The 72,089-nt window shown below is 38.1% G+C and overlaps 3 protein-coding genes and 1 pseudogene across 3 annotated transcripts; 2 read left to right on the top strand and 2 right to left on the bottom strand.

The window, feature by feature from the left end:
• Positions 1-6,171: 6,171 nt before the first annotated feature.
• Positions 6,172-10,889, bottom strand: LOC145907146 (uncharacterized). Its single transcript, XM_082994580.1, has 2 exons — positions 10,886-10,889; positions 6,172-7,142 (listed from the first exon to the last, which is right to left on the bottom strand). The coding sequence occupies exons 1-2, from the start codon at positions 10,887-10,889 to the stop codon at positions 6,172-6,174; spliced, it is 975 nt and encodes a 324-aa protein (XP_082850706.1).
• A 31,538-nt stretch (positions 10,890-42,427) lies between these two features.
• Positions 42,428-44,911, top strand: LOC145907145 (ficolin-1-like). The gene is made up of 6 exons (XM_082994579.1): positions 42,428-42,728; positions 42,798-42,937; positions 43,293-43,389; positions 43,649-43,745; positions 43,808-43,875; positions 44,712-44,911. The coding sequence occupies exons 1-6, from the start codon at positions 42,428-42,430 to the stop codon at positions 44,909-44,911; spliced, it is 903 nt and encodes a 300-aa protein (XP_082850705.1).
• A 270-nt stretch (positions 44,912-45,181) lies between these two features.
• Positions 45,182-48,165, bottom strand: LOC145907144 (uncharacterized; annotated as a pseudogene).
• Positions 48,166-66,044: 17,879 nt separating this feature from the next.
• LOC145907143 (ficolin-1-like) lies at positions 66,045-68,810 on the top strand. Its single transcript, XM_082994578.1, has 6 exons — positions 66,045-66,327; positions 66,397-66,536; positions 66,891-66,987; positions 67,247-67,343; positions 67,406-67,473; positions 68,320-68,810. Exons 1-6 carry the CDS (start codon positions 66,045-66,047, stop codon positions 68,553-68,555), a joined length of 921 nt encoding a protein of 306 aa, XP_082850704.1. The 3' UTR covers positions 68,556-68,810.
• Positions 68,811-72,089: the final 3,279 nt, after the last annotated feature.

The following is a 72,089-nucleotide window of genomic DNA, read 5'->3' as shown; positions in this document are numbered from 1 at the left end:
TATGGACAACCTCACTTAAAGTATTTGTATAAATAGAAATATTAATTCACGTAGCTTTTGTCGATTTTTTGATAAACATGTGATGGAGACAAGGCGTTGGAACTCCACCCGAGGTTTTGCGCAACTTTCACTTTTTTTTAGACGTTTCACAGCGATTAGCTAATTAATTGAAAGTTGTCAAACAACATAGGCCGTAACAGGTTTGAGTGAATTCATCAGTACAGTTTAGGATGAGGAGATTGCGAATAACTGGCATCGTCTGACCATTCTAAACCTCGAACCGCAAATTTCCAAACAGCTACCACAAACATTCTTTATCATTACTCCTGATTGGAGTTGGAGTTCGACTGTGTGATGTGGTAATTAGGGTAAATTATAAACGCGCGTATAATATTAAATCGATTTAGTTATCGTTGAAACAAGTGCATTTGCAGCTTGCCATTACAGGTAACATATCAAATTTCTTCTCACAAACCGAAACATATATTTGCGTTTAAAAAATTTCTTGGTCAACCGCTGCGCCCTACTATTCTCATTTACCTGCCAAGTGTTCTTGGTCTTCCAGTGCTGAGTACAGTTTTTTTGCTCTTGTAGCAACACGGATGTTTCCCCACTTAATTCTTCACACATTTAGAATACAGACGGACCGAAGGCTGCAGACGGTGTTAGGCTTTCCGGCAGAGCTCGCACAGTCTTCTGGCATCCGGCTCGACGACAGACCTTTTTTTCGTTGTAACTTGCGAAATACCCGTTCTCACTTTACTCTTTCTGTTCGTTGTTATTATTCGCTGTCATTAACTTTGCCACCCAACTATAGTCTCGGTCACTTAACTAACAACTGGCTTGGAACAAATTAAACTTTACGCCACCTGGTATTGCAAACGTGTCTTTCACTTAATAAATAAGTCTGCCACGGAGTTTTAAATTCAGTATAGTCTACAGCAAGAACACGCAAGCAGCCTTAGCTTCAGCACAGCTGTGCAACTTTATTGTGCGTATAGAGACATTTATTTTTATCTCTGTCTTACGTTTAGGTGGCGAGTAAGTAAGGGTCTAAACTAAAACTAAACGAAATGCTATTTTAAGCAGGGTCGTCAAACCCAATTTGGTAAACGTCCAGCTTACCCTGCGCTGAGGTTCTACCGCAAACACCCGGTGCTGCGCGATCAAGTGAATTTATATAAATAAAGATTACATTAAATTAAATTAATAGAAATCACATAACATCTCCCCTTCCAAAAGCGGCAACATATTTAAGCACAATTAAATTGGTTTTATCTTATTCTAACAGAAAATCTTCTTAACACTTTTGAGTTTGCAAAAAGAAGTGCTGAATTCTGTTAAAATCAACAGAAGTCAAGACGAACAGGTAAGAGTCAAAACAAAAACAAAGTGAGCGATATTGTAAAGGTTTGATTAAATCTGCTTTACAGGTGTTGGAGGTTCGACTTCGTAAACCTGGGCAATATATTTTGACCATATTTATAGGAAGACCATCAAGTCACAAAATATGGACGTACATATGTCGTTATCAAATAGACGGCTCCAAGATTAAATCCGACACTGAGTAAACGAAGGAGAATACAAACTACAAACTAGTCACCAATAAGATCTCATCAGTGAAACTGGAGGGTGTAGTTCTGGACTAAACGATAAAATTTGTCACGCGTTTCAGCGCTTTCGCCTCGTTTAATCGTTACCATAATGTAAGTAAGCAATCTGTTAACAATTCTATCATGAACTCATACGACTCTGTGCATCATTTATTGTGGCCTAACTGAAAGTGTATATCTGTAATCGGACAAATAAATGATGTAACTTGTCAATTTCATGAAAGAAAAATTGTCATTTTTGTAATCTGGAACTGACAGTTTTTTTGGAGTTCAATTGTACGTAATACACTTATCACCACCTAAGTTGATACAGAAGCCACGTCAACAACCCTGACATGTCTGCAGGTGTAAATAAATACTTCAACATGAATACTTGCCACATAAATTCTGTCTGCTGTTGATATAACCTGATGCGCAGGTATAATAAACTTAATCAATCACAAAGTAGAAGTCTTTATTGGTAATGTGGCTGACAAGATCTTTGTTAGTCAAACCATAGCTACACTGCTGAGACATATCAAGTCGAACTGTGCGAAAAAGCAGTTCACGGATTGTGACCCAAGGGTGTCTGCTTTCTGTTTTTGTAGTTACATTAGTGCCTGCTTTAGATACGTACGTGCATGGTCTATGCCTAATATGAGCCAACATCGATAACAGGCTCTTACTCGCCCAGTCCGTTGGTCACAATCTGCACTCAATTCATTGTGATACATTTGTATGTTTTTTATTGTTTATAGTAATCTATAACCGTTTGCTTAATATAATATGTTTTGCAACATACAAATAAAGTCTATTGCGGTTATTTTACACTCATTCATCATACAACAAGGCACCATATATTTGTTTGATTCGTTCTCAACAACCCTCATTTTATTTTCTATGGTTAGTTAATCACGGTCGGATTTTTCTTACACCTAGCGTTGCGGGCATTAGCATGCAACCAAAACCCAGTACATTTGGGCTGTAATGCTGCTTTCCGTGTTACAATCTCTCTGTGTTAGGTGAGACGTCAGTCGTCACAGATGGCGCCGGAGCATCAGTGGCATCAGTTGTCGCATTAAAATGTTATCGGTGACGTTTGGTGTCATATCTGGCACATGCAGGTGCACAGGTGGTTCGACATCAACTGACACTTTTTCGTTGTGGACTGGCAGGTGATAACGTTGTGGTGCCACGCGTGTTCGCCTCTGGCGCTTTCTTATCTTTACTTTTAGCGTTGGGAACCGCGTCGGCTTCCATGTTCGGCACTTTCTCGTCGGTTTTCCCACCTTTCGCAGTTGCGGCCCGTTTACAGTCTTCTACATGCTTTGCGAAGCTGGGGCAATCGCTTTTCGTGTGGCCCATTTCAATGCAAAACTCACATTTCTTCGCTATATTAAATTTCAACCAATGTTCTATTAAGGCGTAGACGTTCGGCAATCGGATTTTCCCTCATGACTCAGGCCTTCATGACAAAAACGCGTCTGCCCTCATGTAGACCAAAGTCATCATATAACTTCCACCCACGAAGCGTCGGGGCGTATTTGGAAAAATATGCAAGGAGCGATTGCATTGTTCAGGGGAACACCGAGCTGTTCATCTTCACAGTGCGCGGTTGCATGTACCGGTTTCCCACTGGCTCTCGAGATCATGGCCAAACCCTCTCCATAATAAACTGCACCCTTTTGGAAACTGAAAGATGCCTTTTAGAAACTGAAAGATCTCGCTAGCAAACATTTAACTGGGGAAACAATTGGTGAATTTCTGAACGCTTCGGCCCTGGGTTGAATCGGGCGTCCACTTCAAGGTGTCTGGCACAGAACGAGCCGCCACGCTTGGCTCGGCTACATCTCTGGTGAAATTCATATCGTAACAAAATGTGTGCAAAAAAAAAATTACTAAATAGCTTAAACTGCACTGACTGTATTGGAAAAGTCCCTGTTCGTTGGCGAGTTACTTGGATGGCGCGTTTGTAAAGCCGGAACATGACCACGTGGTGTCGCTGTGCTTACATTTAACTGAGCAATCTGGAGCGGGAACACGACGGAATATCAGTGGTTTTTACACATCAGCAAAAACCAACACTAATCAACTTTTGAGTTTCTGGTAAATATTTTAACGGGTTTTCTTTTCTTCAAACAAAATGACGTCAGCTTTGATGCAGTATTTATCGCATATTCCTTTATAACATGAAAATTATGTTGGAAAATACATAAAGTTGTATAAATATAGTAGAAGCTACCTAGAATAGTAGCCTGAGTAAAGATTAAAGACGATAGTCGTGATGTTTATTGTCATTGTTACCGATAGTAAACGCTTCCCAATCATAAATAATTATTCCCCGTCATCATGGTCATTTCGTCATGGACGTCTTGTGACGAAACAACTAAGCTCTGATAGTAGAATGTTCGTACAGTTGTATGTTGAGGCTAGGTGTTTTAGGCGCGCTTGGATCACATTTTTAGTTGAATGGAACAATCGTTTTGCATTAAATGATTTCGCAAAGCAGCTTGATGTATGTGCTATTTTTGTTTAGCTTAAAGGTGGTGGGAGTACATTGTGTTTCTGGTTTAATTAGAAACCTCTCCAGTTCCGGTGACTTGCTGTGGCGTTCCGCTAATCTGTTGAATGCAAGAGTGTGCTATGTTCTGTGTGCTGGGTGAAGGCATAAGCGGAATTTGGGAGCGCGTTCGCAAAACATTTTGCGATGAAAACATTTAACAAGTGACTGGCTACGTTCCTATGTACTGATGTGGTGAATGCGGACGTCGTAAATGATCATATGTATACTAAAACAACAAACCAACAATTTAAACTTTATGGCGATTTCTTACCGTCACAAATAAAATCCAATGAGTTATTCCGCATTTCAAAGTTGGACGAACGAGATCTGTCACACCGAGCATTCTCATGTATAATGATGAACGACTGCAAACAACTCACTCACTTAACGACGTTTAGATCCGTATTATCGATGCTCTCAGATAAAAAGTCTTTGCTATTGCAAAAAATACAAACTTTCACTGGTATGCAATTAAAATTAAAGAAAAAGAGAAAAAAAAACAAAGCCATAAACAACAAATATTGTTTATCTTCCGCCCCCGCGTCAGTAATTTTAAATACAGTTTGTTTGTTTATCACTTAACCTGTGACGTTTACTTGTAAACAACAGATAGTTTTTATATTTGAAAAAAACATTTTGATACGTCGGTTTGTTTGTTGAAACGTCGTTTGCATTTTTACAACCGAAAATTTGTTTCCACTGTGTAGCAAGGGATTTGGATTTGTACTTTGCTATTATGTGGTGAAACGAAAAAAAAATTTTGTTACGTAAAAGTAGGCTTGTTGTAAAAAATAAGTGTTGTACGCCAAACGTTACGAAATTTTTGAAACTGGTTGTCCAAAAACTAAAACTATTTTGTTCAGTGATCATTAAAAATATCCAAATTTAATGTTTATAATATCTAAAATATTACAATTTCTGCTTAAAATCAACAAAATTAGGCAAGTGTCTTATTTAGCCTGTATGCAAGTATTACTCGTCTTATTAACTTTTGGGTTAAGTGAAGCCTTCTTCTTAAAGTTATTTGATAAGGCGGAAATATTCACAAACAGAAAGGTCTCGTTAGGACCTATATGGGTATTAAATTGGAGAAATCCTGTTTTTAAGGTCCTCTGCTGTAATGCATCTAGCGACTGTTCAGCTTGTTTCCAATAACCGTCGATGGGTCGTGCGACTTACAGTGACATAATTTTATTTAAAAAGTTAAAAAATTGCCCCTGGATGAGACTCTACAGAGCTAGGACTTGTTGAGCCTCCTGGAAGATGTTAATAAATGCATCCTGAATTTTGTGCTCTATTTTCAACATAATTTTCAGCAGCACCCATCACTTGTAACTTCCTAGTAGTAGTAGTAGCAACTACCCAGTTGAAATAGCCCAAAACCTTACCAAACTGCTTCAAACACCTTTACATTCGCTTTTACTACAACACACACATGTGCACTCTTTCAACCGCAAACTTGGCTCCTATGCATCACTGGTTTCCTTTGTGACGTGCTCTATCCAATGTGACAGGGTAATACGCATATTGGTATTTCTATGAATTAACTTTCGGTGGTGGGCATTTTATTGAGGTTAATTGAGGTTTTATTGAGTGATGGAATATTGTGAGCTGGAGTTGGAGAGTTCGGTTATTCTAGATAACGTGGCCATTCTCGTTCCCTCATAAACTACAATAAGTCAACAAAATATACTTGAAAATCTTGTTTTATATTTTCCACGTGGTAACCAGTACGTTTCACTTTGTTAACCATTTACACAACATGCAAAAACCTAAATAAACTCGCAAACACAACAGCAAGACAAGATTTATTTGAAGATTATAAGATGTGGGTATTGTTTATAGTCTGCATTTAAAGCAGTTGATTTAATTTGTTCTAACGTGACAACGAAGACCGCTTGAATCGCTAAAAGCCTTACCACATTCGTCACACTTATTTGTTTTTAACCAGTATGTGTTCGAAGTTGAACGGTTCGAGCGCTTGAAGAGGTGTAAGTTTCATCACATGTGTTGCACCTACGGTTTCTCTTCAGTGTGAATGCTGAAATGTTGGTCTCGTCTCGATTTCTGTATGAAAGCTTTACCACATATTTTACACTTGTATGGTTTTTCTCCATTGTGAATTCGTTCGTGTCTCTTTCGATAGCTTGAAATACTGAAAACTTTATCACATATTTTACACTTGTATGGTTTTTCTCCAGTGTGAATTCGTTCGTGTATCTTTCGATAGCTTGAACTACTGAAAGCCTTATCACATATTTTACACTTGTATGGTTTTTCTCCAGTGTGAATTCGTTCGTGTATCTTTCGATAGCTTGAACTACTGAATACGTTATCACATATGTTACACTTGTATGGTTTCTCTCCAGTGTGGATTCGTTCGTGTATCGTTCGATGGCTTGAAATACTGAAAGCTTTGTCACATATGTTACACTTGTATGGTTTCTCTCCAGTGTGAATTCGTTCGTGTTTCGTTCGATGGCATGAACTACTGAAAGCTTTGTCACATATTTTACACTTGTATGGTTTCTCTCCAGTGTGAATTCGTTCGTGTGTCGTTCGATGGCTTGATTTACTGAAAGCTTTGTCACATATTTTACACCTGTATGGTTTTTCTCCAGTGTGACTTCGTTTGTGCATTTTTACGTCCCTTGCGTCTCTGAAGGATTTTTCGCAAATATCACATCTGAAAGGTTTTTCTCCATTGTGGATTCTTGTATGCACGAGTAGACTGACTTTCGCGCTGAATTCTTTGTTACATTTGTTGCACTTGTAAGGTTTTTTTCCGGTGTGAGTTCGCATATGTTTGGAGAGAAGGTCTGGTCGTCGAAAATCTTTTTCGCATATATTGCATCTAGACGGTTTCTCTGCAGTATGAGTTCTTTTGTGACTCCTGATTGCAGATGGAGTTAAAAAGCACTTTTCGCAAATGTCACATCTGTAATTTTTCTCACCAGTATGAGTTCGAATGTGGTTGCTTAAATGTTCTTTGCGATAGAAATGTTTTGAACAGACCGTGCACTTGAAAGGTTTATTTCCAGTATGAGTTTGAATGTGTTTGTTCAGATTGCCTTTCTGACTAAATTCTTTGCAACAAAATAAGCACTCGAAAGGTTTTTCTCCAGTATGAGTCCGAATGTGTTTCTTCAACCTGCTATTTGTAGCAAATACTTTCAAACAATGCGTGCACTTAAAGGATTTCTGTTCCACGTTCTTGCATACACGTGCATTCCTATTGCTTTTCATGGCGTTCCAGTGTAGATGAGGTTCTTCAGTGAGCCTTATTATTAATCCGGCGTTTCAAAACTTGACTTAGCGTTTTACTGTGTTTGTTGTTAACCCTTTAAGGACAGAATTATTGAAAATAGGTAAATAAAAATTTTTCCATAGCAATGATTCAATGAAGGACTAATATACCTGCTTAGGAAAAATTATTGAATTGGGGGTATTTTGAAACGTGACATACAGAAATGATTTTTTGCATCCCTTTATAAATGTTAATGTTTTAATTAGGAGTTTTTGCAATGAATCTACAATGACATAATCATTTAGTAATACCCAAACAAGTAAAATACGTCATATGTAATCAACATACCAAATCCATCAACATAAACATAGAAACAATAACTAAGCTCCGTGCATCATACAGCGAAGCAAACTTTTCAACAAGTCATTATCATTTTTACAATTATCACCCCTCATAGACCTTTCAAATTATGTGTTACCATCAACTAACCTTACATTTACTGAACACGAAGAAAAATTTTCACAATTCCCAAGCAAAATCAATATTTTTTGATTTTATATTTATTGCAAAATATCACCCAATGGACCAAGTCATCAAATTGATACAAAAATTGCCATAAAAACATAGCTGTCCAAAAATGGTTGGAATTTATTTTAATTCAAGCCTACATGCATGATTTTTTTCAACTAACTAACTTACAAGTAAAGCCTTCAAATCAATGTACGCAAACCAACGACTAACGACTAACGGTTATTTATCAAACAGGGGTTTTGAAAACTACCGCCTTTTCCGTTGACAGTTTTTCAAATAGAAAATTTCCGTTCTTTAAAACGTGACCAAATTGTAGAAATGTTTTCTTTTCAAAAAGGAAGAAAAATATGCATTTAAATCACAAAATCTACATACATTTGAATCTAATCATATATGAACTTCTCGCACCTACTCACATATTAGTTTTTTCTGTAATAATGAAAACTATCCGAAACAGCAGCGATGAATTCAACCAGTTGCGACTTACAAGTAATTATGCTATTTTATAGGGTGCTGCTCTACGAATTAGAGTATATGTCATAACGAAGGGGTCCAAATACAAACATGATACTGCTTGCAATGCAACACTATTACTTTGACAGGAAATCTCCATGCGATGTATTTTATGTGCGACCGTTGTAAACTATCATTTAAACAATGAAAAACTATTTCTGCACAGCTATTACATACATTGGTGTGAGGCAAGGTGACAAAAACTACCTTCAACGAAGATTGCATCGAATTTAATCAATTAAAGAATAAACTCTCAAACCTCTACATGCTCGTAACACAATCTGTTGAAAATTAATACTACACTGGATCATAAAGTTTTTTTCAAACTTGATCCACATATAAGTCTGTGTAAAATTAATATCTTAGTGCATTTGAAGAGTTAGGTGTGAACAGGGCAACTACCTGTTATTTTTAGTTATATATTTGGATTGAAATACTACATAATTGCGTTAATATTCACACAGATTTCTATGTTACATAGGCTTATATTTGGATCAAGTTTGGAAAACATTTTGAGACCCGGTGTAATATTATCTTCCCAATTACTAGCCCAAAACAACGAACTAACAACAATTTCTGTAAACATCAAACCAATAGCTGATCCTGTGACGATCAACCTTAACTATCATAAAAACCAATACAGTGAGGTGCCGCATATTGATGCCGGACAAATGAGATCTGTCGTATTGCGTTTTTCATACATTGGCGTAAGACCGCAAAAATAAACTCCCAAACCTCTGTATGCTCACAACGCAATCTGTTATTCGCCTCATTTCGTTCACAGAGTTCCATACACAACTTTCACATGGTTTCGTGCTGCAGCGTGATTCGGTTTGAATTGCAGTCTTGTGATGTCAACCGCCTTTGAGTACGATCAATTGTTTTGAGGGAGTAAAAATGCGTAACAAAGCCGCATGTGGGACAACTCCCAGCTGGAAGCTGCTTTGAAAAGAATTTGACCTCGTATATTCCATCATTCCCGGAGTTAGTATACGCCAGGGTCACTTCATCTTATATAATGGACTGGAGAATTTTTTATTCGCGTCCACTGCCTTCCTATCACATTTCGACTTATCACGTGACCGCCAATTATATGGACGCTTTGGTTTTTTTCTTGTCATGATATTATAGATTCCATTTTAAATCGATTATATTTAAACTCGATTGTATTTGGTTGCATTTCCAATTCATAAAATTAGAGATAAACTTTATTGAGATCATTGCGTTCACAAAATATTTGCAACCAGTGTCATGGTTACGATCTTATATAATATTCTGTATACGAACGTCGTAAATGTCTACGTATATTAAAACAACAAACCTACAGTTTAGCCTCTATGGCGATCTCTTACAGTCACAAATTAAATACAATGAGTTACTCAGCATTTCAAAGTTGGACGAACAAATCTGTCATACCGAGCATTCCCAGGCAATAGTGTAAGACCGCAAACAATTCACTTACTTAACGATGTTTAGATACGCATTATCGATGCTCTCAGATAAAAAGTCTTCGCTATTGCAAATTTGCGTTTTTGTCCAACACTGTTTTGTATTCTGTGTGCGTTATCGCCATATCACATGACGTTTCTGCCCTTGCGCCTTCCCCCTTTGTTGCCTGGTAACACCTTGAGTGTAGTCTCTTGGCGTTTTTGTGTACGTGCTACCACGGCCGCTTGTCGCAGAAAAAGTTTTAACGTTTTTATCGCCTACTTTGTCTAGACAATCCCGAAAGTAGACTTACTGATGGGTTTTGTTGTGGTTTTTTATTTTTTATTGCTTTTCTTGTTACACAGACAACGAAGATTTTAAAAGGCGAAATTCAAATTTCTGTCAAAAACTAAAGATCAAACACTTGCGTTGATAGCCTTTTACTCCTTTTGGTGTTCCAGGAATATTATGTTGATTCGCAAAGAAAGATTCGCCTGTCACCGACTTGCACAGGTTAAATCCTGTAGTTTTTAAGATTTTCTCCAGACCAAGAATTTAATAAATATCACGCTAAATGTGTGCAGAATAGATACAACGTTTCCTTACTAACAAGAATCGTGCTAACGCTAGCGTAAATGTAAATACGTTCAGCCTGTTGTATAAGGCAAACAGTCAAGTGAAATGCTATTGTAAGTTTGCTGCTAAAACATGGTGGGAAAAAATCCGATGAGACCAAGACAAACATCAGTGGTCCTCAATCTTCCTCAATAACAACAAATTTCCGGTCCAGCAACGCTGTCTTTTGCGATAACATAGCCTGTTTCGCTACACAATTGTTTATGTTTTTAACGTATTTCTCACTTTTGCGCCGCTACATGACACAAGCAGTCCAGCAAATAGTTTGTTATTGAAGCTGCCAGGCATGTATTTAGGTTTTTTGATCACATAGCAAAATTCTTCATTTCCCCTTTGCAAATCAATTTACTTCTATTTACTATGGCAAATATTTACCCATCTTTCTACCGTGGTGCCTAAATACGTTCGTAAATTGAAACAAAATATATAAGTTCCACAATTGGGAATAAACTCCGCCTTTGTCATAATGACCTTATTTAAAACTTCTAATAGTTGTGCATTAAATTTGCCTATCATTGGTGGTTTGGTAACTTTGGGGACTGTAAATTGAAAGTTCATTCTCTTACACAAGGCATATTAGAACACATGGAGTGGAATTGTTTCGAGTGCGTGAATTGAGACAGTCAAAGATAGACCTTGTCAAGTGATAGTGAAAATATTACAGATGTAAGATTGGTTCCTTAATTTTGCCTGTGTCTAGCCCAATAGCCTATAGTCAATAATGTGAAATTTCAGAAGCTTCAGATAAATTTCAGCTGATTCAATTATATCGAAAAATCAATTTCGCCTGCGCGGACCTTTTTAGTTTCTGCAAATTCCCCATGATTGCTTGGGGCACCACCTTTTCTCAAGTTGTTTAAACTAACGCATAAAGAGAAAGAATTGAAAAACCGAGCAAAATTAGTAAATACGCAAAAGAACCATAATAGTCAACGGGAGCTGAGGTGTACACTCTGTTTCGACCTGTAAAGTCTCATCAGTGCAGCTAGTGACCGTGGCACAGGCTAGTTGATAGACTAGCAGGCACACATATTTTCACTCTATCTTCTGTGTGCCTGCTAGTCTACCAGCTAGCATGTGCCACGCATGTGCGGACACCATGGCAACCATCAATTAATGGTTTTTAAATCGATAAAATTAACGACAAAAGCAGGTTCCTGCAAGTCAAAACTGAAAGCTTTGTTTTACAGACAACAATTTATCTGTTAATTTGTCATTTTGATAATTGTTTTAAAATATTTTCGGAGATTTGAATCATTGAAATTTATTTTAGTGTATTTAGTAAATAAAGTTTTATGTAGTTTGACACAGTTTCTGCCTTTTTCACATACACAAGACATTGATCAACATTTCAAAATGACATCTTGTATTTGTAAATGCAGAAATAATACCATGCTTTCGCATAGCAAGGCAGGAATTGCCCCACTGCGCAGGCCTTTTATATTTGCCATGCGAAAGCATGGTATTATTTCTGCGTTGTCTGATTACGGTGGTGGAGATCCCCTACGTATATGTGAAGGTTGCCTGGCAAATTGTGCGCTTGCGCACCAGTGTACCTTGGCCACAATACACCCCGTGAAATCACTGAGCTGCTGTAGCTCAGTTGGTAGAGCGTTGGGCCTGGTTGATTTTTTAAATCTTACTCCGACTTGTAAGGAAAAAGTGGCTGATCCAGCTTGGCTGCAATGCCATGACTGCCAGGCCTGCAAACCTAATGATCGTGATACGATAGCTGTGATCGCCAAGCAAGGACCTGCGCAGTGGTGCTATCATGCCAATCATGCCATTGCATGAAATATTACTGCGTTATCTAATACGGTGGTAGAGATCCGCTACGTATATGTGAAGGTTGCCTGGCAAGTTGTGCGCTTGGGCACCAGTGTACCTTGGCCACCATATACCCCGTGAAACGACTGAGCTCCTGTAGCTCAGTTGGTAGAGCGGTGGGCCTGGTAATCCCAGGGTCGTGAGTCCCAATCTTGCTCCGACTTGTCAGGAAAAAGAGACTGATCCATCTTGGCTGCAATGCCTGGACTGCCAGGCCTGCAAACCTAATGATCGCGATACGATAGCTGTGATCGCCAAGCAAGGACCTGCGCAGTAGTGCTATCATGCCAATCAGGCCATTGCATGAAATATTACTGCGTTATCTGATACGGTGGTAGATATCCCCTACGTATACGTGAAGGTTGCCTGCCAAGTTGTGCACTTGTGTACCTTGGCCACAATATACCCTATGAAACCACTGAGCTCCTGTAGCTCAGTTGGCAGAGCATTGGGCCTGGTTAACCCAGGGTCGTAAGTTCCAGCCTCACCGGGAGCTTTGTTTTTCAAATCTTGCTCCGACTTGTCAGAATAAAGTGGCTGATCCAGCTAGGCCTAATGATCGCGATACGATAGCTGTGATGGCCAAGCAAAGACCTGCGCAGTGGGGCGATCATGTCATTGCATGAAATATTACTGCGTAAACTGGTAAGAAACAGAGAATAATTTCGTACATATTTTTGTTGTGCCTTATTTGGAGTCACACTGTTATTATATGATGGTTCGGATTTTTTCGCTTTACAAGTATTGGAGTTACTCTGAGTCAGATAGTGCATTAATAATATTAAAGCAATTAATCAAACGCTTCAAACTTGCCAAGTGATCATCGATCAAAGCACGCTGCGCATCAGTGCAACATTTTATCATTTTCTTCCTGAAATAAACCTTTTCCAACGACACTTGTTGTAACACTGGTGGAAACTTCACATCAAAATTACAATATAAATAACCTCGTGTCAAACGCAGTTTTTGCAAAGAAAGCACCATCAGTTTTGAAGTAAAACGGAAAACAAAAGTAAAATGCTGAAAATATAATGTTAAAACGGGACGAACATATAGCCTGCTGGTAATAATTGCCTTCAGCCTGCGTTGCGTGCTGTAGATAAAAGAGTTGGGCGTATCACGTGATCGGTACTACCTGCGATTTTTATCTACACACACAACGCTTGCTTGCGGCCGCGGTGCTACACCACGCTAGTTGGTCACCTGACATTGCTGGTCAGAGTGACCTGGAGGTAGTTATTACCACCAGCAATGTTTATGTTCGGCCTGGTTTAACATTTTATTTTCAGCATTTTTTTTTATTTTTTTTTCTTTGCATTCAACTGCGTTCGACACTAGGATATTCATATTGTAATTTCGAATATAAATTAGAAGCACTTCCAGCAAAAATTTATGAAAACGTTATTTCGAAATCAGTCACGTTGGCCACTACAACCTCTCCACCGCCAACACTTGGAGAATCGTGTAGTGGGAGGAAATGACACGCTCACATGTAGGGAATTGATTGATTGCCAACAAAGATTGATCAACATAAGCAATAGAGCCGATAATGTTTTTTTTATAGTGAGCTGCAAATCAGTACGTTTATATTGAAGTGCATTCTGCTGTGTATCTGTTAATTAGTAGCATTAAAATGGCTTCACAAAGAAGAGACTGGAGTACTGAAAAGTGGGACAACTACTATCAAACCAAAGACACAGTGTGGCACAAATCGTCCGTAAATTACGACCTGCTTAAGCACGAAGACAAACTTTTGCCATCCAAGGGGAGAGTGTTTGTTCCTTTGTGCGGAAAATCAGTTGATATGAAATATTTGGCTGAAAAGGGACATGAAGTTGTTGGTTTGGATTGTTCAGAAAAAGCTTGTTTGGATTTTTTGAAGAAAATTCTCTTACATTCTTAAAACCGAAAGTTCCGGGTATACCATTTACTGTTTTCCAAGCAAACGAGCTTGCAATCATGAAAATCAAACTGTTATGGTGACCGTGTTGAATGAGGTTGCTGTATGAAATGATATTCCAGAAAAACATAAAAAGCTTTATCGTAACTGGGTTCAAACACGCTTTGAAAAAACACCTTCTCTCCAAGTAACTCCACGTGCTTTCATGTATACATTCCTAATTGTTTCAATACTGTTATTTCATTGGTAAACAACTGTTGATTAATAAATTTCGAATGACCTATCACATGTAACAACTTAAAACAAAAGGCTTATCACGAATAAATCACTGAGTTTACGACAGCTTTGCGTTTTCGCTCTCAAAACCGGGTTGTGTGTAATATTCAAAAACTTGTTAGGTAGAAGTTTTGCGTAATAACTTAATAATCTGTTCTTCTGGCATATATAAAACGTAACTTTATTCACCGACGTTTCGCCTGTTATTCAACAAGGCTTCCTTACCTTGAAGTAAATGCACATCACGAACTTAAAAGCATGATTTAAAACCAACAAAGAACTTCTACAGAACTGTTGCCACAGCATGCCGAGTGATCCTCGATCAAACCACGTTACGTACTAGTACAACTTCCTTCCTTTACTTCACGAACATATGAAGGGAGATGTTACAGCATTCGCAGCAGCCAAACGTCCAAACTCGCGTTACACCAACGCCTGACCATACATCAACAATGAAAGCAGATCCAAGAGTCCGATATAATGTCACATTACTGCGTAATCACGTAAATGAAATATGACCTAATAACCGAATGTAAATTAGAAGCACTTCCAGCCAAAATTTATGAAAACATTATTTTGAAATCAGTCACGTAGGCAACTAAACCTCTCCACAGCCAATAGAGCATCGTGTAGTGGGAGGAAATGCGACGTTCACATGTAGGGAAACGGTAAATTACCATTGTGAATAGTAAAATAAATTGGGAGTAAAATAAATTAGTCCTATTGTTTGTCTCTTTCCGGTGTCGCAATCGTGATTCTGTTTTTATCTTGAGCGTGCGAACTTTGTTTGAGATGTCTCGATGATCCTTCTGTTTTCCGCGCCAAGGAATTCGGGGTCACACGCAGTTCACTGTGAATGGATTGTCGTGGTTGTGTGGCGTTTGTGGGTCTATCTGGTGAATTGTTTCCTAAATGCAACCGGTTCCCAATGCCTTCACGGTGACATCACGCGAGATGGGACAAGATCAACAAACAATTGTTTGCAGGTCAGATGTTAATTGAATCCGCTAGCGAAAATTGAGCATGCCTCGTTTTTTGAGTTCTTGGAAAGCACAAACATACAAAGACTTGGTACATCGTGCGTTCTTATTGCCCCTCGCTTGACTCTTGCCCAAAGGTTGGATTTGCAACCGAAGACCTTGACATTGACCAGATATATCTTCGTGGTGTTTTCGAGCAGTCCAATGGGTCCTAACCCTGGGGCAGTATAATTGATGTCATCATTTTAATGACATCGCACTATACGGCTATAGCTGTGGCACCACCTGTTCCAGGGTGCCTGGTCGAACAATGTTTCGGTCGCGTGAAGCGCATTGTGAAACGTTGCTTGTTATATGAATTCGGAACATCATCCCTATCCAATGTTTTGGTGTCGTGCAAGTAATTTGCATTACATTTGCATTAGCATCTTTTCTGAAATCATTCACTTGATTTACCGCGACCTCAGTTTGAATCGACCCAGTAAACGGAACGTTAAAGTTTTTGGAGTTTGCACATTACAGTTTGCAGTGATTACAATGGCGAATACGTCTCTCTTTGCTACGAAAGCAAAACGCTTTTGAGCTTGGGCAACAAACCTCAACATCTTGGTTAGATTTGACGTTTAATCGTTCAAGACTGTTGGATAACAGATCCTTGTAATATATTGAGCGATGGGTTTCGAATTTGAACCAATCGTGACGAGTGACATATCATAAAATGTGACAATCGCAAACCTCTTGTCTGTAAATTCAATTGGTGGGCCACAAGGTCTTAGGTGGCTGAGGTCGCGAATGGATTGTTAACATATATTTTTGCTGTGTTTGTGCAGGTAAACGATCTGTATCAATTGTCGAATGGTCTATCGTTACGGGCGCCGTCTGAATGGATTTTAATGACATTACGCAGGTGACTTAGTTAATTTTCAGTCAATCGCCATGTTTTGTCGGCCACTTGTTTCCCTTTTGCGACTTCCGGCCCAAATACTCATGTAACGATATGTATCAGGGATGGTTAACATGCCAGCGAATACGATCGACAAGAAAACGTTCGATTTGGGCCGAGTTTTAGTAGTTGGCGTATAGTTGTCCAAGCGGTTTGGCATTGCAAAGTACACGAATCATCGCTTGCATTGCTTGCTTTTTGTCCTAATTATATATCTTGTAATCTTATTCATGACATTAGAAAAACGAAAGGATTGAAGTAATGCGTGGAGCTTTAAGTGTCATTATTCAAGCTGTGTCGGTGACAATTGATATTCCACCTATATGGTTGTTGCGCTTCTTGGTCGTAAATGTTCAGGAATACGATAAGTGCACGCTTACACGGTCATGGCAACTGTGCGTAAAACTAATGGTACATCCGCAATCAACATATTTTCAAAGTATTTCGGTTCCACGGCCGAAAATCGTAAACCTGCGAACGACTAAAAATTTTAAACCTTTCGCGCTGTAGCGAAATTGACGCCACGTAAGGCGATCGTGTCAAAAAAATGCATTGTTTACGCAGGAGAAGGCGCCTTATATTGCAGATATCGAATAGTTTCAAACATAGGAGAATCCACAAATTATGTTACCTCAAAAGTCAGGGCAAGGTTTTACATCTTACAAAAATGTTTCACTGTGACGTCACAAATTCAGGACTTATCTGTCCCTGATTATGGGGAGACCAAAGGGTATAGCAGCAACGACATTACTCTGTACTTCGATAAGACGGAGATGATGCGTCTCTTTCCTCAGTAACATTACATGACGTAATTTTGGGCGTCATGTCATAACTTTAACCTCATCTTTGTGTTGACTTTAGTTTGATGATTCCAACATTTCCAGTTACGAACTATATTGCGAAAAATACATTAGTGGTTGAATGTGGAGAATTAATCAAATCATTCATGACGCGAACTCGTAGGCAACGCTACTGCCAGACAAGAAGTGGTTCTATGACAGAATAACTGTGTTGCCAAATCAGCTAATTTGGTCGACTTTTCTCGGCGGTCTTTAGCAGCCTCAAAATTCAATTACTTCTATCTTTTGCCGTGAGTGAACAAAACGGCAATGCTTAATTGAAAAAGTTCATGCATCACGTTAGCGAACACAAAAGCTTTAACCACAAGAACACCCTGTCCCAGTAAATGTTTCATTATCACGCAACTAAAAAGGACTTAATAGGTCGAAACAGCGGCCATCTGTCTGCAGATGAAATTAACATCAAAATCCGATTGTTGCTTAATTATTAATATGTTTTATTTTTTCATACCTTGCATCATGAGTCTGTTGTCGTGGCATGCTATGGCAGGTACCATATAAGTAGCGCGCCGTAAGTTGTCATTTTATAATTACTGGTAATACATATTTTTTATGTGCTAGGGCAAGAGTCTGGGATACTCAAAACTATTTCAGGCCTTAGATCAAAATTTTTCGCTCTGCGTACGATCTGGTTGACAGTAGAAATGAAATTTTTACGACGGTGGTATTTCCACAGTTTTACGCGGCAACAAACAAGTCAATTTAGTGTTGTCGTGGTGTGAGATTGATAATTTGCAGCTTGCTTTACATATTTTCAAGCTTTGATAGCTGAAGCTAATCGCGCACGCGATACACCATTAATTTAATGTCATGGTCGTGTAGTGTCGTTGTGCGTCTATCTGGTGAATTGTTTCCTAATGCCCTTATGACAACATCACGCGAGAAGCAACGAGAACAACAAACATTTGTGTGTCGATGTTACATGTCATGAACATCAAAGTGCGCAAGTGCGGCTTAACGCACCTACTGTTTTGTATTTGCCCGCTCCGTTTCAGAACACCAATATTCCATACAATGGTAAGATACAGCGAACAAAAACCTGGTGGTCTACGAAACGGCACGCAACTTCAACGAAACGCGATGTGATTAAACTATGCTAGGCAATTCGCTTGCTTCGCAGATGTGATAGATAGGCGAAATACAAAGTTGGGACAAAGCGCGGGCACTACAAGCGATTAATCGTGGTACTTGTTCATCTTGATTCATGACATAACCTATTTACTCTTTGCCACAAGTTTCATTTGCTACGAATAGAAACATGTCATTGAAATTTCATCATGTTCGTCGTTATTTTTGCTTGCAGTAAATGTCATGACGATGCTGAGTTCTGACGTTGATTCCTGTGACAATGTAAACCTCCTTTACATATCCGCCTAAAGGAGTTAAACCTCATTTTGCCAAGTCACGCGCTGTCGCGTTCAATTCTGTCCAACTGAAAATTGTCTTGAAAATTGAGAGTAATGCAAAAGGCATCTACCAAATGTCTTAGCAACGCCAAACCGCCTGGTTAATCACCCTGGATCTGGATTCATCATTAAAAGAATGTACGTTACATATCACGTTGCCAAATACGTCGATCAAGATTGATCGTTTAACTGGACGATCGCGTCTGATTTTGTTGTGATTTTCGCGAATATATTTCAGTATCGTAAGGCGACTAACCGTAAACTATTGCGAAACTCGACACAAATCGAACGTTTTCCTGACGATCGTATTCGCTGCCATGTTGACCATCCCTGGTACATATCGTTACATGGCCAGAAAGTCGCAGAAAGGAAACGAGTGGCCTACCAAACATGGCGATTGATGGGAAATCAGTCCAGACAACTTGAACAGGACATGACCAGCGTGATGTCATTAAAATTATGAATCCATTCAGACAGCATCCCGACGCGATGTATCCTATCGGCCGTGTGATGCTGATAGCAAATAAACCGACAGTTCTCTATATGCCCAAAAACAATCCACACGCAACCTGAATCGCCGAAGACCTTGACCCTGAATACACTGAACATTGCAAATCCATCGCACAAGCAAGGGTCAAGCGAGGCCAGTAAAAACGTATGACTAACCGAAACGCCGATTCTGTATGGATGTGCCTTTCTTTAAGTCTTTAAGCGCCCAATTTGCAATAACTAAAAACATGCTGCTAATTGTTGTCAGCAAGTTTAACCGCCTATAACTATATTTCTATAGACGCAAGACAAAAACCTACTGCGCTCTTAAACGTTCGCAAACTGAAACGCTCGCATTCAAGCCCCACCTGTGATTTACTACAACGATACTTCTCAGTTTGGTGCGATTCGCGAGATTGATGAATCCGAGAGATACCGGATTCGCTTGACTCCCTAACATGCAGACCCTTTCATATGCCTGACCTCCAAATGTACTAATTATAATTATTTTTGTTTGTAGGTTGGGTCTTTTACTCCCCGCCCAATTTTACGGTAGCACGCCGAAGGACTTGGCTAATTTTTCTTTTGGTTAAAATTGTTTAATACAGTTTTATTAAACTTTAAAAAATTTAATAAAATTTAACAAAAAAAAATTTTTAAGGAGGGGAAACCGACACATTGTAGAACGGACATTTTTATCGTTGCAGAATTTTTTATCAAGACACTTTGATCATTTGGATCGGAAGCGAAGAATACACAACTGACCACATTGTATATTGACGAAGCAGGGCAGATGTACGCATTGACGCGACAGTGGAAGTGACAGTGGATTTCAAATCCGTCGCGCGATCGCGGCCGAGAGCCGTTCAATAGAAATGCTGTCTAAACTCCACGTCAGTTGTTGTCAGCAGTCCAAGTGCATCTTAAACGGCGTCGACATACGCTTGCGTCTTACGCGAGGTAAGGACGAGTTTGCTGTGATGTGAATGTGAAAATCAAAGTGATGGATGTGCGATTATTCGTCCGCAAAGTCAAACTTAATGCGGCTGTAACTGTCGCGCACCAGAAGATTTTACATTCCAATTATGCAAAGTACGCGATGCGCCGATCGGAAGTTCGCGTTTTCACGATCGCCGGCGGGAGTATGACCACGGTTTGCGACGCGCTTGTGACCGGCCAAATCCCTGTGAGATGTGTGTTCGGGTTTGTCGACGCCGCAGCCTACAACGGAGCCGTCGACCGAAATCCCTTTGATTTTAACACAGGAACATACATACCTAGCTTTGCACGTAGATGGGCGTATCTACCCCGCCACCGCATTTAAGCCAGATTTTCAAGGCGGCCATTACACAAGTAGCTATTTATCGCATTTCACGGGGACCAATTCGCATTATGAAAACCGGGGCAATTCCATATCGTATCGCTCGCACCCTCGCGGATACTGTTTGTTTTGTGTGGATTTGACACCCGACCACAGCGACCTTGCAACCTTCGACCTCCTGCGTTCCGGTTCGGTGCGCTTGGAGGTGTAATTTAAAAACATATACTCTCACGTTATTCGGCGACAGCGCGTGTGTTTTGGGGCGTGTACGCGCGAGACGAACTTGCATCGTTACGTCATCCACCCACTGCGTTGTATATTGTGAACAGGCATCTATCCAGTCAACCTGGAATACATTGGCTTGTTTTTTATTTCGACGCTCGCAGGTACGGTGAAATGTTCGACACTTTCGCCAGGCCACCGTACCTTCAGGAGTTTAGCGCTTGTTTAGAAGCCAACACGACTGTAAGACCGTCTCGTTTAAATACGCGTGTTGTTCGACATCCATTGTCTATGTCATGCGGGGCGCACTGCATTTATTTATCGGTATTACGCGCACGCGGCTTTAGCCTGCGGAAAATCGTGAATTTGTGTTCGATTGATTTGCGTGGAAATGATTTATTTGAGGCGCGCTTTGTATTGGATTTGTGAGTACAAGGGTATGATTTATTTCTGGGGTATTTTGTGTCTGACAAGGGGCAGAGGGGTCCGTATCTGTATTTTTTTCCTCGCAAAAAAGGCGAGCTTACAAAACAACAGACATCGACGAAAAACAACGCGCAAAAATCTCGCCACGAAAAAAAACAAGACGCAAAAAATTCTGCGACGATAAAAATGTCCGTTCTACAATGTGTCGGTTTCCCCCCCCTTTTGTTTATTTGTTCAATAAATTTTATTAAATTTAAATAAAAAAATTTTTAAATTTTATTGGAAGCGAGCAGTTCAGCTTTAAGGTGATTTGGTTTGGACCAAAGAGCGGAAATTGTTTTGCGAATCACCTTACAGTGCTTCTTCCATCGTAGGTTTTTTACTCCCAATTCTTCTAACATTCTTCTCAAACTGGAGATGTCTGTGTCCTGTAACTCTTGCTTGTTTGGGCTGCAAATGGAAATGCCCCCACAATAATTTACGTCACCTTCTCCCTAAATTGGCGTAACTTTCGCAACAATTAATGCCAGCTGGTAAAACTTGCTTTGTGTCAAAGAAAAGTTAGCTTTTTGTAAAGTTACCCGATTTCCTTGTGGCGATTTTGGCACGGCAAACCTGAAACTTGTCGATTACATTTGCATTACCCTCGACGAAAACATCCCTTCGGATAGATACTCATGACTACCCACACGATAAAAATATGTAAAATAATAAGTATATGGTCAAAAAATTAAGTATGCAAAATAAATAGCACGGGCGTCGACAAAGCCATAAGGGTTATCGAGTCAGGCGTCTTTCGAGTAAAATTATTACAACTTGGTTACGTCTGTCAAAATATCAACCAACTGGAAAAACTAAGTTAAAACTAAGAATCCTGAACAGTTTCTTTTCCATATGGAGAAAATTATGCAAACATACTAACGTTCTATACAAAGAACAGCTTTTTAACATTTATTTACAGTATATGCCAAGTATGAAATCGTATTAGGCGTGAGTTTTCATATTTAATTAATGGGCGCATTATCACGCCCTATCCCGGTACATTGATATTTTTCAAGTAGTCACGTGACGACAGCGCACATGAACATTGTTGCTGCAGAGAGACCTTTTCTATTTCCTTTCTACTTTATCACGGGTCACTTGTTATTTGTTTCTCTTCATTAGTTCAGTATTATTATTTCTGTACTTTCTCAGTTTCAAGGGCAACATTTGTATATAAACGTGACCTTAATCCCTAAAGTGGACAGAAACAAGCCCCTGGTGTAACACTGTCTTAAAACCCACGACAGCAATTAGCCGATAGAAAACAAACAAAACTAAAACTGAAATGGTGAGCACAATGTCCCCTACCACTGCATCACAACTGCCAAACTTCACTGCAGTACCTCTAACACCGCAGGCAGAAAGATAAGGGAGCGCAAATCACGTGAGCACGCAAAATAATTACGACCCGCAGCACGAACCCACGACGTCACTAAACAACAACAAAAACAATGGTAAGAATTGTACTTCATCCATAAAACAACACCAAGCAAAACTGCCAGCAACTACTAACGAATTCAGAGGAGAATTATTTTTTGGATGTTTATTGAGGCTTAGGTGCGGTAAGGCTATTTGGCTTCGCACACACACCACCGAAAAACAACTTGAAATGCTTAGGCGCGTTTTTGCCGGTGGGTACCAGTTTGCAAAATAGCTGTCGTTGCTTCCCACTTTGCCATTGGCTAAATTCCAATCTGCCCGGTGTTGTGTCCATCTTGTTGAAAGTGTATTTTTGGTTTTTGCAAACGCGCACTTTGTGGAACAGCCAATGGCCAAGAGGCTGGATGTGTGCGAGGCCATGTGGCTAAACCACACCCCAGCCACAATAAACATACAAATGATTCTTCCCCGAATTCGTTAGTATATTGCTGGCAGTTTTGTTTGGTGTTGTTTTATGGATGGAGAACATCTTTTACCACTGTTTTTAATGTTGTTTGATGACGTCGTGCGTTCGTGCTGCGGGTCGTTATTATTTTTCTGTAAACACTTAGACAAAGTACTATACTGTATTGCTGTATTTAATCACCCCAAAGCTTGATTTTTATCAATTGCAGGTGACGTGTGTTTGTTTGATTTCTGTTAATCTCGTAATAGTGTTTTATTTGTCTTCTGTATCGTTTTTCAGTTTATTAGACAGACAGTCATTGAGTGTTTTTTTTTTTATTTTATCTTCTGTGGCAAACAGACGGCCTTCATGTAGAGTTCCACTGCAGTGCAAAAGTATCTCAAATGTTAAGCGCACTCCCACACATTACGGCCTGTAGTTGTTTCTGTATGTTGTATTATGGTTGGGAATCCCTGGGCCTGATTTGCCTAATACATCTTTCGTAATATACTGGAATTAATTTTTTTCACAGTTTTCTCTGTTACAAAACAATGTGAGTTACATACAGGTCTTAAACAGTATTACCGAAAAAATGACAAAATATTTACGAATTCGGGGAAAGTTATTTTACAATATAGTAACGAAACCAAATCGCAAAAACAGACAACATTGCGGATCGGAATAAAAGTTTGCAACATTTGTTAAGTATGACGTTTGCTAAATCGATGTCAAAATATTTTAGACAAAAATGGAATTTATTTTCCAAAAACGTGGTTTGGAATTTCTGAATCTCGAAAGGTTGTCAGGTTTGTTGTTGTTTTAATCTCGGCCACAATAACACATTCATGACGTAATTGTGTACAGAAGGTTAATTATGTTCAAACCAAAAATAATAAGGATAAAACCTTCCACTCATCATTCAACAATCTCAATTACTCCATCACCATCCTGCTCAGCACGGGGGGTGTATCTAACGCTTAATTCAGACGAACGACTCCTTGATGTACGTGATGATGATATTTTGGAAACGAGCCATTCTTTTATCTTCAACAAAAGCTCCTCTAATGATTTGGAGTAGAGCAAGGGGTTAAGGGCGCTGTTGATTGGAAGCAACATACAAGCACTCAGCACATAAGAATCTCCTGGCATCTTCATTCCTCCAAAACTCAAAAATCCCATGAAACAAATTGGAATCCAGCAACAAAAGTCGGTCAAAATCAACCTGGTTATTCTCTTCTGCATCTGGGAGCTGACGTCAGTTCTTCTGGAGCCTCTCATGCGGTTGCTTCGCTTGTAAACAAGAAAATTAGCAACCACCATGTAGATAAACATGAGGAAGTTAAGTGTAATAAGAAATGCTGAATATTCCCAAGCAAACTCATTGGTTGTTGCAAACAAATGTGGCATACAGACACTCGTTTCACCATAATATCCAAACTCTCTTTTGATAGAGTTACGTGGAAAAGCGTTTTCAATTGTACGCTTAGTATCGTACCAAGACTCTGGCTCTGATGCCGAAATTCTTTCAGCAAGTAACATCATGTTTTCTCTTGACACGAAATCTGTTTCATAAAAGTTATTTGGAAACCAAACATCATTTACAAAGTACTCAGAAATTGGGTAAAGCAAAGGAACGGTTGCCAACAAAATAGCTAATATCCAACAAGACAATTCAGCAATTAAAGTTTTAGTCACACCGACATATCGCACGTGGAAAGGTTTATAGGCCGATATCAGGCGAAATGTTGTCATAGCTGTCATTGTGAGTGCTGATGCTTCTGATGATACCAGTTGAAGTGCCCCAAGTCCTGAACACAAGCTACTTGATCTCCATTCTTTATCAAACAAACAATAAGATCCAGAATATCTGTTAGCTTGTACTATGATTGCCAGTAGATAAACTCCCATGAGAAGGTCAGAAACGCATAGATTAAGAACAAAAACGCTTGTATTAATGTACAAATTGTTATTTTTATTGACTTTAATCAAATCAAGTGTGGTTGTAACAAATACAAATGAATTCCCTCCCATTGCTAAGATGCCTGTCACCCAGAAGATACCTCGATAAATTGGGTTTGCGATCATTTCGTTGACGTCTGCAAAAGCGTTTCTATCCAAATTAACACATTCGTCACTTCCGTCTGAGCAGTCATTAATTCCGTTTTGTATAAGCCCTATTTCAACGGATAAAGGATCTTTGTTGGTGCAATAAAACCTGGTATTTTTACAGCGACACCTGCTTTCATCTGATTCGTCGTCACAATCAATTATTCCGTCACAAACATGATCTCTATGTATGGAAATCTTTTCTTTACTTCTGCAGTAGTAGCGGGTATTGTTACAAAGATCTAGAAATTCATCTGATTTGTCGTCACAATCAATTATTCCATCACAGACTCTTTGTTTATCTATGTTAATTTCTCTAGAGCTAAAACACTTGAACCTGTTGGGACAAAAATGTTCGCCGATAGCTCCGATACCGTCTTTGACAGATCCATCACACCACAAAGGATAGTTTAGTTCAGCTATCCATCCAAATATAGAAGCATACAATGTAAACAATTGCGTCATAACTGTAACGCACAACGACTCATTAACCATCTTTTTTTGTAGGAAAATGCTGCCATCTGCTATACACTCACTTTGCACTGATGTTGAACAGTATTTTGTGTTAGTTTGGTTGACGCATTTTACACTTGTGTTACACAACACCTTATCTTGGTTCACACATGTAGAACTGTCCTTACAATGCATTTGGTTGTGTGCACAATCTCCTACTATATCGCGACACAATGTTTGATTTTTACACAAGCATTCATCTGACATATCAAAGCAATCCACCACACCGTCGCAAACTTGCTGGCTTGAAACTATCAGTTTTCTGTCCAAACACTGGAAACATCTAAACTGTCCATTGAGGAAACAAATATCTGAACTGTCAGAACATTGAGCCACTAAATCGTAGACGTTGGTTTGAGGTAAAACACAAACACCTTTCCTTGTTGACCCAGAACATTTAAACCCAAACCCATGAAAAATTTCGTCACTTTTGTCGTTGCAGCCATAAACAGCTTGCATGTCACAAAAGTATTCACTTGCAATTAGTTGTTGATTTTCACAGAAAAAAACGTTTTTGCAGGATCGACGGCATGTTGACATTGTACAAACCGCTTTATCAACTTCACAATTATGAACATCAGTAGCGCACGATTGACTGAAAACTTCATTGCACGTAATATGAGCATTGGTATGTATGAGATTTCTGGCATCCTTTTCACTTGGGCATATTAGAGCCATCAAATAACAAGATTGACACGTAATGTTGACAAATGAGCAAATTTCATCAGTTTTTTCATCACAATCTACGAAGGTATCATTTATCCAGTTAAAAGGTATACATCTTCCGTTTGACGAGCATTGTGTGTTATTTGTATTACATGGACATCTGGCGGAAGTACCTGAGCAGTTACAGCTATAATGTGTTTCATCACTTCCATCAATGCAGTCGGGTTTTCCGTCACACAACAAAGATCGGTCAATGCTATTTGAATCCATTCCAAGGCACGGTTTCATTTCAACACAAGAACACTCAAATTTGCCTTCATACGTGCAGTTCACCTCATCACTCCAATCTCCGCAGTGATTAATTCTATCGCATTGCAAAGATTTTCTGATACAGCCAGCACAGCTAGAAGTACAGTTTTTAGTCTTGTAACATGAACACTCAAATCTATCAGCTGGACATGTGCAGTTAACCTCATCGCTCCAATGTCCACAGGAATTCCATCCATCGCATTGTATTGATTTATCGAACCAACCAATTACTGACGTACAGTTTTTAGTCTTGTAACATGAACACTCAAATATATCAGCTGGACATGTACAGTTAACCTCATCACTCCAATCTCCACAGTTATTCAATCCATCGCATTGCCAAATTTTATCGATACAACCACCAAATAGAGAGGAGCAATTTTTAGTTTTGTAACATGGACACTCTAACTTATCAGCTGGACATGGAGGGCAGTTAAGTTCATCACTGCCGTCTAAACAATTCATTCTTCCATTACATTTGACATGACTTTTCAAACATCCATTACTTCCGGGACATGTTGTTGTAAAACAATCGCACTGAAATCTTTTACCAGGACAAACATCACTTAACTCATCACTCCAATCCCCACAGTTGTTTTTCTTGTTATTAACTTTCGACCACTTAATGCATCCAGGTTTTTTTGATCCGACTTTACCGATCTTATGATGAGCACATTCGAACATGGCCGAGGGACAAGTGCAGTTTGAGTGACGATATGGGACTTCACAAACCGGTAGCTTTTCATCTTCTGTTACAAGTTTAAGATTTTTGAATTATTGTGAAGTTAAAAACAACGCACAAATGTAGGTTGTGTTCATTTATCAAAAAGTTACTTAAAGTAGGTTAAATTTAGTTAAACAACAAGTATTAACAAAAATAAAACGAACAGTTGTTCATGCAAAAGCAACACTTACTTGTGATAGGAAGAGGGGCCAAACTTGTGTCCTCACCCGGACATTCACCTTCCGCCCATCCGATTAACACAACCATCAGCAACAATTTCAGCATTATACACGATTTCTATAATTCGACTGCATATAAACAGAAGTTAAGTCTTCAATTGTTTATTTTAAGCTGTAGAAAGATGTCCTAATGACTTTGCCACAAACAAGCAAACTCAATTCCAAATCTATTATAATATCAAAGTCTTTTACGAATGAGATTTGTGACCAGTTTTTTATTTCGTAATTTTTGACACAGAATTTCAGCTTTTGAAATTCGAATGGTTTTGGAGGATTAAGGGATAATTAAAGATTATTTGTATAAATCTATGTCAAAGCGGGGCATCAACAGACAAATTAAAGGAAATAGTTTAGGATTCCAACAGCGTTTGCATGAACAAATAAAGCGATTTCGAATGCGCTTCGCTCAAACGGACGTGTCAATTAACACCGATCCTGCAGCAATTCCAAAATGGTGGTCGTCAATGCTTGTCTTGTTGTTGAATAATTCCTGGAACTCATTTTTATCAGGGATTTACAGAATTTATTTTTAATTACAGGATAATGCGAAGGATATGTTGCAACAGGTTAGTATCATTCCTTAAAGGGAAGTGTCACTCATTTCTATAATTGTCACACGCATTACAATTGAGGATCTATTTTATTCCTGTCAGTCGTCACAATCCACGTACCCTGGTTTAAGGCAGGAAATCAACAGAATAATTGTCATCGGGCGTGGATTCGTCACATTGACAGTCTTCATGATTTTATGCCATTGGCATTTCAGTATTTTTGATGGAAGGATCGTAAAATGTTGACTTGCGTCCTCTGTTTAACAGCCAACATGCGCCTCACACATAGAAATTATTTTTTTACATCACGATACAGTGTTTCCAATATAAGCTGCGGTAGAAGACAACGGAACAAACCACCCAATTTTTTTTAAACATCCCTGGGTAAACAAACACTTCACGAACCGGTTTGTTTGCGATCTATGTTTTTGTGCAAACGTTACCACACACACACAGCGAACGAAATAAACATTTTCTTTGTAATGAGTGTATAGCAGTGGTGGGAGGCCAACACAGACACCTCCTATTTTGACTGTATCTTGTCCCGGGGTCTAATCTGCATATTTGTGGAGAGAGTCGCAAGAATATAATTTGACTCAGAAACACGTTCAATAATATACAACCCTAGAGCCCAATGGCAGATCAAAAATAGGGCGGTCGGACCTGAAAACGGGTATGTGCTGGCGAGGGGTTACCTTACAATTGCGTGGGTTAGTCTGGGTACTGGCTGTCTGGTCGCCTCAAAATCACCACTATTGCGTCACAGTTAGTTGCGCCGAGCAGTAACCGCTCACCATAATGAAACTCATGCTTTTGCCCATCTGACACCAGGTGAATTTACTTCTTTGCAAATGTTCCAGTAAACAAATTGTTATTTTTGCTCAAAATTGAATTTCGATTGTCAAATATTTTATCATTATTTAACCTAATTCACGTACGACTTTGAGTTTTGGTCCATTTTCTGTGACATGAACTAAATACCACATTTAACGTTTGATGGTCTTTGTTATTGCCTAATCCCACACATTTTTTCCTGCTACTAATGTAACAAACTTAGTCCTCGTATACTTTTGACACTTCTTGCAGCGCACATTTCTATGAGGGGACGCCAAACTTTTGTAAATCTAATATTTTTAGAAAGATGACCTCCAGTTTTGAAATATTAAGTGTTTCGTGCCTTAAACTTAGCATTATTCTAATAATCACACAACACCATCACAGAACAATGCGAAAAAAAATAAACTTTACTCAGACAATATTAGACAAATATGTAGCAGTATGCATGTTTCCTGGCTTAATTCCTCACACACTGGAACGCAAATAAATAACGGAACGATATATGCAGGCAGAGTTAGACTTGCAGAACTCCCACTGCCTGCTCGACGACACACCTTTTTTATGACACTTTGTTGTTGATATCTGCTGTCTTACCTGTTAGCTTACCGACTCGCAACTAAACCCGACATTTAGGCTTGGATTTTGAAAAATGCCATTTAAAAAAAAGGTATTACGTAGCTCACGCAAATATGCGTGAAAATTACCATGACAACAACATTATGCTACCGGACCAAATTAATCAACGACTCAACATTTTTGCGTGCTTTTCTTGATGTTCTATATCTCCTTTTTAGTGTTTTTCACCAGTAATCGATAAAAGGAAGAGGAAACGCTCGAAAGCTCGTATTGCAGATACTTAATAAATTAGTCTCTCCATGTAAGTGACAACATTTTAGAATCGATTTACTGACAATTAAGACTCACTGTATAATTTACGGTATTTTAAAATAAACGTAACTAGTGTACCACACTGCGCAATATTTTATTCTTCGCACAAGAAGGGAATCGCTTGTACAGTTATACACATTATAGTTATTTATATCATTGCAAAATTCTCCTTTATAAAACTTCCGCACGTTTTTGAATAAAAAATTGTAAAATACACAACTCATATTTGAAGGTGTCAGTTATTCAAGTTAATTAAACTGAATCTTAAAATTTTAGTGATAACACACGAATCGCAATTATTTCTTGATTTTTTGGGGGTATTTGGCTTAGAAATAGTTTCTGCGAGTAATTGCATATTTTGAGAAAAAATTACTTTGATTAAAAAACAATTTACTTCGGTGATTTAGTATTTGTTGATATTTTAGTAATTTTGTCGTGGGTTTGTGTTGGAATTTTATGATGATTTGGTGCCGAAAAACCTTTAACAAATAGAAGCACGTGACTTAAGCATATTATGTACAGCATGTGCATGTGCATGTAAATAGTTCTTCCTGGTGTATATTTTGTCGCATATATTACACCTGAATTCTGTGTTCTGCATCTGCTTAATAGTTTTTACCAGGTATGCGGTAAATATATTGGAATGTTTATAATTTTTATCGCATACGTTGCACGAATAAGATTTCTCGTCTGTATGAGGTCTCATATGCTTTCCAAGGACAATAAACAAACATAAACAATGGCTGAAAATTGCACAATAGCAATGTAATGAAATTTGCACCAGAAAGCTAATTTCAAGACTTGCGGGTTATACCTAACTCAAAGCTAACATTTATGTACAGAACTACGGAAAAAATCTTAAAAGGAAAACTTGTTTTAAACATTGGAATACTGCATCGCAAATACATCATTTTTGATGGGAGTTGCAGAATTGGTGGTGACTACTCACTTTTAACACGTTCTTTTACCCATATTTCAAAACTCAGCTTTAAATTTGTTTACTAAACAGGTAATCAGGTAATGCTTTAAATCATCCTTTTGAATATCACAATTTATTTTCTTGATTTAGAAATTAACAATACTTTCCACTTGACCTTCTTGTCATGTGTTTTTGTGTGGGAATTTCGTGATGATGTGGTGGCGAAACACCTTCCACAAATAGAACAGGCATGTGGCTTAAGCATGTAGTGAACGGCCTCCACATGAACATCTAAGTGTGCCTTCCTAGTGTAGATTTTATCGCATATTTGGCACCTGAACTCGTCCTGGTTGTACTTTGGATATAATTTCCTTGCTTTAACGGATTTCTCCAGGTGGATGTGGTCAATATGTCGCTTCATATGATTGGAATGTTTGAACTTTTTATCGCACACAGGACACGAATATGGCGTCTCGCCGGTATGAGATCTCATGTGCGTTCCAAGAACAGATTTATATGGAAAACTCTTTCCGCGCAACTGATGTTTTTGCTTGTGGTGAACCACATTAATGTGCGAATCAAGGCTAAAAACGTAGGTGTAGGATTTTTTGCAAATATCGCAACAGTGTGACTTCACACCTAAATGCAGGTCCGTGTGGTCTTTGAAGGCCTGCTTGCAGTAGAAAGTCTTCTCACATACTTTACATCGGTCTGTGCAAAACTGTTTGTGAATAATGCGACGGTGGATATTCAGCGACGGTTTGCTGCTGTAAAACTTATTGCATAAATCACATTTTATATTTTTCTGTATTTGCGCCATTATCGCAACGTCAGGCTTACACAGTATGAACATATACAAAACATTTGTTTAAATACAAATTCGGATTTGCTTTTTTCTGAATTACACAATTTAATATTATCAATAATAAAAACCGTTTTTATTAACTTACTCATTGTACGAACTAAATTCTCTTGATTATGCACTCTATTGTAAAAGACCAAATAAAAACTGATACACGGCACGTTTAATAGTTTACTCATCATAATAACTATATGAATTAGCATCGAAACTGTACTGCATTTCCCATGCACTATAAATTACAGTAATAGGCTTTCCCATACATTCCCCCTGCGAAAGATATGATTTGGCAAATTGAACTCCCCTTTTCTGAAGTCAGTCGGACTTAGGACAAATCACATTCTCAGTGAGGATTCTACTTACATTGTGGTCTAGTTATACTTATACCCTGGTACAAATGCGCTAAACACAAACTTAAACGCAACTGTTTCTCGCCAAAACTTATTCTCTTGCATCGAACGTACCCGAATCAACCTGTTTACATCGTTTGTTTCCAAAAACTTTTAACAACATTTCAAATTAATGTTCAAAACTCATATTCTCAAAAATAAACTTACTACACAACAGATATCTTTTACGCAATAAACTTCTCGTTTAGTTCCTTTCAATTGCTGACCCAGCAATTATTTGACCAGATGTCGAGTCGCTGCTATCATCTTGGCAAAGAAAGGATTAAAAAAGAAAAAGGTTTGTGAGGTGTTAGTCTGCCAGATGCTTTCATTCCCGGAATCGCTTTCTCAGCATGATATGAGTTATACCTGTAGGGGCGTAGAAGAATGCGTATGCCAATATGGAATTATTTACTACCATCAAAATCAAAATAGGAAATGAAACACTCCTTCCAACCCCCTATGTCAAGAGTTAATGAATTGTTTTATGCAATACTTAAGGTTAGTGTAAAACATAGTCCAAAAGTATATTTATAATAATGGTTATACCAACCTATCTGTAAAGTCAATAACTCCAGTAATGTGAATTTTACTGATCTGTAACCAAAAATCTTTAAACATGGATTTGAAGGTGCTGTGTAACTGCCCAAAAATGCTTTGTGTTGGAGAAAGGTTTAATTAGGTAGACGTGATGTCCATTATTCAAGCATCGAGCAGCATTTAACGATGCGCTTAAAGCAATTTAAAGATTTTGTCACAAATGACGCGATGCCATTTTAATGATACTGCTAATCAGACTGCGTCAGGGTTTGGACGAATTAGAAAGAATGAACGTCACAGTACGACTGTGATACTGTGCACATAAAGTAACGTAATAATCAGTAAGACATCATCTTTTAAACGAGTATATGTTAACATTGGTGACGAACACGTCGATCAAGATTAATCACCCGAACTTTAACTGGTCAGTTGCGTCTGATTTGTTGAATATGTTTTGTAAATAAACATATTCGTCGCTTTTAATAAAATTTAAATTTTACGACTTGCTTCTTCGTAAGGTAGTAAGTAATGGCCCAACATCTGCTGATTAACCAAGTTTGGTAAAAAGGTATTCAACTATATTGATACAAAAAAACAAGCGCATAACGGGAAAAGAAAAAAGGCACGTTGAAACGATAAAGTGTCGTTGGTTCGCATCGTCGTCTTGCGTCATCGGCCGAATAATACCGCACTGACCGCTCCACTCCTTAACAGAGATTTGGGGGTTCATGAGCCACGACCAACAAAACAGTGCCAACTATCAAAGGCTTATCGTTTCAACATAACTGTTTCTATACCTTTGTTGCTGTGTAAAATTGGTGCCCATGCAATATTTTGATTAAAGATGTAGAAAGAAATGTATTTGTATGTTAGGCACAGCTTAAAGTTTGGTGCGCGTGCATTTTTTTTGGTGCTTTAAATTGGCGGTGCGTACATTGAGTTGCAATTTCAATAAAAAAAATACGCCAGTTCCTTGCTGTTGCGGCCATCCAGTATGCTCTATATTAGACACAACTGTGTGTTGTGGCGGCCTGGGAGGAGTTTTAAAGCGCGTTTGTACATCATTTGCGTTGAAACATAACGGAACTGCTGAATCCGCAGGAAATCGGATCGCAAAACAGATTAGTGGGTGCGCAATTTGTGTGCAGTTTAATATTAGTTGTGCATACATTGTGTTTCATTTTTTATTGAGAAACCGCTCCAGTTCCGGCGTGTTGGTGTCGCTGCCCTATGGTTGACTTGCATGAAATACAATTGTGTGTTGTGTTTTATGCGCTGGATGATGATCTGCGTAACCTTTTGAATCTCTTTGCAAGTAATTTTGCGTGAAAAAACAAGGGAAATACTATGTGACCTGTGTAGTTACCGAACCAACAAAAAGACTGTTGCTAACACGGTATAATGTTGCAGTGTTCAAATAACCCGACATCCATTATGTTCTATATTACACACAGCTGGGAGGTGGTATGTGGTCGCTGAAGATATAAGTGGGTAACTTTTGTGCAGCTTATTATCAGTTGCACATTTGATTTGATATTTGATTTGATTTTGTATTCTTAGATATCGTGTTTACTTGTAGCGTATATAGATTCTAGACTTCTGGAAGTCATGTTGAAGTATTACTTGCAAGCTTTACAAATCCTGCTGTTTTATGGGCAATATCCAAATAAATGCAATTCGATGATAGGTAAGCTGTGTTTATAAATTAACCGAATAAATGATTACACTTCAATCTATTACTTTTTTTGCAATGACGCAGCATCGTGTGCCACAATGTTGTCACATTTAAATCACTCAATTTCAAAAGTAATCTGCCCACCGAACTGCTGGAGAAAATATTCGGATTTATGTGGAAGTAATGATTACGCAAAAGGTTCTCTTTGTCTAGCTGCTATACATGCAGGACTGATGGATAGTAAGTTTTATCAAAAATAGGTTTTCATTTCATTTAGGCCACCTGATGAAGGTTGTACGGATTTCCTTTGATATAAGATCAAACCATATTTCATTTATATAGATGATGGAGGCTACTTTGAAATATATAAAAATGATCCAATACATGAATATAAAGGAATAACCAGGAACGGAGTGACGAGCGAATCTTGTTCGTTTGCAGGATCCTCGTATACATTTGAAAGTACGCATCGTGTGGCGGTAAAGTTTAAAAAATATGTAATGTTATCATTACCATCAATTTAGTGAAATGCAGCACGAAAGGAAATACCGAGTTTTCTGTAAATGATGTATTTTGTCCTTCTGGTTGTTCGACCAACTACGTTTGCGGGACAAATTCGTACAACATAAATTCATCCGTTTGTGCCTCTGCTATTCACTTTGGAATTTTGACGCGTAGGTTTTCGTATTCAACACGTTGTGATTTGTTTGAATTAACAATAAATATCTCAGAGAATGGAGGTTATGTGACGGTTTATTCAAGAAACGGAAGACGCTCATTTAGTGGCTCGACCAACGGTGGTGTTACCAGTCAAGCCTGCAGATCAGCATATCAATATTTTTCGTTCAATCGTAAGTGAACAAAGCACTCTAAACGTGAAACAAATCATAAGCGAAATAAAGCTTGCTCACTAATTACTAATTAATATCTCGGGTGAAGATTGTTCGCTAACTTGTTCAAACAACGGTGAATGTTTGTCCGGAATTAATGATCAGCATTGTTCTTGCAAAAGTGGATGGATGGGGTCGGATTGTGAAATAAGTAAGAAATTGGAGCATGGTCCATGTTAATGGTTATATTTTGTTATGACATAGTAATTTCTGCTCAACTTCCAATGACTCCTAATACACAGTAACGCCTGTCTGTACTACAAAAATACAGATAAAATTGTTTTCTTTAAAAATTACGTTGCCATAACGAAAAATGATGATTTTATATTAAGTATTCGTTGACGGATGTGCAGTAACTTTCAAACAAATTGCCGTTCTATGTGATACTTAAGACCAGTGTTTACCAGACTTCCTATTATAATACTACACACTGAAAATGTTTAAAGATGTAAAAGTTGCAGATACGTCTCAGGCGCTGTTTAGTTTATACTCCATGAATCTTATATTGAGATGTAAATGTATGCGAGAAAGTTCTGTTATTAGGATTCAACTTACACAAACAATGTTTATCTCTGATCAAAAGGTATTAGTGAATAAAAAAAACCATCACCAACACCAAAAATTATCGATTTAACATTAATACGATATTACATTTTAAGCAGAATGTCATTAATTTATATTAACAAGCTTCACGGTGTTTGAAACCCAGGCAAGTTTTCATCTTGCAAGGACGCATTGCAGCACGGTGTTACTAAGAGCGGAGTCTACAATTTGACGTCCCCTCGGCCTTATCAAGGATATTGCGACATGCAAACAGACGGTGGTGGTTGGCTGGTAAGTTTATGTCTGCAAAACAAACAAATATCTCACGGATGTGGCATTGGAACTCAATCATTTTTTTTTGTTATTGCAAAATATTTGAACAGGAGTTAACTTCTAATTGCAAAAACTTTGTTTAATGTTATGAAAAAGGGTTAATGGCACCGAAGCTGCAAAAATACGTTGTTGTTAAATCGATTTATATGAAAAGCTTGTCAGAAAAATGTTGCTGATCAAGCTAAGCTGTAACGCTTTGTCTGCAAAGTCAGTAAATAATGTTGTTACGATAGCTGATCGCCAAGCAAGAACCTTTAACGTAAAGGTCGATCCTGCCTGTAATACGGTTACATGAAACGTTTCCCACATTGTCTGATTATAGTGGTGAAGATCCCCTACGCACATGTGAAGGTTACATGGCAAGTTGTGCGCTTGCGCACCAGTGTATTTGACTACAATGTGAACACCACAAAACTGAGCTCCCGCGGTTCAGTTGGTAGAGTGTTGGGCCGTGTTAGCCAGGAGCTTGATTTTTTTCTCTCGGACTTGACGGAAAAAGGGGCTAATTCAGCTAGACTCCAATGTCTTGGCTGCGAAGCCTGTAAACCTGACAAAACAAACGTTTTCTCTACAAGTATTTGTTACTACTGCAACTATACCTTACCAAGTATATTGCGATATAATAAACGAAAGCGGTTAGCCGATGGAAATATCAAACAAAAACGCACTAACTGACAAAACAAAACGTCAATTGGGTTTGTTTAAACTTTCAGGTTGTACAGAAAAGATTTGATGGTTCAACTAATTTCTATCGGGGCTGGAGAGAATATGAAAAGGGATTTGGTTCCTTGACTGGAGAGTTTTGGTCAGGTATTGCGACCTTAACATTGCCCGCATTTAAATCAATAGTTTCCTTTGTTCATTTAGATTTCTCCAATTCCCAATTAGGTTTCGTTCTTTAGCGCCCCCAGCGGGAATGTCAAACACTAACCAATTAACAATATTCAATATTTTCATTCTGAAATCTATCTTTTCTGACGCCACATGTGAAAACAAATGGCAAACAAATTTTAAACGCGCAAATCAATATACAAAAATGGTACTACCTGCGATCACGTGATATGTCTAACTTTTTTGTCTATACACGCAACGCATGCTTGCGGCTGCGGTGCTACACCACGCAAGGTCACCAGACATTGCTAGTCAGAGTGACTTGGATGTTACCACCAGCAGCTATTTTGTTCAGCCAGTTATAGCACTTCTTTTTCTGCATTTATTTACATTTTGTTTTCCGTTTTTATTTTAGAACTGAAGATGCTTATTTATAGCGAAACATGTATTCTTCACAATAAGTGCGTTTGACACAAGGTTATTTTATATTGTAATTTTGCAAACACTAACCAAGGAAGATAGGCTTGTGTGTATATGTGTTGGTATTTTCTAGTCGTCACGATCGTTATATCTTGGGCTGCGCATTAGTGCAAGTAAAGCTTTTCATCTCCAAACACCAACAACATTTGTAAAAAGCATAAACGAATAACACTTAACGTTTGCTGGTTATTTAAGGCTTGGAGCTGATGCACGAACTTACAAGTTGGAAACGTCAAGAGCTCCGAATTGACCTGCAAAATTTCGATAACACAAAGAATCATGCAAAGTACAGGTAACTACATGCGTGCGTTTAAGTGCCAAGTTTTTGAGTTCCTATTTGTTCCATCTTGACAGCAACTTCAGCATCGGTTTATCAGGGGAGAATTACCGTCTGACCGTTGGTGGGTACACTGGTGACGCAGGTAAGCGAGCAAACACGTTCAAATAATTTTTTTTAATAGACTCTCTAACTCAGGGGCGCACAACTTTTTTATTAATACAGGCCGCATCACACAGACTTATTTTACCAGCAGTCGCCAGTGGGTCCAAACTGACAATTACGCATTTACTTATGCACTAAAGACGAAACAAAACTTCTTACGTAAAAATGAAAGATTTTATTCTGTTTTATAACAAAGAATGACCAATTCAATAAGCCAAAGATCCAAGCAAAACCTGTTAAAGTTTTTACAGTGCACGCCGGACAATATAAATGTATTATAAAGCATGTGCAGAGCCGCAGGTTGTGCACCCCTGCCGTGGGTGAGTTGCAAAACTCATATGAGGATGGGTACTGAATTATTTTTTCTATCCGGTCGCGTGCCTCCTGACAAGTATTTTTAAATCCTCATCTGGTGACCTTTTATATCCCTCAAAAAACTGCGAGGTCTTTTTCAAGCGTTATGGCTTGTTGTGGTCAAATGAAGGAATATTTTACGCGTGCCATTTTCCAATTAATGGGGTGCTAAATTTGACTCGTTTACCAATTTTTTGTGCAAGACTTTTTTCCATAACAGTCCGCGTACTTTTGAAGTAAATATACAAGCCAATCACTTGTGTGGCGGTTAATGAATATTTTTTATTATTTGTTAAAATCGTTAGCCACCAAAATGGAAAGATTAAAAATAAATCGATAAAAATGTCTTTGAGAAATAAAATTGCAATTTTCTAAGTCTGAATACAAATACAAAAAATTCGGAATTACAAAATAAAGTGTTTCGCAAATAGTGTTATTTGCACTTTTGCCTATGTTAGTCACACAATGCGTAAACCTTATATTAAACATACACTGCTTTCATTCGTATGCCAGGTGATTGGCTGGTTAATATCTCAACCACAAATTAAAATATTACACAATTTGCACCAATAGGTGATAAGTTGGATTATCACAATCAGATGCCTTTCTCCACATATGACCGAGATAACGATTCGAGAAGTTGGGGAAACTGTGCTGTTGATTATCATGGAGCTTGGTGGTATAATGATTGTTATCACTCCAACCTGAACGGAAAGTATTACAAGAAGGGGACAACTGAACACAATGCGAACAAATGGTACCCGCTATCACGTAAACGTTCGGAGATGAAAATAAGACCTGTGATGTAATAAAACTAAAGATAAAACAAAACATATAAAAGGAATTATTTGTTTGATTTGATGAAAATAAGGAGAAATCATAGAAATTACTGGAAAACTTCGTTTTCGTTATTCTTTGAAAAGTGACCAACAATTTACCAACCGCATATAATACTAACACCACGATTGCATAGAATTTACAAGTGTGTTTGCTTGATGCAGTGAAAATTTTGTAAATACTTTGCTTCACAAATCATCACGTATAAAAAAAATATACATGGAACTTCAAAACATCCTTTTGCTTGTTGTGTGATTATTCAGTAAAGCGGAGGAGACCTTCGGGTCACGGTTTAGCCTTCAGTGCCCTCCCTATGCAGACCTGGTCAGACAGGGAGTTTGACTGGGAAGGTACATCTGACAAAGAGTAACGCAGGTGTCCTAAGGTGAGCTCGGCGAGAACGGAAACCTCGCGTAGAGTAAAAGGGCAAAAGCTCACTTGATTTTGATTTTCAGTATGAATGCAGACCGCGAAAGCGTGGCCTATCGATCATTTGGAACTTGCAAGTTTAAAAAAACGCAATTTAACTTCACGAAACCTGCTAAATGCTGGAAATAGATTAGCGATAAAATTGATGCTGTGTTTCTTTGGATTGCTCGTATTGATATAAGAGATGGATAACGCGAGAGTACGTGTAGGGAAACGTTGGAATAACCTTCAGGTTTCCGGTGCCAAACGTGCATATGGGTTGGACCTAGTAGTCTTTCCGCGGCCCACATTCAAGCACACGTGGAAACAACAAGAAATAAATTTTCGAAGCCGGAATCTTTCGACTGTTTCGGGTACGAAATTTGCTACGATAATTTCTGTTGGTTTGTTTGTATTAATTTGCATCTGTTTTTGTAGAATGAACTGATAGATAAAAACTTGCAAGGAGAGCTTCCAACAAAACATATTCACTTTGTATATATTATTTGTTGTTTTGAAAAAAAAGAAGATATAAAAACGGTATTCCCAAAAAGCGTTCATAGCAAACACACAATTGTCACAAGTAACACGCGAACTGCTCAAAATAACATAGTTCAGTTCATTATCAATACCCAAATAACAGTGGTTTGTTTGAATAACGAGTCCATATAAACCGTGGTCACTTTTAAACCAGCTTTAGGCCTAATAAATATACATTACAATATATCTTAAAACGCTGTTCGTGTTTCCAGGTTGCGTGGATACCTTTGTTGGTTGCAACCAATTGCTTAGCGACCAGTTGAATCGGGCCGTAAACTCAACGTCAGCAACCAAGGTAAACGACCGTGGACATCGCGAATCGGTGATGCGGAACCGTGCTGTGATTACGTCAGCGCCACATGCGTCATGTACGTCCCCGAGTAACTGGAAGGGGAAACGGACTGTTACAACAATCTGGAACAGAATGCTACCTGAAATTGGAAACATTTTTTCTTTTTTAATAACATTCACCAAAATTATCAACTAACATTGTTTCTCTTCGGCAAAACATGTGGGAAACAGTTGGACTCGTTGTAAAATTTGTGGAAAAGTTATTCTGAAATGTCTTACTCTCGTAAAAGCAGTAAAATCAAATGTTCGGTGCGAATGCATTTCAATGGTTTATGATTGTGTGAGGAAATGTCTTTTCGTAATGGATTTCGTATGCTGAAAATGACATAATCCAATATATTGAAAAATAAAAGTACATCTTGAACCCACAACCATCGACTATTGTTTCCATTTTTCAACCTTTTTGCCAGGTGTTGTTCGTGTAGAAAACTGTGATAAGAAATGTTTTGCTGTCGCCATTCGAGTAGCTGTAGGTTTTCAAACTGCACTGAAAATATGCATATCATAGAGCAGTTTTTTTGCCACTCTGATCCAGAGAATGTGTTACTAAATTTAATTTCTTCGTCTACGCAAAGGTTTTTGCCAGCTTGAAATTCGTGAGCACTTTAACCCAATCCACGGCCACACAGCTAAAACACTCGGAGAGTCGTGGAAATGTAGCTGCGACGTGCCTTCTTTACCCAGCTTCTCGTGCTCAGCTTGTTTCAAAATAACAACGACGCGATCAAAAAGGCAGTGGCCTGCAGCATTAGACAATAAGGAAGTTTTCAATCCACAGAGATTTAAACTAGGCCATCCTGTACATGAATGATTGCTTACCACCAGCAATCAATACACCTCTAATTGCATAGCATCACGAACCAGCATTATCACATCATATATTGCGGTAATTTGCTCAAAAATATTTGATCCAGACAAACGCCCAAAACTGTTTAACCAACTAATGTGGGATCGTTTGTATATTTCACAAACCTAACGATAGCATGCCTGGCCCTCTTCAATGTTTTAAAACATTTCTTTGGCGGTTAGATAGAAAACAACTGCTTCAGTTCACATGCAAGGCTTTCGCTATGGGAGTCAAATTGGACCACCAGTATTTCACTTAGGTAATGCAAGACATTCGCACATGCTTTCATTCATTGACTTGTTTAATAAAGCAAATTAACACGATTTCCATAGAATATCTTTTTGTGCTGGTATAATTATATCGGGTTTGCTGTTGTTGAGAATTGAGACGAAAGCTTTCAGGTAAAGAAACATTATATTTTATGTTGAACCCAAAATTCATGTTTTTTGCAACATACTGATTTCGCGTGTCATTTGTAAGCATTTAAAACTGTACAATGTGTTTTATTTTCGCGATCCCACCAGTTCACATACCATGATGGCCTTTCCTATCATGGCACGCACAATTCCCGTGTGAACCTTGTTATCGCTTTGCTAATGGACGAAGTTGACTCCATAAGTTGCTTTTTTCCCACGCAAAAGCGAAAACAATTTTCCTCCACATGCAGTGAAGCAAATCAAAACTTTGCTAATGGACCCGACGGCTCTCACGAACACCACTTGTTTTCGTTTTCGTGCTAATGTTGGCAGTGCCATTGCCAGAAAAAGTGATAGAGTGTTTAATATATCGTTGCAGATCAAAACAGAGGGACATACTTGCTATGTGTAAAGGTGGTTGTATGTTTGCACAGTGTGAGGAGTTTGTGACGAAAGATATGAAACGCTAAAATCATCTTGATGAACTTCAGACGTTTTTTGTATGTTAAATATTAGGTTTTTAACTAAGGACACACGGCTAAAAAGATAGTTCAATTGTAAACAACCAAGTTATCAAATTAACAATTGCCGAAAAAACGCAGTTTCGCAATTCAGCTCACCTAAAACTCTTCAAAAAAACAATGTAATGATTGTGATGTAAAACTATCTGCAAGTTATATACTTTTGTATATTTATATGTCGTGTAGAAAAAACACTAAATTTTCGATGAATAAAAAGTGATACAAAAATAAAATGCGGAATTCAATTAAACACAGATGAACAACAAACAGATAAAATGAAAAAAAAAGGGTAGTTTCCTTTTATAAAGCATATTGCTGCGTCCGACTTGACATAATCAGCATGTAACATTTCATGATGTTTCTTGTTTAACTTCTGTAGGCCTACTTTCAAAATGCAGATGGCAAATATCAGCTGCATTCTGCTGCTTTTTCTAACTTGTCCAATTCTAAGCTTGTGCCAAAGAGCCAATCAGGTCATCCTGACTTGTGGAGGAAGCAACGAAGATCCGATACCAGGACCAGCGGGTCCCCCTGGAAAACGGGGTCCAAAGGGAGCTGTTGGGCCTCGTGGTGTCCAGGGACCGAAAGGGGAGCCCGGTGCCAATAACACCTGGGAAGACGAATTTAGAAGATTGGAAGCAAAGATGGAAGCAAAGATGGAAGCAATGGAAACAAAACTTCAAGTTAATACAGGTATTTGTGGCATGAAGTTTGTAATATCGTATTTTTTTATCAATTAAATCGTGTTGTTTTTGTTTCGAGAATCTGTTTCTCACTTAAAATTGACAAGTTGCAAAGACGCACTGGACAAGGGTTTTAACAAGAGCGGAGTCTATTTCTTCTATGGCCCTGTTTACTATCAAGGATATTGCGACATGGAAACGGACGGCGGTGGATGGCTGGTGAATTTACATAATGAACATAGATTAGAGTTCAATCATTTATTGTTCATTGACAAAGGTTTGTCCAAGAATGGAAAACTCTATTAGAATGAACAGGATAATGCTATGCAAACACATTAAAAGGCACCGAAGCTCAAATAAAACGGGATGCCTTAAATAAAATTATACAAAAAGAGCGTTTTCTATTTGTTCCTGCTCAAATTTCAACATTACGTCACGAAAAATATTCTACAACTAAACCTTAGCAAAAATATTGCGTCATGATAAATAAAGGCGGTTAGCCGATTGAAATATTTAACAAAAACGCACTTACTGACCAAACAAAACGTCAATTGGGTTTGTTTCCTATTTTCAGGTTGTACAGAAAAGATTTGATGGTTCAACTGATTTCTATCGGCGCTGGAGAGAATATGAAAAGGGATTTGGTTCCTTGACTGGAGAGTTTTGGTTGGGTAATTCGACATTGGCATTACCAGCATTTAAATCAATAGTTTCTTTTGTTTATTTAGATTTTACCAACTCCCAACTAGGTTTCGTTCTTTAGCGCCTCCAGCGGTAGTATCAAACACTAACAATGGTAGATAGGCTTGTGTGTAAATGTGTTAGTATTTCCTCATTGTCACGATTGTCATATCTTGGGCTGCGCATTAGTGCAAGCAATGCTTTTTCATCTCCAAACACCACCAACATGTCGTTTGATGATTAATTAAGGCTTGGAGCTGATGCACGAACTTACAAGTTGGAAACGTCAAGAGCTCCGAATTGACCTGCAAAATTTCGATGACACAAAGTATTATGCAAAGTACAGGTAACTACATGCGTGCGTTTGAGTGCCAAGTTTTTGAGTTCCTATTTGTACCATCTTCACAGCAACTTCAACATCGGTTCATCAGGGGAGAATTACAGTCTGACTGTTGGTGGGTACACTGGTGACGCAGGTAAGTGAGCAAACAGGTTCAAATAAATTAGCTTGACACAAAGGAGGTTTAATAAAGTCTCTAACTCAGGGGCGCACAACCTTTAGATTAATACCGGCCGCATCACACGGACTTTATTTTACCAACAGTCGCCAGTGAGTCCAAACTAATAATTTCGCATTTACTTATCCCTTATAGTGTAATGAAATTTTACATTTACCAATATTTCTTGCATAAAAATGAAAGATTTTATTCTGTTTTGTAACCAAAACTGAACAATTCAATAAGCCAAACATCCAAGCAAAACCTCTTAAGTTTTTTACAATGCACGGCCGACAATACAAATGTAATATAAAGCATGTGTACGGCCGCAGGTTGTGCACCCCTGCTCTAAATCGTGGGTGAGTTACAAAACTCATATGAGGATGCGTGCTAAAATATTTTATACTATACGGTCGCGTGCCTTCTGACAAGACTTTTTAGATCCTCATCTGTTGACCGTTTATACTTTTGAAGTAAATATACGAGCCAATCACTTGTGTGGAGGTTAATAAACATTTTTTTATCATTTGTGAAAATCGCTAGCCGCCAAAATCGAAAGTTTAAAATAAATGGAAACAAAATCTTCAAGAACTGAAATTGCAATTTTACTAAGTCTGCATGCGCGATACGAAAAAGTTGGACTTACAAATAATGTGTTACGCAAGTATGACGTAATTTGCGCTTTTGTCCAAGTTACTCACAAAATGCGTAAAACTTATATGTATTAAACATTCACTGCTTTCTATTGTATGCCAGGTGATTGGCTGGTTAACATCTGAACCGCAAACTAAACTGTTAAAAATTTGCACCAATAGGTGATTGGCTGACTTATCACAATCAGATGCCATTCTCCACACATAACCGAGATCACGATCGTGATGGTAGTGGAAACTGTGCTGTTAGACATCATGGAGCTTGGTGGTACAGGTTTTGTTATCGATCCAACCTGAACGGAAAGTATTACAAGGAGGAGACAAGGGCAGGCGATTCGAACCGTTGGGATCCGGTACGGTAGTATCGTACCAAGACTCTGGCTCTGATGCCGAAATTCTTTCAGCAAGTAACATCATGTTTTCTCTTGACACGAAATCTGTTTCATAAAAGTTATTTGGAAACCAAACATCAGTTACAAAGTACTCAGAAATTGGGTAAAGCAAAGGAACGGTTGCCAACAAAATAGCTAATATCCAACAAGACAATTCAGCAATTAAAGTTTTAGTCACACCGACGTATCGCACGTGGAAAGGTTTATAGGCCGATATCAAGCGAAATGTTGTCATAGCTGTCATTGTGAGTGCTGATGCTTCTGATGATACCAGTTGAAGTGCCCCAAGTCCTGAACACAAGCTACTTGATCTCCATTCTTTATCAAACAAACAATAAGATCCAGAATATCTGTTAGCTTGTACTATGATTGCCAGTAGATAAACTCCCATGAGAAGGTCAGAAACGCATAGATTAAGAACAAAAACGCTTGTATTAATATACAAATTGTTATTTTTATTGACTTTAATCAAATCAAGTGTGGTTGTAACAAATACAAATGAATTCCCTCCCATTGCTAAGATGCCTGTCACCCAGAATATACCTCGATAAATTGGGTTGACGATCATTTCGTTGACGTCTGCAAAAGCATTTCTATCCAAATTAACACATTCGTCACTTCCGTCTGAGCAATCATTAATTCCGTTTTGTATAAGCCCTGTTTCAACGGATAAAGGATCTTTGTTGGTGCAATAAAACCTGGTATTTTCACAGCGACACCTGCTTTCATCTGATTCGTCGTCACAATCAATTATTCCGTCACAAACATGATCTCTATGTATGGAATTCTTTCCTTTACTTCTGCAGTAGTAGCGGGTATTGTTACAAAGATCTAGAAATTCATCTGATTTGTCGTCACAATCAATTATTCCATCACAGACTCTTTGTTTATCTATGTTAATTTCTCTATAGCTAAAACACTTAAACCTGTTGGGACAAAAACGTTCGCCGATAACTCCGATATCGTCTTTGACAGATCCATCACACCACAAAGGATAGTTTAGTTCAGCTATCCCTCCAAATATAGAAGGATACGATGTAAACAATTGCGTCATAACTGTAACGCACAACGACTCATTACCCTTCTTTTTTTGTAGGAAAATGCTGCCATCTGCTATACACTCACTTTGCACTGATGTTGAACAGTATTTTGTGTTAGTTTGATTGACGCATTTTACACTTGTGTTACACAACACCTTATCTTGGTTCACACATGTAGAACTGTCCTTACAGTGCATTTGGTTGTGTGCGCAATCTCCTACTATATCGCGACACAATGTTTGATTTTTACACAAACATTCATCTGACATATCGAAGCAATCCACCACACCGTCGCAAACTTGCTGGCTTGAAACTATCAGCTTTCCGTCCAAACACTGGAAACATCTAAACTGTCCATTGAGGAAACAAATATCTGAACTGTCAGAACATTGAGCCACTGAATCGTAGACGTTGGTTTGAGGTAAAACGCAAACACCTTTCCTTGTTGACCCAGAACATTTAAACCCAAACCCATGAAAAATTTCGTCACTTTTGTCGTTGCAGCCATCAACAGCTTGCATGTCACAAAAGTATTCACTTGCAATTAGTTGTTGATTTTCACAGAAAAAAACGTTTTTGCAGGATTCACGGCATGTTGACATTGTACAAACCGCTTTATAAACTTCACAATTATGAACATCAGTAGCGCACGTTTGACTGAAAACTTCATTGCACGTAATATGAGCATTGGTATGTATGAGATTTCTGGCATCCTTTTCACTTGGGCATGTTAGAGCCATCAAATAACAAGATTGACATGTTATGTTGAAAAATGAGCAAATTTCATCAATTTTATCATCACAATCTACGAAGGTATCATTTATCCAGTTGAAAGGTATACATCTTCCGTTTGACGAGCATTGTGTGTTATTTGTATTACATGGACATCTGGCGGAAGTACCTGAGCATTTACAGCTATAATGTGTTTCATCACTTCCATCAATGCAGTCGGGTTTTCCGTCACACAACAAAGATCGGTCAATGCTATTTGAATCCATTCCAAGGCACGGTTTTACTCCAACACAAGAACACTCAAATTTCCCTTCATACGTGCAGTTAACCTCATCACTCCAATCTCCGCAGTGATTAATTCTATCGCATTGCAAAGATTTTCTGATACAGCCAGCACTCCAGTTAGACGTACAGTTTTTAGTCTTGTAACATGAACACTCAAATCTATCAGCTGGACATGTGCAGTTAACCTCATCACTCCAATCTCCACAGTCATTCCGTCCATCGCATTGTACTGATTTATCGAACCAACCAGTTCCTGACGTACAGTTTTTAGTCTTGTAACATGGACACTCAAATCTATCAGCTGGACATGTGCAGTTAACCTCATCACTCCAATCTCCACAGTCATTCAGTCCATCGCATTGTACTGATTTATCGAACCAACCAGTTCCTGACGTACAGTTTTTAATCTTGTAACATGGACACTCAAATCTATCAGCTGGACATGTGCAGTTAACCTCATCGCTCCAATCTCCACAGTTATTCCATCCATCGCATTGCCAAAATTTATCGATACAACCACCAAATAGAGAGGAGCAATTTTTAGTTTTGTAACATGGACACTCAAACTTATCAGCTGGACATGAAGTGCAGTTAACTTCATCACTGCCGTCTAAACAATTGATTCTTCCATCACATTGCTCATTATTTTTCAAACATCCATTACTTCCGGGACATGTTGTGGTAAAACAATCGCACTGAAATCTTTTACCAGGACAAACATCACTTAACTCATCACTCCAATCCCCACAGTTGTTTTTCTTGTTATTAACTTTCGACCACTTAATGCATCCAGGTTTTTTCGATCCGACTTTACCGATCTTATGATGAGCACATTCGAACATGGCCGAGGGACAAGTGCAGTTTGAGTCACGATATGAAACTTCACAAACCGGTAGCTTTTCATCTTCTGTTACAAGTTTAAGATTTTTGAATTATTGTGAAGTTAAAAACAACGCACAAATGTAGGTTGTGTTCATTTATCAAAAAGTTACTTAAAGTAGGTTAAATTTAGTCAAACAACAATTATTAACAAAAATAAAACGAACAGTTGTTCATGCAAAAGCAACACTTACTTGTGATAGGAAGAGGGGCCAAACTTGTGTCCTCACCCGGACATTCACCTTCCGCCCATCCGATTAACACAACCATCAGCAACAATTTCAGCATTATACACGATTTCTATAATTCGACTGCATATAAACATAAGTTAAGTCTTCAATTGTTTATTTTAAGCTGTAGAAAGATGTCCTAATGACTTAGCCACAAACAAGCAAACTCAATTCCAAATCTATTATAACATCAAAGTCTTTTACGAATGAGATTTGTGACCAGTTTTTTATTTCGTAATTTTTGACACAGAATTTCAGCTTTTGAAATTCGAATGGTTTTGGAGGATTAAGGGATAATTAAAGATTATTTGTATAAAACTATGTCAAAGCGGGGCATCAACAGACAAATTAAAGGAAATGGTTTAGGATTCCAACAGCGTTTGCATGAACAAATAAAGCGATTTCGAATGCGCTTCGTTCAAACGGACGTGTCAATTAACACCGATCCTGCAGCAATTCGAAAATGGTGCTCGTCAATGCTTGTCTTGTTGTTGAATAATTCCTGGAACTCATTTTTATCATGGATTTACAGAATTTATTTTTAATTACAGGATAATGCGAAGGATATGTTGCAACAGGTTAGTACCATTCCTTAAAGGGAAGTGTCACTCATTTCTATAATTGTCACACGCATTAAAATTGAGGATCTATTTTATTCCTGTCAGTCGTCACAATCTACGTACCCTGGTTTAAGGCAGGAAATCAACAGAATAATTGTCATCGGGCGTGGATTCGTCACATTGACAGTCTTCATGATTTTATGCCATTGGCATTTCAGTATTTTTGATGGAAGGATCGTAAAATGTTGACTTGCGTCCTCTGTTTAACAGCCAACATGCGCCTCACACATAGAAATTATTTTTTTACATCACGATGCAGTGTTTCCAATATAAGCTGCGGTAGAAGACAACGGGACAAACCACCCAATTTTTTTCAAACATCCCTGGGTAAACAAACGCTTCACGAACCGGTTTGTTTGCGATCTATGTTTTTGTGCAAACGTTACCACACATACACAGCGAGCGAAATAAACATTTTCTTTGTAATGAGTGTATAGCAGTGGTGGGAGGCCAACACAGACACCTCTTATTTTGACTGTATCTGGTTAATTTTTGACAAAGGTCTAGTCTGCATATTTGTGGAGAGAATCGCAACAATATAATTTGACTCAGTAACACGTTCAACAATATACAACCCTGGAGCTCATCAATGGCAGATCAAAAATAGGGCGGTCGCACCTGAAAACGGGTATGTGCTGGCGAGGGATTACCTTACAATTGCGTGGGTTAGTCTGGGTAATGGCCATCTGGTCGCCTCAAAATCACCGCTATAGCGTCATAGTTAGATGCGCCGAGCAGTAACCGCTCACCATAATGAAACTCATGCTTTTGCCCATCTGACACCAGATGAATTTACTTCTTTGCAAATGTTCCAGTAAACAAATTGTTATATTTGCTCAAAAATGAAATTCGATTTTCAAATATTTTATCATTATTTAACCTAATTCACGTACGACTTTGAGTTTTGGTCCATTTTCTGTGACATGAACTAAATACCACATTTAACGTTTGATGGTCTTTGTTATTGCCTAATCCCTAACATTTTTTCCTGCTACTAATGTAGCAAACTTAGTCCTTGTATACTTTTGACACTTCTTGAAGCGCACATTTTTATGAGGGGACGCCAAACTTTTGTAAATCTAATATTTTTAGAAAGATGACATCCAGTTTTGAAATATTAAGTGTTTCGTGCCTTAAACTTAGCATTATTCTAATAATCACACAACACCATTACAGGACAATGCAAAAAAAATAAACTTTACTCAGACAATATTAGACAAATATGTAGCAGTATGCATGTTTCCTGGCTTAATTCCTCACACACTGGAACGCAAATAAATAACGGAACGATATATGCAGGCAGAGTTAGACTTGCAGAACTCCCACTGCCTGCTCGACGACACACCTTTTTTATGCCACCTTGTTGTTAATATCTGCTGTCTTACCTGTTAGCTTACCGACTCGCAACTAAACCCGACATTTAGGCTTGGATTTTGAAAAATGCCATTTGAAAAAAAGGTATTACGTAGCTCACGCAAATATGCGTGAAAATTACCATGACAACAACATTATGCTACCGGACCAAATTAATCGATTGCTCAACATTTTTGCGTGCTTTTCTTGATGTGCTATATCTCCTTTTTAGTGTTTTTCACCAGTAATCGACAAAAAGGAAGAGGAAACGCTCGAATGCTCGTATTGCAGATACTTAATAAATTAGTCTCTCCATTTAAGTGACAACCTTTTAGAATCGATTTACTGACAAAAGACTGTATAATTTACGGTATTATAAAATAAACGTAACTAGTGTACCACACTGTGCAATATTTTATTCTTCGCACATGAAGGGAATCGCTTGTACAGTTATACATATTATAGTTATTTATAACATTGCAAAATTCTCCTTTATAAAACTTCCGCACGTTTTTGAATAAAAAATTGTAAAATACACAACTCATATTTGAAGGTGTCAGTTATTCAAGTTAATTTAACTGAATCTTAAAATTTTAGTGATAACACACGAATCGCAATTATTTCTTGATTTTTTTGGGGTATTTGGCTTAGAAATAGTTTCTGCGAGTAATTGCATATTTTGAGAAAAAATTACTTTGATTAAAAAACAATTTACTTCGGTGATTTGGTATTTGTTGATATTTTTCTTTTAGTAATTTTGTCGTGGGTTTGTGTTGGAATTTTATGATGATTTCGTGCCGAAAAACCTTTAACAAATAGAAGCACGTGACTTAAGCATATTATGAACAGCATGTGCATGTGCATGTAAATATTTCTTCCTGGTGTATATTTTGTCGTACATATTACACCTGAATTCTGTGTTCTGCATCTGCTTAATGGTTTTTCCCAGGTATGCGGTAAATATATTGGAATGTTTATAATTTTTATCGCATACATTGCACGAATAAGATTTCTCGTCTGTATGAGGTCTCATATGCATTCCAGGGACAATGAACAAACATATAGTAATGTAATGAAATTTGCACTAGAAAGCTAATTTCAAGACTTCCGGTTATACCTATAGTAATAAATGAAATATTTCACTCAAAGCTAACATTTATGTACACAACTACTGAAAAAACCTTAAATAGAAAACTTATATTAGCACAAACATTGAGATACTGCATCACAAATACATCATTTTTGATGGAAGTGGCAGAATTGGTGGTGACTATTGTAACGCATCTACACTACTCACTTTTAACACGTTGTTTTACCCATATGTCGAAAGACAACTTAGCTTTAAATTTGTTTACTAAACAGGTAATCCGGTAATGCTTTAAATCATCCTTTTGAATATCACAATTTATTTTCTTGATTTAGAAATTAACAATACTTTCCACTTGACCTTCTTGTCATGTCTTTGTGTGTGGGAATTTCGTGATGATGTGGTGGCGAAATACCAGCTTCCACTAATAGAACAGCCTGTTCTGAACAGGCATGTGATTTAAGCATGTAGTGAGCGGCCTCCACATGAATATCTAAGTGTGCCTTCCTAGTGTAGATTTTATCGCATATTTGGCACCTGAACTCTTGGTCCTGGTTGTACTTTGGATATAATTTCCTTGCTTTAACGGATTTCTCCAGGTGGATGTGGTCAATATGTCGCTTCATATGATTGGAATGTTTGAACTTTTTATCGCACACAGGACACGAATATGGCGTCTCGCCGGTATGAGATCTCATGTGCGTTCCAAGAACAGATTTATATGGAAAATTCTTTCCGCGCAACTGAGGTTTTTGCTTGTGGTGAACCACATTAATGTGCGAATCAAGGCTAAAAACGTAGGTGTAGGATTTTTTGCAAATATTGCAACGGTGTGACTTCACACCTAAATGCAGGTCCGTGTGGTCTTTGAAGGCCTGCTTGCTGTAGAAAGTCTTCTCACATACTTTACATCGGTCTGTCCAAAACTGTTTGTGAATAATGCGACGGTGGATGTTCAGCGATTTTTTGTAAATAAACATATTCGTTGCTTTTTAATAAAATTTAAATTTTACGACTTGCTTCTTCGTAAGGTAGTAAGTAATGGCCCAACATCTGCTGATTAACCAAGTTTGGTAAAAAGGTATTCAACTATATTGATACAAAAAAACAAGCGCATAACGGGAAAAGAAAAAAGGCACGTTGAAACGATAAAGTGTCGTTGGTTCGCATCGTCGTCTTGCGTCATCGGCCGAACAATACCGCACTGACCGCTCTATACTCCTTAACAGAGATTTGGGGGTTCATGAGCCACGACCAACACAACGATGCCAATTATCAAAGGCTTATCGTTTCAACATAACTGTTTCTATGCCTTTGTCGCTGTGTAAAATTGGTGCCCATGCAATATTTTGATTAAAGATGTAGAAAGAAATGTATTTGTATGTTAGGCACAGCTTAAAGTTTGGTGCGTGTGCATTTTTTTTGGTGCTTTAAATTGGCGGCGCGTACATTGAGTTGCAATTTCAACAAAAAAAATACGCCAGTTCCTTGCTGTTGCGGCCATCCAGTATGCTCTATATTAGACACAACTGTGTGTTGTGGCGGCCTGGGAGGAGTTTTAAAGCGCGTTTGTACATCATTTGCGTTGAAACATAACGGAACTGCTGAATCCGCAGGAAATCGGATCGCAAAACAGATTAGTGGGTGCGCAATTTGTGTGCAGTTTAATATTAGTTGTGCATACATTGTGTTTCATTTTTTATTGAGAAACCGCTCCAGTTCCGGCGTGTTGGTGTCGCTGCCCTATGGTTGACTTGCATGAAATACAATTGTGTGTTGTGTTTTATGCGCTGGATGATGATCTGCGTAACCTTTTGAATCTCTTTGCAAGTAATTTTGCGTGAAAAAACAAGGGAAATACTATGTGACCTGTGTAGTTACCGAACCAACAAAAAGACTGTTGCTAACACGGTATAATGTTGCAGTGTTCAAATAACCCGACATCCATTATGTTCTATATTACACACAGCTGGGAGGAGGTATGTGGTCGCTGAAGATATAAGTGGGTAACTTTTGTGCAGCTTATTATCAGTTGCACATTTGATTTGATATTTGATTTGATTTTGTATTCTTAGATATCGTGTTTACTTGTAGCGTATATAGATTCTAGACTTCTGGAAGTCATGTTGAAGTATTACTTGCAAGCTTTACAAATCCTGCTGTTTTATGGGCAATATCCAAATAAATGCAATTCGATGATAGGTAAGCTGTGTTTATAAATTAACCGAATAAATGATTACACTTCAATCTATTACTTTTTTTGCAATGACGCAGCATCGTGCGCCACAATGTTGTCAGATTTAAATCACTCAATTTCAAAAGTAATCTGCCCACCCAACTGCTGGAGAAAATATTCGGATTTATGTGGAAGTGATGATTACGCAAAAGGTCCTCTTTGTCTAGCTGCTATACATGCAGGACTGATGGATAGTAAGTTTTATCAAAAATAGGTTTTCATTTCATTTAGGCCACCTGATGAAGGTTGTACGGATTTCCTTTGATATAAGATCATACCATATTTCATTTATATAGCTGATGGGGGCTACTTTGAAATATATAAAAATGATCCAATACATGAATATAAAGGAATAACCAGGAACGGAGTGGCGAGCGAATCTTGTTCGTTTGCAGGATCCTCTTATACATTAGTACGCATATCGTGTAGCGGTAAAGTTTAAAAAATATTTAATGTTATCATTACCATTAATTTAGTGAAATGCAGCACGAAAGGAAATACCGAGTTTTCTGTAACTGAAGTGTTTTGTCCATCTGGTTGTTCGACCAACTACGTTTGTGGGACAGATGCGTACAACGTAAATTCATCCGTTTGTGCCTCTGCTATTCACTTTGGAATTTTGACGCGTAGGTTTTCGTATTCAACACGTTGTGATTTGTTTGAATTAACAATAAATATCTCAGAGAATGGAGGTTATGTGACGGTTTATTCAAGAAACGGAAGACGCTCATTTAGTGGCTCGACCAACGGTGGTGTTACCAGTCAAGCCTGCAGATCAGCATATCAATATTTTTCGTTCAATCGTAAGTGAACAAAGCACTCTAAACGTGAAACAAATCATAAGCGAAATGAAGCTTGCTCACTAATTACCAATTAATATCCCAGATGAAGATTGTTCGCGAACTTGCTCAAACAACGGTGAATGTTTGTCCGGAATTAATGATCAGCATTGTTCTTGCAAAAGTGGATGGGTGGGGCCGGATTGTGAAATAAGTAAGAAATTGGAGCATGGTCCATGTTAATGGTTATATTTTGTTATGACATAGTAATTTCTACTCAACTTCCAATGGCTCCTAATACACAGTAACGCCTGTCTGTACTACAAAAAAACAGATAAAACTGTTTTCTTTAAAAATTACGTTGCCATAACGAAAAATGATGATTTCATATTAAGTATTCGTTGACGGATGTTCAGTAACTTTCAAACAAATTGCCGTTCTATGTGATACTTAAGACCCGTGTTTACCAGACTTCCTATTAAAATCGTACACACTGAAAAATCTTGAGATATAAATGAATGCGAAAAAGTTCTGTTATTAGCATGCAACTTACACAAACAATGTTTATCTCTGATCAAAAGGTATTAGTGAATAAAAAAATTCATCACCAATTTATATTAACAAGCTTCACGGTGTTTGAAACCCAGGCAAGTTTTCATCTTGCAAGGACGCATTGCAGCACGGTGTTACAAAGAGCGGAGTCTACAATTTGACGTCCCCTCGGCCTTATCAAGGATATTGCGACATGCAAACAGACGGTGGTGGTTGGCTGGTAAGTTTATGTCTGCAAAACAAACAAACATCTTACGGATGTGGCATTAGAAATCATCATTTTTTTGTTATTGCAATATATTTAAACAGGAGTTAACTTCTAATTGCAAAAACTGGGTTTAATGTTATGAAAAAGGGTTAATGGCACCGAAGCTGCAGAAATACGTTGTTGTTAAATCGATTTATATTAAAAGCTTGTCAGAAAAAAGTTGCTGATCAAGCTAAGCTGTAACGCTTTGGCTGCAAAGTTAGTAAATAATGCTGTTACGATAGCTGATCGCCAAGCAAGAACCTTTAACGTAAAGGTCGATCCTGCCTGTAATACGGTTACATGAAACGTTTACCACGTTGTCTGATTATAGTGGTGGAGATCCCCAACGCACATGAGAAGGTTATATGGCAAGTTGTGCGCTTGCGCACCAGTGTATTTGACCACAATGTGAACACCACAAAACCACTGAACTCCCGCGGTTCAGTTGGTAGAGTGTTGGGCCGTGTTAGCCAGGAGCTTGATTTTTTTCTCTCGGACTTGACGGGAAAAGGGGGCTGATTCAGCTAGACTCCAATGTCTTGGCTGCGAAGCCTGTAAACCTGACAAAACAAACGTTTTCTCTACAAGTATTTGTTACTACTGCAACTATACCTTACCAAGTATATTGCGATATAATAAACGAAGGCGGTTAGCCGATGGAAATATCAAACAAAAACGCACTTACTGACAAAACAAAACGTCAATTGGGTTTGTTTAAACTTTCAGGTTGTACAGAAAAGATTTGATGGTTCAACTAATTTCTATCGGGGCTGGAGAGAATATGAAAAGGGATTTGGTTCCTTGACTGGAGAGTTTTGGTCAGGTATTGCGACATTAACATTGCCCGCATTTAAATCAATAGTTTCCTTTGTTCATTTAGATTTCTCCAATTCCCAATTAGGTTTCGTTCTTTAGCGCCTCCAGCGGAAATGTCAAACACTAACCAATTAACAATATTCAATATTTTCATTCTGAAATCTACCTTTTCTGACGCCACATGTGAAAACAAATGGCAAAAAATTTTAAACGCGCAAATCAATATACAAAAAATGGTACTACCTGGCATCACGTGATATGTCTAACTTTTTTATCTATACACGCAACGCATGCTTGCGGCTGCGGTGCTACACCACGCAAGGTCACCAGACATTGCTAGTCAGAGTGACTTGGATGTTACCACCAGCAGCTATTTTGTTCGGCCAGTTTTTGCACTTCTTTTTCAGCATTTATTTACTTTTTGTTTTCCGTTTTTATTTTAGAAGTGAAGATGCTTATTTATAGCGAAACATGTATTCTTCACAATAAGTGCGTTTGACACAAGGTTATATTATATTGTAATTTTGCAAACACTAACCAAGGAAGATAGGCTTGTGTGTATATGTGTTAGTATTTTCTAGTCGTCACGATCGTTATATCTTGGGCTGCGCATTAGTGCAAGTAAAGCTTTTCATCTCCAAACACCAACAACATTTGTAAAAAGCATAAACGAATAACACTTAACGTTTGCTGGTTGTTTAAGGCTTGGAGCTGATGCACGAACTTACAAGTTGGAAACGTCAAGAGCTCCGAATTGACCTGCAAAATTTCGATAACACAAAGAATTATGCAAAGTACAGGTAACTACATGCGTGCGTTTAAGTGCCAATTTTTTGAGATTCTATTTGTTCCATCTTGACAGCAATTTCAGCATCGGTTCATCAGGGGAGAATTACCGTCTGACCGTTGGTGGGTACACTGGTGACGCAGGTAAGCGAGCAAACACGTTCAAATAATTTTTTTAATAGACTCTCTAACTCAGGGGCGCTCAACTTTTTATTAATACAGGCCGCATCACACAGACTTATTTTGCCAGCAGTCGCCAGTGGGTCCAAACTGACAATTACGCATTTACTTATGCACAAAAGACGAAACAAAACTTCTTACGTAAAAATGAAAGATTTTATTTTGTTTTATAACAAAGACTGACCAATTCAATAAGCCAAAGATCCAAGCAAAACCTGTTAAAGTTTTCTACAATGCACGCCGGACAATACAAATGTATTATGAAGCATGTGCAGGGCCGCAGGTTGTGCACCCCTGCCGTGGGTGAGTTGCAAAACTCATATGAGGATGCGTACTAAATTATTTTTTCTATCCTGTCGCGTGCCTCCTGACAAGTCTTTTTAGATCCTCATCTGGTGACCGTTTATATCCCTCAAAAAACTGCGAGGTCTTTTTCAAGCGTTATGGCTTGTTGTGGTCAAATGAAGGAATATTTTACGCGTGCCATTTTCCAATTAATGGCGTGCTAAATTTGGCTCATTTACCAATTTTTTGTGCAAGACTATTTTCCATAACAGTCCGCGTACTTTTGAAGTAAATATACAAGCCAATCACTTGTGTGGCGGTTAATAAATATTTTTTATTATTTGTTAAAATCGTTAGCCACCAAAATCGAAAGATTAAAAATAAATCGATAAAAATGTCTTTAAGAAATAAAATTGCAATTTTCCAAGTCTGAATGCAAAATACCAAAAATTCGGAATTACAAAATAAAGTGTTTCGCAAATAGTGTTATTTGCACTTTTGCCCATGGGCAACATGCATGTTACTCACACAATGCGTAAACCTTATATTAAACATACACTGCTTTCATTTGTATGCCAGGTGATTGGCTGGTTAATATCTGAACCACAAACTAAAATATTACACAATTTGCACCAATAGGTGATAAGTTGGATTATCACAATCAGATGCCATTCTCCACATATGACCGAGATAACGATTCGAGAAGTTGGGGAAACTGTGCTGTTGATTACCATGGAGCTTGGTGGTATAATGATTGTTATCACTCCAACCTGAACGGAAAGTATTACAAGAAGGGGACAACTGAACACAATGCGAACAAATGGTACCCGCTATCACGTAAACGTTCGGAGATGAAAATAAGACCGGTGATGTAATAAAACTAAAGCTAAAACAAAACATACAAAAGGAATTATTTGTTTGATTTGATGAAAATAAGGAGAAATCATAGAAATTACTGGAAAACTTCGTTTTCGTTATTCTTTGAAAAGTGACCAACAATTTACTAACCGCATACACTTACTAACACCACGATTGCATTGAATTTACAAGTGTGTTTGCTTGATGCAGTGAAAATTTTGTAAATACTTTGCTTCACAAATCATCACATACAAAAAAAATATACAAGGAACTTCAAAACATCCTTTTGCTTGTTGTGTGATTATTCAGTAAAGCGGAGGAGACCTTCGGGTCACGGTTAAGCCTGAAGTGCGGCGGCCTCCCTGCAGACCTGGTCAGGCAGGGAGTTTGACTGGGGAGGTACATCTGACAAAGAGTAACGCAGGTGTCCTAAGGTGAGCTCAGCGAGAACGGAAACCTCGTGTAGAGTAAAAGGGCAAAAGCTCACTTGATTTTGATTTTCAACATGAATGCAGACCGCGAAAGCATGGCCTATCGATCATTTGGAACTTGCAAGTTTAAAAAAAGGCAATTTAACTTCACGAAGCCTGCTAAATGCTGGAAATAGATTAGCGATAAAATTGATGCTGTGTTTCTTTGGATTGCTCGTATTGATATGATTTTAAACCAATGAATGTAAAGATTCAATACCAAGCACACATTTATTTATTGGACAGGTAATTACAATCACCACACCACAAAAACATAATAATCACACACAGGTGGTCACAGATGGATTGGGCAGATTTCACAAATCATGTGGCAGTGGCATGCAAGCGTCATCACTGTCGTGTGGAAGGCATGGGGCGTGGCCACAGCCGTCGCAAACAAACTTCTTTCTGTTTCTGCGATATGCGTTTTGTCAAAACCTGTTTGTGACTCGTGTTTGAGACCAACCACTGGCCATAAAATACGAAATTGAACACTAAGCCAACAGCTTACATTTTCCCAGTATTGTGATCATCGCAGATAAATATATGTTGCCAATACGCTGAAACCTGCGACATCTAGCGGCAAATTGAAAAGGTTACATTATTTCCACTGTAATTTTAGCCAACACCAACAAGAACTAGACTTAAAGTGCATAGGAAACGGTCATGGTCACTTTGCGTAAAACTAAAGGTACATCTACAACAAACATATATCAAAAGTTTTTCGGTTCTACGTTCACTAAAAAATGTAGAAAACTAAAGTAGCGGCGACCAAAAATCGTAAACCTTTTGCGCTGTGGCGAAATTGACATCACGCAAGGTGCTCGTGTCGAAAAAATGCATTGTTTACATAGGATAACACAGGTGTCCCTAGGTGAGCTCAGCGAGGACGGAAACCTTGCGTAGAGTAAAAGGGCAAACTTAGTTTTGATTTCAAGTTTTAAGCAAGAGGTGGCAGAAAAGTCAGCAAAGTATTTCGCTAATTTCAACGTCACGAAACCTGCGAAATGCTGGGACAGGATGCTGTGTTTCTTTACATTGCTCGTATTGAAATAATTATAAACCAATGAATGTAAAGGTTTGATACCAAGCACACATTTATTTATTTGGACATATAATTGTTATGGATGTACCTTAATTTATAGGACAGATAATTGCAATCAGCACAACGCAAAACCATAATAATCACACACATGTGGTCACAAATGGATTGGGGACGATTTCACAAATCACGTGACTGTGGCATGCAAACGTCATCACTGTCGTGTGGAATGCATGGGGCGTGGTCACAGCAGTTGCAAACAGACTTCATTCAAATTCTGCATTACGCGTTATGTCAAAACCTGTTTGTGACTCGTGTACGAAACCAACCTCCGGCCATAAAATATGAAGTTGGACACTAAGCCAACATCAAACATTTTCCCAGTGTTGTGATCATAACATATTAAAATATATTGTCAATAAGCTAATACCTGCGATATCTAGCGGCAAATTGAAAACGTTATAATAGCTTCCCAAATATTTTTTCGGCGAACACAAAGACACTCCAGCATAAAAAGCTGGACACCACGAGCTACCATCCATAATTCATGCTCCATCACTTTAGCGCTAGAAACAAACTGATTTTGCGCGATAGAATCTGGTTATAAACCGTAGTGCACACACCTAATTGAAACAAATCAACCCAAAATTAGGAAAATATATGTGGCTGAATGTTACATGTTAAGGAGTGTAGAAATTATTATTGTTTGTCACAAAGTCATGTACGAATATTAACGACAAAATAGTCATGCGCGAATGCTTTCAGTATAAAATATACACTAAAGTCAAGATGCAGAAAGCATCACTGAAAATTGAACACGATTGTCCCAATATTATTTTCCCTTGCTCAAACTTCGCAAATTTCATAAAATTACAATTGTTGGTTTTATTCTTGTTTATGATTCATATATTTGTGGAATATTTTATTAAGTTTTTGTATGTTGTCCCTTGTCACCATTATTGTAACTAAAGCAGCAGCATTGCAGCACTGAGAATTGCGATGCGGATATTCATCAAACATCAAACATTGCTTTTGGAAACAATAGGCATGATCCTGGGTAAGTATCTGATCATGTATTTTGCTTGGTATATGGCTCGAGCGCCTTTGACCAATCCAGTATTTATTATTTCCTCTAACTCGTTTTATCGAAACATATAACCTTTTCGCAAAGCATTTACACGCATAAATTACTTTAGTTGATACAAATTACTGACCAGTCCATAACCTACTATTACAAAAAATGAGCAAAATATTAATCAAAAACTGCACAATTTGTGTCAGACCTTTTTTATTACATTTAAATACATTGAGGAATAAAAAAAAATACTTAAATTTTCGGCAGCGAAGAGTGAAATGGCCGTTTAACCCACAAAGGGTCATCCAAATCAGTGGAGTGTGGGAACAAATGATCAATAGAATTGGTTGGAGGACTATGAGGGTGTTTTACCCTAAACGTTAACTCGACTATTGGAGGAACACGTTGCTGTTGGAGGTTAAAGTTGTGGCAATGTCAAATTCAGCGCATTTGAGATCTGGCAGTTCAGACTGAGGCATGGAAGATTATTTTCAGGCAAAAATGCCACGCTCTGAAAGGTCTATAGCACAACCTACAGGACACTAACCAGGTCCAATCTCTACAGCAAATAGTAGAGCTTTGTTCCCCGTCATTACAAGCTTTAACTTATGCGCTCCATCTTTCCACGTACTTACAAGATAAGTAACACGTATAAAATCATTGACAGTGAATTCGAAGACATAAATACTTGCTGCAAAGGGATGGGTACCTACACAAGTTCATTGCCAACTGCGTATGGCCGGTAATGAATAAACAATATGAGGTGGACATTCCAAAATCAACACACAAAAATACAAATTGTAATTTTCGTCATATTTCTACGAATAATGTTCAACAAAAACAATTTCTTTCAAAATTAGGCTCTAAATGTTTTGTTGCTTTTCAAAGATAGTTTGTGTGGTTAGTAGCGCTGGCTAATGCGGCTGGATTTGCATGCTAATCAGCCTCTAGAGAAAGCGAAACTCAAGTCTTAGTTGTATAGAAAAAAAAACGTCTTGACTTGTGTAAAATATGAATGTGAATTCCAAAAAGCTATGTTCGTTTGTATGTGCGATCTAATTGTCATCATCTTACACATGTCACATGTCACATGTCACATAGCAGGTGCCACCGCCTCCGCATCCCTCCTCATCATATTGCCGAGCGCATTCTTCATAAAGCTCACAGGAAGGCAGGCGGCGAAGAAAGTCCAGGTGGAATACGCAACCAAGAGAAAATTCGTAAGTTTCTGCCACAATGTTTCATTAAATATAGTAACAGCTAACCACCCCCCCTAGAATTAGCGTAAACATATTTTTTTGCATTTATTAGAAAACGTTAGCACTTTCGTGGGCTTACATCCAAAATCCTAAAATCACTTAGCATAATAAAGAAAAAGTAAATTTGTTTGGGAAATAAAAAAAACTTTGTGTTTCAAAAACATATTTAACGTCTTGTTGCACCGGTTGTGTACGTTTCAACGTTTATAATTCACCCGACGTTTTTGCATCACTTCCAGGCCTGGGTGATAGCAGTGCTTGGTGATCTTTTTTGTGCCCTGAGTGTTATCATGATCGTGATCGATTGGACGAAGTGATATATTGTCGTGGTTTGAGAGCAAATTTGATGAAGCGTCCGAAGATCGCAGAGCTCCACCTGAAGACAAAAAAACTGGGGCGATTTCGCATATAAATTTCGTTTGTATTTCTCCTTGTTACTACTAGACGGCTCTTCTGGTCGAAGTAGTTGCTCTGTTTATGCGCCTCGACAATTGACCACGATGTGTTTTGAACATTTGCATCGCTATATGCTGATAAAGTCTGGTGCATAGCTACCGAAACGTTGACACATACAACTATTTTTGCCAGAAGGCCCAGAAAGAATATTTTTGCCAGAAAAAATATGCCTGGCAGCACCGACAATGAGTTGTTTCCACTTTTGCCACAAGTTTGGCTTTCGTGAGATGTTCCTGTTACAATTTAATTCGCTGTTCATTCAAACCCTTTGCAAATTGAAAAAAGTTCAGCGCCAAGTTGGATTAATTTTGACTTTTCGCGTGTTTTATGTCGTTCAGAAGTTATTCGTACCTTTTTTTCCACGACGTGAAGTCAACTGAAATAGCAAAGGCATTTTAAAGAGTCCAACATTTCGATTTGTTGTCAGTTTGTGTGTAGTATGGAACTCAGCAATAGAAAAAGTAATTTACTAGTGAGTTGAAAATGTGAGAACAAAATTCCTGCAAAAAAAATCGCGAGAAAAGTAAAATTTAAGCGCATTTTGTCACTCCACGTGAAATTCTCCTCCAAATGAATCCTTTACACGTTCCACCTAACATCAGACCTAAAGATTCTTGCCCTATAGAGAGATACAAAACGTCTCTGTCGACTTAGACCGCGTTATGTCAAATAAATAAGATGAAGAGTTAAAAGGGTTTCTTCTTCTTCTTCGTTTAATTTCCGAGACGCAAGCGATTCATTCATTCATTCATCGGTTTATTTTTGCCCAAACACGACAATAAATTTTTCGGTAAATAAAAGAGATGGATAACGCGAGAGTACGTGCAGGGAAACGTTGGAATAACCTTCAGGTTTCCGGTGCCAAACGTGCATATGGGTTGGACCTAGTAGTCTTTCCGCGGCCCACATTCAAGCACACGTGGGAACAACAAGAAATAAATTTCTAAAAAAAACATTTCGACACAAAAAATTTGCTGGCATAAATTTGCTAATATACAACCATATATGTATCGTTATGTTGACATAACATACAGCAAAGTGTGGTTCGCATCCACGTATATCCACTACTATCAAGTAACTTCCGGTGCGGTTGGAAGTCACGTGATTCACTTACAAGCCGGAATCTTTCGACTGTTTCGGGTACGAAATTTGCTACGATAACTTCTGTTGGTTTGTTTGTATTAATTTGCATCTGTTTTTGTAGAATGAACTGATAGATAAAAACTTGCAAGGAGAGCTTCCAACAAAACATATTCACTTTGTATATATTATTTGTTGTTTTGAAAAAAAAGAAGATATAAAAACGGTATTCCCAAAAAGCGTTCATAGCAAACACACAATTGTCACAAGTAACACGCGAACTGCTCAAAATAACATAGTTCAGTTCATTATCAATACCCAAATAACAGTGGTTTGTTTGAATAACAAGTCCATATAAACCGTGGTCACTTTTAAACCAGCTTTAGGCCTAATAAATATACATTACAATATATCTTAAAACGCTGTTCGTGTTTCCAGGTTGCGTGGATACCTTTGTTGGTTGCAACCAATTGCTTAGCGACCAGTTGAATCGGGCCGTAAACTCAACGTCAGCAATCGAGGTAAACGACCGTGGACATCGCGAATCGGTGATGCGGAACCGTGCTGTGATTACGTCAGCGCCACATGCGTCATGTACGTCCCCGAGTAACTGGAAGGGGAAACGGACTGTTACAACAGTCTGGAACAGAATGCTACCTGAAATTGGAAACATTTTTTCTTTTTTTACTAACATTCACCAAAATTATCAACTAACATTGTTTCTCTTCGGCAAAACATGTGGGAAACAGTTGGACTCGTTGTAAAATTTGTGGAAAAGTTATTCTGAAATGTCTTACTCTCGTAAAAGCAGTAAAATCAAATGTTCGGTGTGAATGCATTTCAATGGTTTATGATTGTGTGAGGAAATGTCTTTTCGTAATGGATTTCGTATGCTGAAAATGACATAATCCAATATATTGAAAAATAAAAGTACATCTTGAACCCACAACCATCGACTATTGTTTCCATTTTTCAACCTTTTTGCCAGGTGTTGTTCGTGTAGAAAACTGTGATAAGAAATGTTAGCTGTCGCCATTCGAGTAGCTGTAGGTTTGCACTGAAAATATGCATATCATAGAGCAGTTTTTTTGCCACTCTGATCCAGAGAATGTGTTACTAAATTTAATTTCTTCATCTACGCAAAGGTTTTTGCCAGCTTGAAATTCGTGAGCACTTTAACCCAATCCACGGCCACACAGCTAAAACACTCGGAGAGTCATGGAAATGTAGCTGCGACGTGCCTTCTTTACCCAACTTCTCGTGCTCAGCTTGTTTCAAAATAACAACGACGCGATCAAAAAGGCAGTGGCCTGCAGCATTAGACAATACGGAAGTTTTCAATCCACAGAGATTTAAACTAGGCCATCCTGTACATGAATGATTACTTACCACCAGCAATCAATACACCTCTAATTGCATAGCATCACGAACCAGCATTATCATATCATATATTGCGGTAATTTGCTCAAAAATATTTGATCCAGACAAACGCCCAAAACTGTTTAACCAACTAATGTGGGATCGTTTGTATATTTCACAAACCTAACGATAGCATGCCTGGCCCTCTTTAATGTTTTAAAACATTTCTTTGGCGGTTAGATAGAAAACAACTGCTTCAGTTCACATGCAAGGCTTTCGCTATGGGAGTCAAATTGGACCACCAGTATTTCACTTAGGTAATGCAAGACATTCGCACATGCTTTCATTTATTGACTTGTTTAATAAAGCAAATTAACACGATTTCCATAGAATATATTTTTGTGCTGGTATAATTATATCGGGTTTGCTGTTGTTGAGAATTGAGACGAAAGCTTTCAGGTAAAGAAACATTATATTTTATGTTGAACCCAAAATTCATGTTTTTTGCAACATACTGATTTCGCGTGTCAGTTGTAAGCATTTAAAACTGTACAATGTGTTTTATTTTCGCGATCCCACCAGTTCACATACCATGATGGCCTTTTCTATCATGGCACGCACAATTCCCGTGTGAACCTTGTTATCGCTTTGCTAATGGACGAAGTTGACTCCATAAGTTGCTTTTTTCCCACGCAAAAGCGAAAACAATTTTCCTCCACATGCAGTGAAGCAAATCAAAACTTTGCTAATGGACCCGAAGGCTCTCACGAACACCACTTGTTTTCGTTTTCGTGCTAATGTTGGCAGTGCCATTGCCAGAAAAAGAGATAGAGTGTTTAATATATCGTTGCAGATCAAAACAGAGGGACATACTTGCTATGTGTAAAGGTGGTTGTATGTTTGCACAGTGTGAGGAGTTTGTGACGAAAGATATGAAACGCTAAAATCATCTTGATGAACTTCAGACGTTTTTTGTATGTTAAATATTAAGTTTTTAACTAAGGACACACGGCTAAAAAGATAGTTCAATTGTAAACAACCAAGTTATCAAATTAACAATTGCCGAAAAAACGCAGTTTCGCAATTCAGCTCACCTAAAACTCTTCAAAAAAAACAATGTAATGGTTGTGATGTGAAACTATCTGCAAGTTATATACTTTTGTATATTTATATGTCGTGTAGAAAAAACACTAAATTTTCGATGAATAAAAAGTGATACAAAAATAAAATGCGGAATTCAATTAAACACAGATGAACAACAAACAGATAAAATGTAATAAAAAGGGTAGTTTCCTTTTATAAAGCATATTGCTGCGTCCGACTTGACATAATCAGCATGTAACATTTCATGATGTTTCTTGTTTAACTTCTGTAGGCCTACTTTCAAAACGCAGATGGCAAATATCAGCTGCATTTTGCTGCTTTTTCTAACTTGTCCAATTCTAAGCTTGTGCCAAAGAGCCAATCAGGTCATCCTGACTTGTGGAGGAAGCAACGAAGATCCGATACCAGGACCAGCGGGTCCTCCTGGAAAACGGGGTCCAAAGGGAGCTGTTGGGCCTCGTGGTGTCCAGGGACCGAAAGGGGAGCCCGGTGCCAATAACACCTGGGAAGACGAATTTAGAAGATTGGAAGCAAAGATGGAAGCAATGGAAACAAAACTTCAAGTTAATACAGGTATTTGTGGCATGAAGTTTGTAATATCGTATTTTTTTATTAATTAAATCGTGTTGTTTTTGTTTCGAGAATCTGTTTCTCACTTAAAATTGACAAGTTGCAAAGACGCACTGGACAAGGGTTTTAACAAGAGCGGAGTCTATTTCTTCTATGGCCCTGTTTACTATCAAGGATATTGCGACATGGAAACGGACGGCGGTGGTTGGCTGGTGAATTTACATAATGAACATAGATTAGAGTTCAATCATTTATTGTTCATTGACAAAGGTTTGTCCAAGAATGGAAAACTCTATTAGAATGAACAGGATAATGCTATGCAAACACATTAAAAGGCACCGAAGCTCAAATAAACGGGATGCCTTAAATAAAATTATACAAAAAGAGCGATTTCTATTTGTTCCTGCTCAAATTTCAACATTACGTCACGAAAAATATTCTACAACTAAACCTTAGCAAAAATATTGCGTCATGATAAATAAAGGCGGTTAGCCGATTGAAATATTTAACAAAAACGCACTTACTGACCAAATAAAACGTCAATTGGGTTTGTTTCCTATTTTCAGGTTGTACAGAAAAGATTTGATGGTTCAACTGATTTCTATCGGCGCTGGAGAGAATATGAAAAGGGATTTGGTTCCTTGACTGGAGAGTTTTGGTTAGGTAATTCGACATTGGCATTACCCGCATTTAAATCAATAGTTTCTTTTGTTTATTTAGATTTTACCAACTCCCAACTAGGTTTCGTTCTTTAGCGCCTCCAGCGGTAGTATCAAACACTAACAATGGTAGATAGGCTTGTGTGTAAATGTGTTAGTATTTCCTCATTGTCACGATTGTCATATCTTGGGCTGCGCATTAGTGCAAGCAATGCTTTTTCATCTCCAAACACCACCAACATGTCGTTTGATGATTAATTAAGGCTTGGAGCTGATGCACGAACTTACAAGTTGGAAACGTCAAGAGCTCCGAATTGACCTGCAAAACTTCGATGACACAAAGTATTATGCAAAGTACAGGTAACTACATGCGTGCGTTTGAGTGCCAAGTTTTTGAGTTCCTATTTGTACCATCTTCACAGCAACTTCAACATCGGTTCATCAGGGGAGAATTACAGTCTGACTGTTGATGGGTACACTGGTGACGCAGGTAAGTGAGCAAACTGGTTCAAATAAATTAGCTTGACACAAAGGAGGTTTAATAAAGTCTCTAACTCAGGGGCGCACAACCTTTAGATTAATACCGGCCGCATCACACGGACTTTATTTTACCAACAGTCGCCAGTGAGTCCAAACTAATAATTTCGCATTTACTTATCCCTTATAGTGTAATGAAATTTTACATTTACCAATATTTCTTGCATAAAAATGAAAGATTTTATTCTGTTTTGTAACCAAAACTGAACAATTCAATAAGCCAAACATCCAAGCAAAACCTGTTAAGTTTTTTACAATGCACGCATGTGTGTTTTTACAAATACAAATGTAATATAAAGCATGTGTACGGCCGCAGTGTGTGCACCCCTGCTCTAAATCGTGGGTGAGTTACAAAACTCATATGAGGATGCGTGCTAAAATATTTTATACTATACGGTCGCGTGCCTTCTGACAAGACTTTTTAGATCCTCATCTGTTGACCGTTTATACTTTTGAAGTAAATATACAAGCCAATCACTTGTGTGGAGGTTAATAAACATTTTTTTATCATTTGTGAAAATCGCTAGCCGCCAAAATCGAAAGTTTAAAATAAATGGAAACAAAATCTTCAAGAACTGAAATTGCAATTTTACTAAGTCTGCATGCGCGATACGAAAAAGTTGGACTTACAAATAATGTGTTACGCAAGTATGACGTAATTTGCGCTTTTGTCCAAGTTACTCACAAAATGCGTAAAACTTATATGTATTAAACATTCACTGCTTTCAATTGTATGCCAGGTGATTGGCTGGTTAACATCTGAACCGCAAACTAAACTGTTAAAAATTTGCACCAATAGGTGATTGGCTGACTTATCACAATCAGATGCCATTCTCCACACATAACCGAGATCACGATGGTGATGGTAGTGGAAACTGTGCTGTTAGACATCATGGAGCTTGGTGGCATAGGTTTTGTTATCGATCCAACCTGAACGGAAAGTATTACAAGGAGGAGACAAGGGCAGCCGATTCGAACCGTTGGGATCCGGTATCACGTAAATGTTCGGAAATGAAAATAAGACTTGTGATGTAATAAAACTGAGGATAAAACAAAACAAATGAATGGAATTATTTGCGTTATTAACGAGAAATCGTCGAAATTACTGGAAACATTTTTTATTCTTTATTCTTTGAAGAAATGAACAATTTATTAACCGCATAGTTGTTACCACCACGATTGCATCGAATTCACAAGTGAGTTTGCTTAATGCTGCGGATATCTTGTAAATACTTTGCTTCACAAATCATCACATATAAAATAATATACATGGAACATTAAAACATGAAACCTTTTGCTTTTTGTGTCATTATTCAGTAAACCAGAACAGACCTTCGGGTCACGGTTTAGTGCTAAGTGCGTGAGTTTAACTGGGAGGTACATCTGACAAAGAGTAACGCAGGTGTAAGTAGAGCTTATCGTGGACGGAAACCTTGCGTAGAGTAAAAGGACAAACTTAGTTTTGATTTTCAGTATAAATACAGACCGCTTTTAAACAATGGAATGAAAAGATTCGATACTAAGCCCACATTTATTTATAGGACGTGTAATTGCAATCAGCACACCACAAAAATAATAATCACACACAGGTGGTCACAAATGGATTGGGGCCGATTTCACAAATCACGTGACAGTGGCATGTAAACGTCATCACTGTCGTGTGGAAGGCATGGGGCGTGACCACAGCAGTTGCAAACAGATTTCATTCAAATTCTGCATGATGCGTTGTTGTCAAAACCTGACACTGGCCATAAAATATGATGTTGGGCACTAAGCCAACAGCTTCCATTTCCCCAGTATTGTAATCATAACACATAAAAATATATTGTCAATACGCTACTACTTGCGACATCTAGCGGCAAATTGAAATTGTTAAATTATATCCACAACAATTTTTGCCAACACCAACAAGAACTACGCTTAAAGCATTTACATGCAAAAAGATTAGACTATGGATTACATGCGTTTTTTTTTGAAAAACTGTTTGTGGCTCATGTAATCACTTGCCATAAAATGGAATCCCTATCATATTTTAATAACTCTGCGGAAGGCAAATTCACATTTACAAGAAAAATACTCTTTTTTCTTTTCTCCCCAAAAGCGTGAGCCTCGAGCCGCTATTAATAAATCAAGCTCAAAACAAATGGGAATTTTCGTAGTGTTTGTGTTTCAGTCGCGCCTCCCATTCTGCTCAACATTGAATACAATTGCGTGTTGTGTTCTATGTGCTGGGTGACGGACCTGGCACCGCAAGATATTTCCCTTGCAAAATAGTGGAGGAGCTGTGTCTGCATAACATCGGGTCTCAAAACAGATTTCTATGTGTGCCGTTGTATTGCGGACCTCCAAGTCAGTTGTACGAACACAATGACTTCCTATTTCAGTCAGACATCGCTCCAGCGTTGCTGTCGCCTCTTAGTGGTTTACGCAATGACATTTTAGCATCATAAACAGGCATCGCATCGTAGGTCTTGCAACATTGTGCATTGTTCATATGCTTGTGGACAAGCCTGATGAATCCATTTGTGAACCCCCGGCTAAGTCATTTGTCAAAACATTTATAAGTGAGTTGATATTAGTGAACGAAAACTAACACACGATGAACATTTTTGTTTCCCTGTTGATGTTGCGTTTCTTTAAAATTGTTCGTATCGAAATGACTGTAGGCTAAACAATCAACTAAAAACGTTGGATAAAAAGAACGCATTTATATTAGTGATGCACCGAAACAGCAATTTTTTTATTCGGCCGAAACCGAATATTTGGCAAAATTTGCCGAATAAATTCGGCCGAATAAACCGAAACTAATTTTGGTGTCCATCTCTTTAAAATCGCAATAAATTCAAACAAAACATGTGCTGGAATGGATATGATCCTGTCATACAGCCTTTTATTGGCACTTAAAGAATGCTGTACCAACTTTTTAAAGTTGATTTCGATGACAATTAACAACTAAAACACATTAGTACAGTTTGAACAATGATTCTAATCTTTGTATATCAGAGTTGCATGCAGTAAAAAAGTTTCGGTTTCGGCCGAATTTTGCAAAAATATTCGGCCGGAACCGAATAATTATAAAAACCTTGGTTTCGGCCGAATAAATTCGGCAAACCGAACTTTCGGTGCATCCCTAATTTATATGACAGTTAATTGCTATCAGTATTCCTCGCGGTGGTAATAATCACACAGGTAGTCACAGATTGATTGTGGCACAATATACTAATCACACGGCGTAACCAGAACAGTTGCAAACGGTCGTTTCTTTTAGATTAAATATCATGATCGTACGTTTTTTTAAACACTGTTTGAGACTCGTGTACGAAAACGTATCGCTTGCTATAAAAATAACTTTCCTAATATTTTTGTTATGTCTTCGAATTCAAAGATACTGCAGCTCAAAAAAAATCGGGCCCTTTTTTCCGTAATATCTTTTGCCACGATCCATAATTCATGCTCCATCACTGTAGCGCTAGAGACAAACTTATTTTGCACGGTAAAATATGCTTATGTTTTTTCCATGTTAGACACAGCTTAAAGTTTGGTGCGTGTAAAATTTTTGTGTTGCTTCAAATCGGCGTTACGTACATTGAGTTGCAATTTCAATTAAAAACTACGTCAGTTCCGGTGCGTTGCTGTCACGGCCATCTATTATGTTCTATATTAGACACAGTTGTGTGTGAAGATGCCGAAACAACTTCAAAACTGTTTCTAACACGGTATAATGTTGCAGTTGCCTAATACTGCTCTTCTGGCAAACTTTATTGTATTTACGTTTCTCGACGTTTCGGCTATCATGCAACAGCCTTCATCAGGAGGAAGTATCTAAGTCTACCACAGTGGACAATTTGAGGCACATAAACAAAAACGCTACAAAAGAAAGAAGAAGTGAAACAACGAAAAAGCGATAAGGGCGAACACACCTGCACAGTATACTTATCACTAACCGCACGGTTTTTTATCACGGTTTTTGAAGTGCGTAATGTCTATCGGCATAATTTTTCTCTAGCAAGTGTCACTGACCACGGCTAGACGTACATATCTTCGTATCTGGCCCAGTATATCAGACCCATACGTGTCTTTAACTTCTTTAAATAAATTGTTACTGATGCTGCCAGGCATATTTATTGATAGCCGAAACGTCGAGAAACGTAAATACAATAAAGTTTGCCAGAAGAGCAGTATTAAGCAATAAATATGCCTGGCAGCATCAGTAACAATTTATTTAATGTTGCAGTGTTCAAACAACACGACTAATTTCTTCATGAAGGTTCGATGGGAAGCATGGATTTAATCGCTTTGTATTCTTACGTTATTTATAGCAACTATACTGAAAGTTAGATGTTTCGTGAAAGATTTTTAACGTCATGAGAGTAAGCTTGAATATAGTTGTGCAGTGAGTTTAGTCTGTGACTACACATTACACATATACTTCCAAGCTCGCACCGAGAAAGAGCAAGACATGCAGCTAAAATAAAGGAGAGAGACGTAGAAAGAAGTCAACGTTCTTTTTTCCTAACCTTCCTTCAGAAAACGCCCGGCTTCGTCTTCCAATATGAAAACCCCATGGAA

Source organism: Ascidia mentula, chromosome 6 (assembly GCF_947561715.1).
Source record: "Ascidia mentula chromosome 6, kaAscMent1.1, whole genome shotgun sequence".
Taxonomy (NCBI): Eukaryota; Metazoa; Chordata; class Ascidiacea; order Phlebobranchia; family Ascidiidae; genus Ascidia; species Ascidia mentula.
Note: the sequence above shows the minus strand (reverse complement) of the source record. Positions and strands in the feature narration are given on the sequence as shown.

Coding starts and splice junctions, on each gene's coding strand:
- LOC145907145 (XM_082994579.1), top strand. CDS start 42,428: ATGCAGATGGCAAATATCAGCTGCATTCTGCTGCTTTTTCTAACTTGT. Junction 42,938..43,292: donor CGGACGGCGGTGGATGGCTG/GTGAATTTACAT, acceptor TCCTATTTTCAG/GTTGTACAGAAAAGATTTGA. Junction 43,390..43,648: donor GACTGGAGAGTTTTGGTTGG/GTAATTCGACAT, acceptor TGATTAATTAAG/GCTTGGAGCTGATGCACGAA.
- LOC145907143 (XM_082994578.1), top strand. CDS start 66,045: ATGGCAAATATCAGCTGCATTTTGCTGCTTTTTCTAACTTGTCCAATT. Junction 66,988..67,246: donor GACTGGAGAGTTTTGGTTAG/GTAATTCGACAT, acceptor TGATTAATTAAG/GCTTGGAGCTGATGCACGAA. Junction 67,344..67,405: donor AAGTATTATGCAAAGTACAG/GTAACTACATGC, acceptor CCATCTTCACAG/CAACTTCAACATCGGTTCAT.